The sequence below is a fragment of the Carassius carassius genome, chromosome 44 (genome assembly GCF_963082965.1).
Source record: "Carassius carassius chromosome 44, fCarCar2.1, whole genome shotgun sequence".
NCBI lineage: Eukaryota > Metazoa > Chordata > Actinopteri > Cypriniformes > Cyprinidae > Carassius > Carassius carassius.
Genome location: NC_081798.1, coordinates 25,431,374 through 25,493,192, shown reverse-complemented (window position 1 = coordinate 25,493,192; position 61,819 = coordinate 25,431,374). Strand labels below are relative to the sequence as shown.

Genomic DNA, 61,819 nt, shown 5'->3' with positions numbered 1-61,819 from the left:
CTTGGGCGTCTTGACGTTTTTACTTGGCATGGCCGCCATGTTGATGGCCTCCTTTACTGCTACTCGGACTACTGCGCAGTGTTTAGATGTGCTCCCTCTCATCCGTGTGTCTTAATTTGATTAATTAAGATTTAATTAATTTAATTAATTAAATCTATTTCAACCATGGTAAACCGTTGATATATTGTGGGGTGTAATTGCGCAACACATAATCGCCATGGGGAAAATAAAATGAGAATGGATTAACTTTCCACCGCTTTCCTTGCGTGGCGCGACCACGGAGACCATAACATCTGAATATTCATTTATATAACTTAAGTCAACAGTGAACATTGAAAATAAGGGAAATTTCAACATTCATCTTTCTGTTGCTATCCCTCTGCTGACAACAGAAATCCGTACTACAAAACTGCTGCATTAACTAATGTTAAGCGATTTGTGAAGCTAGGTCTGACATGACATTGCTTACAGATTGGTGTGAAATCGTGCTCTCACAACAACCACGCTATCTTAAAAAGCCCAACATCACGCTAAGGTTGCTTTCAAGTAAGCAAAACGATGCTTTGAAAACATCTGTTTCGCTGGAAGGGTAAGGAGTAGCAACAGAAAAACAGCACAGAGACTTGACAGGTCTGATGGAGGGGCTAACGGAATATTTTACAGGAAAATACTAAAACGGGAAGACAGCGGGAAAAGAGCTCAAATACATGAGAACCCCAGAAAAAACGGGAAAGTTGACAGCTACTTTTGAAACACATAGTTAAAAGCCCATGTGTGAATGGTTGTTTGCACTAACAGTTTCTAAACCAGCAGCTAGGTAGAGCGCAGCTTACCTTTGTCCGGATTACTGTATTACTGTACAGTATACTGTTTGGCGGTTCTATGATCTGCAGCTCCTGAACCCATCCATTTGTGAACTGTACATGAGACTCCAATGACTTGTAGCTTCGGAGCTATTCTGAAGTGTAGGCGCTCACAAAACAAACAAGGTAGCCGAGGATATCTGTAATGCAAAAATGCGGCAGCAAGTCGTCGTCAGTAATCCACTCTTTGTTGGGAATTTCATATGGATCCAAACCGTTAATAGTGCCGATTTTGTCCACATACCGGTCTCTGGCATCCCTATTTAGCGTATCCTCATAAATCACACAACCTTTCCGCAATTTTAACATCTTTTTTCTTTCTCCAAACTCTGTTTCTTCTCGTTCAACTTGCTGTATGTTTACATTCGCGAGGCCATCAACATGGCCGCCACGTACCAGAATTCAACGCGGCGCCCAAGCCCTGTAGGCATACACACAGGTTCGAAGACTCATTCTCGCCCCCCACAGTGCAATTAGGTTAGGTATACATCCACGCTAAAATATCAAGGTGAAATAATAGCTCGCCTAATATAGACCCAGCTCTCAACCCAACTTTGAGAATAGATTAACGGCGATATTTTTTTTATCGCCCGATAAGAGTCTCCCGTTAACGCAGCACGTTAACGCCGATAATGGCCCACCACTAATATATATATATATATATATTTTTTTTTTTACATATTGGATATAGCGCACGTGGTTGCTGCAGCATATGTTGAGTTTGAGCTCCATCAAGTTAATTCTTAATCTTCTAGTTTGATCTTAAAATCAATTTTATACACCATGATTTTCGAATATATCCCTTATGGTATTCTACAGTAAAAACAATCAGAGGGCCTTGTTATAACTGGTTTTATTTTGATTTCCAGAGTCCACTTTTAACTTACAGCCTGTTAGCATCGCCAGCGTGGTTGCTGTTAATCTCGCTTATATTGCTATTCACACACATTACCATTCCTTTACTCACTGTAACTTGCTTTTAATGGTGGATGTGTGTCTACCTTTGAGTGCAGGTGAGGACACATTTGACCTGTTTTCGGTGCAGCTCGAGCTGTCGGCCATGGAGAAGCAGATCCATGACCTGCTGGAGAAGCATCCTCAGCTGAGAGAGCTGAGAGCCGCGCTGGAAACCTCCCGGGCTGATGCTCGTAAGACCAAGGTAAGTATACAGCGCGCTGCTAACACTCTACTCTGTGTGTTTCTCTGTGCATCCAGGACGTTATATCATTGTGTCAGGACCGCTTCCCATGTATCGACGAGGACATGAAAGGTTAAGAAGACTTTTTGCTTTAAATGAATGGATATTGTCATGGTGTAAAGAACAGAAACTGCTTTTTGTTAAAGTAAACCAAAAGATGCTGTGGCCCAAAGTTTTTGCACTGCCATGTTACTTCCTCTACAGTCAAAAATCTGGGTGTTATATTAGACAGCAACAGCATTCTTCCATCTTAGAAACATTGCCAAGCCATGAAAAAAAAAAAAAAAAAACACAGGGTGGCTTTTTATTATTATACAGGTGGATGTGTACACACACTTCCAACACACATTTATGTTCAAACAACATGTAAAGTGAATTTAGCATCTGATGACCCCTTTAAGCCCCTCCTGAAAAAGAGCAATCTTGATAACACCATATTGAGCAACTATAGACCAATATCAAATCTTCCTTCGATAGGCAAGATAATTGAAAAGAACCACTACTTAAACTCAAAAGGATACCTGGACAATTTTCGATCTGGTTTCTGACTGCATCACAGCACAGAGACAGCACTCATTAAGATAATAAACGATATTCGCTTAAATTCTGATTCTGGCAAAATATCGGTGCTGGTATTGCTAGATCTCAGTGCTGCGTTTGACACTGTCGATCATAATATACTACTAGAGAGACTGGCTGGAAAACTGGGTCGGGCTTTCTGGGATTGTACTCAAATGGTTCAGGTCATACTTAGAAGGGAGAGGCTATTATGTGAGTTTAGGAGAGCATAAGTCTAAGTGGACGTCCATGACATGCGGAGTCCCACAAGGCTCAATTCTTGCACCGTTCTTGTTTAGCCTATATATGCTCTCACTAAGACAAATAATGAGAAAGAACCAAATTGCCTATCACAGCTAAGCTGATGATATCCAGATTTACCTAGCCTTATCTCCAAATGACTACAGCCCCATTGACTCCCTCTACCTGTCAAGGAGCAGGCTGGATTCAGATGCGGGTATAACAAAGTCTTTATTGAATAGAAAATAATCCGAATAGGTGACCAGCCCTTCCACAGACAGCTTGTGTGGATGTGGAAACTCCTGCCACACAGTTGATTGGATAACAGTGGCTGGCACAAGCCGCAACGGCGGCAGAGGAGAAGCCAGCAAGACACTACTCCGAGCGAGAGGCTGAGCAATCCACTAAACGAGACCGTTGAGACCCAGGGTGGTTGGATGCCGAAGAGAATTCTTGGGAATCTGAATGCACAGAGAGGGACAGGAAATAACGAGCACTGGAGCCTGACGGAGCAAGACAAGACAGGTGAGCGAGACCAACAAGACAGTCTGAGCAATCCAGATAAACCACAACAGTCTGATAAAAGACAGAGAAACACGGGGAACTATAAAGTGTGTGTGTGTGTGTGTGGGGGGGGTTAACAAGAACCTGGTGTGACAACAAGCCAAGCTAACTAGCAGAGAAACGAGGAGAGCAGGGAAACAATTACACAGACCATGCGGATGTGGCGAGCTGTGGAACCAAGCCATACACACCACAACAACACCCAAACACAGAGACCAAGAACAGGTGATCAAACCTGAGACCCGACATCTGCCAATGCATTGACAAAATTAACAGTTGGATGTGCCAAAACTTTGTACATCATAAAGATGTTTATTTGACTTCTGCATTTACATCGGCAAGACATCTTTTTTTGAGTGTTTGCTCATCTGCAATAAGTCTATAGAAAATGTCCTATCAGATGTCAAATAGACGTATATTAGATGTCTTTAATAAGATGTTTATGATTTAGAATGTATGTAAAACTGACATCTGAAAGACGTCTGTCAGACATTTGTACACAGCAGATGCTTTCCAGATCAAAAGATCTTTAATAGACATCTTGCAGACATACATGTGCTATCTGGGTTCTTCGGACTGATAGCGGCCGTAAAAGCCCCACTAGTGTTTCACATTTTCTGTTATGAAAATATTAACACTTTTACATCATAGAAGGATGATCAGACATTAGCAAATGTTTATATAGGTTATTGCACAATATTAACAATATTGCATGCATCGTGAAAGGAATGCAATTTAAATAATCATTGACAGAAGATTAATTTAAAATTATTTGTATGTAATTTTATGAAAAGTTGGGCTAAAGTCAGTTTTCCTGAGTGAGCAGGGAATACCAGCATCAAACTACGAAAATGAAACAGATAATTCAGAGCTTATATATTCCAGGTGTCAGTGATTGGCCAGAAGTATGAATGAATGACGTGGCATTAGAGTCTTCCTGACAGAACATTTCCTTCACCCTGAGGCTTATTCACTTCACTTTTGGTGTGAAAGGGCTATTACAGTTGACGAAAATATAACAATAAATAAGCAAGCCCAGCTCATGTGATAAAAAGTAATGAAATGCATTACTTTCCATAAAAAGTAAATTAGTAATGCAATTAGTCACTTTTTAATGGAGTAAAGCAATATTGTAATGCATTACTTTGAGTCCACTAACAAATGTACTTAACATCACTGCTGGTTAAAGATAAAATATGACAATGAGTATTTTATATCGGCTCTGTGTGGAGGTATTTATCATGTTACTCATCCTTGAGGCTAAAAGATAGGTCTATTATCTATTGGTCCGTTTAGTTTCATAGTGTTTTATCTAATGGTGTGTTTGCAGGGGTTGTTGGGAAATAAACTCTCTGTCAACTGGTTGGACTTGAATGCAGGGCGGCCCAGGCTCTGTTGGTGCCTTAGGCGGGATTTTAGATTCCCGCCCCTTCACCCTCTCTAAAGTATTCTGAAAATGCAAAACTTTACTATAATATTTCTGTCACTGCCAATACTTGTAGAAACAATGTGAATGAACACCACAACAGCTTAAGTATCAAATTTAGCAAAACACAAAATTTGTGTCACTGCCAATACTTTTGTGCACGACTGAAAATGGAGATTTTGAAGCTCCTTGTAGGTTTTTTATGAGTGAATCTGTTAAAATAGCATATTGAAGAAACCAAACATGAGCTCCTCCCACAAATATACCTACAGTGACAAGTACTTATTACAACAAAGAGAAATATGAGCAATATGAAATGCCTAAAATAGTCTAACAGACAACAAAGGCAACAAAATAAAGGCTACATTTTATGTTAGCCAGCTAGCTGGCTAGTTAGTCTAATTAGCATACAAATACCTTTCATTTAAATTTTGTGCATACAGTGAAAAATGACATACTTAAACTTAATTATTTCTTTGAATGCTATAGTCCTAGTCATAGTCATCTTTTTCAAGAGACGATTTAGACACTTTTTGCGCATGATAATCAAGAGGGCTCCCTTCCGATCAAAAAAAATAAAAAAACCTTTACTGCAGCGCCCCCCAGTCATTTTGCGCCCTGGGCACCTGCCTATGTCGTCTATGCCACGGGACGGCCATGCTTAAATGTGACTCCTGGACATCATACTGGACTCTTTAGGGAGTTTTACTGTGTTTTTCAGCAGTATTGGGTAAAATGAGGGAAGATACGCTGTCAACAATGTGCATATAATGTTTTAAAATTGTATCATATTCATATATAAGTTTAGCATATGCAGGATGACAGTGCATCAGCAAATGTGTTATTAAGGAAAATAAATAAAAACAGTTATGATGCGATTTGTATTTTTTCTTTCTCTTTGGAGTGTTACAAGCTCTTGGTGCATAAAGAAGATCTGTAAAGTTGCAAAGACTTAAGCCTCAAATCCAAAGAGATATTCTTTATCAAAGTTAAGATTTGTCCACACCCCCTAAAACAGCTCATTCTAACATTCGACATGATTTGGGAAGATTTGCATAATCCCTCCCAAATGTTCAAGCAAAGAAAGGAGGCGTAACATTTATTCTCGCTGTTCCTGCCATTCCCATGTCATGAAGACGCTGTGTGTTTCGTTGTTTGGCCTTGCAAAAGACGCCACAACTAAAAATCAGTGGTTAAGTTGTATTCACAACAGTTCAACCCAAATATTCAGATGTGTGCAGCGCATTTTGCGGAAGACAAGGACTGTTTCCTGTGAGAGTAGCCTACAGTGTCTGTTTCTATAAAGTGTGGCAGTCACAACTTTGCGAGGACAGTCTGGTGCTTCTGACTCACAGACTGTAAGTACATTTACATGTTTAAAGAATTTGCTACTGATGATTTAACGTGAGTTTTGTGTTTTTGCTGCACAATACGCAACACATTAAAAGACAGTATAAGTGATTATAATCCGTAATTATGTCCCCACTGGATGCAACAAATGCCTTGTTTATAATGGGTTTTATTGGTTCTGTCATCGCTCCAGGGCACACGACATTACAGTGTTAAGAGGCGTAACATTTAATAATAGTGTTTTATTGCAGATTTAGAAAACTATCCAGTGTGTTATGGTTTGTGCTCTGGTGATTGGTCTGTATTTCAACTTGTCTAGCATTGAGCACTGTAGCCAATCACGGACAATTTTGCTGATTTCTTGAACAGCCAATCTTCAGAGGCATTTAAGTTAGAATCCAAGCAACTTAAGTTTTTATTCAGATTGTGTTCAGCACAAATCATCTTATTATAACAAAGTGTAGACTTTATGTAAATAAGAGATTTATTGAGCAGTGTATAGTACTTAATTGATTATGACCTAACTTTGTGAGATCGTAATGAACTAAGATGAGTGACCCCTTTTTTAGTGATTATCAAGGGAGCACTCTTTGTACCATAGCAATAGACGTCACTAAAACCTTTATTTAGGCCTACAATTTAACATTTATACAATTTAAAAGCTTGTAGTCATATAATGCTTTATTTTTATTTAGTGGGTGGGTGGGGGGTAAATTATAGAAATGTATACTTTTATTTGGCAATGATGCTTTAAATTGGTCAAAAGGGATTATAAATAATTTATAATGTTACAAAAAAAATCTATTTCAGATTAATGCTATTCTATTTATCAAAGAAATCTGGATCAAATCTACTCAGCTGCTTTCAGCAACATAATAATAATAATAATAATAATAATTTTTTGAGCAGCAAATCAGAATATAAGAATGATTTCTGAAGGATTAATGATGGTAAAATTCAGCTTTGAATTCAAAGGAATAAATTAAATTTTTAAATATATTTAAATAGAAAACAGTTATTTTAACATTTTACTGTTTTTGCTGTACTTTGGATCAAATAAATGCAGACTTTGTGAGCAGAAGAGACTTAAAAAAAACAACAAAAAAAAAACAATCTTACTCAAAAACTTTTGTTTGTATATACTATATTAAAGCCAGAGCAACCTCAGTGATTTGATTCTAGAGCCGAGTTCGTTCCAGAGGATTGTTGCTATGAGATAAACCTGTTTTTGTACAGTCTAACTGGATGACGAAATAGACCCGCCCACTCGAGTCTCCACGCCCCGCCCACTCGAGCGTCTCCACGCCCTGCCCACAGCACAACAGAACCCACCCTAAACAACAACAACACCGTCCTCCGGTAGAGAAACACTTCAAGACGCGTTCTCTGACTATTTCTCCGGACACTAGACGAGTCTTCACACGTGGGAAGATGCATTCAGGCAGCCTTGAGAAAGCGGGTTCTCTGAGGAAACGGACGCTGTCTCGAGGAATGAGCGAAGACGAGTCTCTCAAGCACATTATCAGAGACGTAAGTCACTCACATCTCCTTTCCTTTGTCGTGCCTCGAGACGATTTCTGATCTCTGAGGCTCGTGTCACAGACTGTATAAAACAGCTGTCAACTGTTAGAAAGCACACAGCCTCGATAGCGTGATAATCATAATATTACATAACGCTCGACCCGGGCTGTTTTTCAGGTTTCTCTTGACTGAAGCATCAGGATGTTACAGATAACGATGAAAACACACATCTTTAAATGTACTTGATTATCAGTAACAGTTTCACTGTAGCTCTTCGTGAATAATAAGGGCGTCGTGGTATTTCAACAGATCACACCCTCCGATGATGCTGAATCTCGCGAGGAAACACGGTGTAAAGATGATTTTAGGATGGTTTTTTTCAAACACATAGGATTTAGCTCAGCTCTCCGTGTTTATCTTGACTTTACTAAAAAAGCTAATATCACAATCTTATAATGTCGTTTTGACGTGAAACCCTGATTTGCTCTGTGATTTGATAAATAAAATCTCTAATATTGCTCACTGACGTCATTCTCAATCACACGATGTTTTATTGGCAAGATGCGTGACAACAAACTTTTCCCTAAATAACGCAATATTATATAAACCCTCTGTGAGGTTAGTAATGCAAGCTCTTCTACAAATCACCTTCAGTCCAGAAGTCGTTCTAAACAACAACAAATAAAAATGTTCATGTCATGAATCAGCATTTTAATGGATGGGTAGGGGATTTTAAACAATATACAAATGTAAAGGTTCTTGTTATTTAAAGCAGAGAAACCTGAACTACAGTAGGCCCATGATGTTCTCCATCCCATATCACAAGAGAAAGAGTTTTATTTTTGTGTTGAAATGTAATAAAACTAATTTATTGAAGTGAAGAATAGTTAAAAAAAAATTAACAACAAAAGCAGTTTTTTAAAGATGTAAGTTATATGATGTAATGCAACATCTACTGTGGGCTGCTGGACCTCAATCAAGTTTGATTTGTATTAAAACGCAGCACATTTGTTTTAAATGAATTGGTCACTTCATTTTGGAGACCAATTCTCACCGGTAACTAACTATTAACTATGACTTTTGCCTCGATAAACTCCTAATTAGCTGCTTATTAATTGTTAGTAAGGTAGTGGTTGAGTGTAGGTATGGGTGGATTAAGATATTTAGGATATGATCATGCAGAATTAGGTGTATGTGCTGAAGTATTGTCTATCTATCTATCTATCTATCTATCTATCTATCTATCTATATATCTATCTATCTATCTATCTATCTATCTATCTATCTATCTATCTATCTATTATGGTGCTGTTAAAACACACTTCAAAGTCACACGTTTTACCATGGTTTAGTGCAAAATTACAGAAATGCAGTTTGAGATTTAGTTTTCTTTGTTGTATTATTTTTGTAACTAATTGTTGTTTTTGTCCTGCAGGCAGAAGAATCGAGCAGACACCTGTCACGCAGCGATAGCAGATATGGATCATTAAAAAGAGGACAAAGACTAGAAAGCCATGTTAGTATTGTGATGATCGCAGCTTAAGTGTTTGCATTTAAGCAGTGAATTGAAGCAGAACATCACTCTTCCAGTGTGCTCAGAGGAATAATTCAGACAGAAATGAACATTTGCTGAAAGTGTGCTCATCCTCAGGCTGTCCAAGATCAGGATGAGTTTGTCTCTTCATCAGATCTGGAGAAATGTAGCACTGCATCAGTGTCTCATCAATGGATGCCCTGCAGTGAATGGGTGCCGTCAGAATGAGAGTCTGATAAAAACATCACAATAATCCACAGCACTCCAGTCCATCAGTTAACATCTGGAGAAGACAAAAGATGAAACACATCCAGCATAGAGTCCATAATCCATAAAAACACTTCCTCCAGTGAATAAGTCACAGGACTATATCGTTTTGGATTATTATTATATGTTATTTTATCAGCTGTTTGAACGCTCATTCTGACGGCACCCATTCACTTGCTGAGCAAGTGATGAAATGACACATTTCTCCAAATCCGTTCCTTTAAGTCTCTCTTATAGAACTTTATTTGCTGAATAGCATGTACTGATTCGTTTTCTGATTTTAAACCTTGGTTTGTTTTGTATAGAAATTCAAATGTGTCCTCTTTTTTTTTATCTAAGAGTGAAGATGATCTACTCTCTGAAAACATAGAAGTGGTAAGTTTTCACCTTTTCTATCTATTTTTATGTTTCATGAAAATGGCAGTGATGTGATGCGTGCAGTATTGATCAGTACTACAGTATAGCGAGTCCTTCAGGTGTGTTGAGACACATGACGTCTGGAGTGTTTGAGGAGCAGGTGATGAGGGCTGTGACTCATGGAGGTGAGTCTGAGTGAGTCATGAACAGGTGTGTCTCCAGGCTTCATGTAGAGGAGCAGGTCATCAGCACGCATTACATGCACTGACTCACGAGCACCACTGAGCTTTGGTTCTCATTAGATAGAGAAACACATTATAAAATAGAAAAACTAAAAGAGAATAGATAAAAAAAATCCATAAAAAAATAGTTTATTTTCTTCAGTTTAATATTTAATCTATTGAGAATAAGAATAATATTATTGGTTTAATGCATTATATGGTGATAAGAAAATATTAAGATGCTATAAGACGCTATAATTCCTTACTCTATACAAACGTCTATTATGATTATGATTAAAGAGCTTTTACGATAGACACACACCTTGTGTCGTCTGTTTCTGTTCGAGTCCCCTCGAAGTCTGCCGCTGTTTTCATATGAAATTTAAAGGGTCATATAACTGTCACAGTGATGATACAAAGTCTTTAATAATCCACAAAGTGTAATCCATAAAGTGAAAGCAGAAACACGCGTACACTGAACAGAATGAAACTTATAAGGGGAACGTTAAAGAGGTTAATTGACAAGACACACCTGAACATAATGACACAACACGAGGATTGAAAACACAACATTAGTAGTCCAGTGGCGTGACAAATCATTGCTAAAAAGGACATTATTTTGTGTATTTGGTGTAATGTAATGTGTGTATGTGGGTGAAGGTTGAAAAAAACAACAACATTATTTTCTACATAATGTACATTATAGTTGCTCCTCTATGCCTCACCTTTCTGAAACACATCGTTCTGAAAAGCGAGGTGTGCTCTGATTGGCCAGATATCCAGTGCGTTGTGATTGGCTGAATACCTAAAGCATGTGACGGAAATGTTACACCTCTTAACATATAGTGACACAGTCTCCCGGCACGACCAGACAAAACCAATACAAACAAGCCATTTTTACTGATTATACATAATTTCAATTCAGTTTCAAAAAGTACTGTTAATTTACATACAGTAATTACTGATTATAATGTCTTGTACTGTCTTTTTATATTGCATATAAATCCATGTCATGCATTGGTGATTAGAGAAACAACAAACAAGCTTTACACTGCTCAAAACTGGCATTTGAATCAACAGTGGCAAATTATTTAAATATGTAAATGTACTTGCAGACTGTGAGTCAGATGCACCAGACTGTCCTCGCTAACATGGAACTGTCCCACTTTATAGAAACAACCTTTGTGCACAGCCTTACCAGGATCAAGAAACACGTAGTGATGTAGACATGTGGGGGCGTGTTTAAACGAGGCGTTTTAGGGGGCGTGGCAGTCTTAACTTTGATAAAGAATATCTCTTTGGATTTGAGACTTTAGTCTTTGCAACTTTACAGATCTTCTTCATGCACCAAGAGCTTGTAACACTTCAAAGAGAAAGAAAAAATTTTAATCGCATCATATGACCCCTTTAAAAGATCGAATGTCTAATAAATAAGCTTTTAAAACTCTAGGTTGGCTTGAGAAAGTCTAGCCTGAAGGTTTAAAGCAGTTGTAAATTTAGACAGACACAGACAGACAGACAGATAGATGTGATTGTTTTTAGCATGATTAGCATGTTATTAAAGTATCCTGACTCTCTACCAAACAAACTCTCCCTTACGGAAGTTAACCATGGTTTTATGACAGTAAAAGTAACCTTTTTTTGGCGCATTGATTACTATTTGTATAACCACATTTTTACCTCAAATACCATGATTGTTAAACTATGGTTAGTGCTGCGAAACCATGGTTCATTTGTGGTTAGCATGGTTTAACTACAGTACAGTTTGTTGGTTTTATTTGTGGTAAAGACCCTGTCTGAGACGTTGTGAGTGTCTCTGCCGCCTGTGCTTGTTTTGAGAGTGTTTTGTTCCCCCGTGCAGACGGAGCTGAGAGCGAGCTACGAGGAGCGTCTTCAGGAGGTGCGGACCCTGGAGCTGCAGCAGGAGGTGCTTCTGTTCCAGGTGGACTGTCTTCAGGACGCCCTCGAGAGCACGGAGGAGATGCTCGCTGAGGCCCAGAGAGACAACCACAGTCTCACCATGGTACTGTCCAGAACTATGAGCCATAGAGGTCTGCTCCAGACCTCAGCGAGACACTTCTGCAAAAGATTACTTTTGACTGAGTAATGGATTCATTGCATGGATTTCACGTCCTTCTGTTTGACCGCAGGAGCTGGAGCGAGAACGAGAGATGAAGAGGAAGTCAGAGGACTCACTTGATTCATTAGAGCGGGAGCTGGAGAGGTTAAGAGAGGTGAGGGAAGACTAAGCTTTCGTAATCACATTTAGAAACTGGTTTCTGTGTGCTTACGTAAATGTATTTTGAGAGCGGCGAGCATGTTCACTTCCTTGCTGTTTCAGTAATGTTTTTTAATCATTTATCATGTGCCTGGAAGTGTTCTGGTGTCTGAAAAAGTCTTGAGCTTCTGGAGGATGTGTTTTTACCAGTTGTTAGTAAGGGATAATGAAGTGAATTTAAACCCTAACAAAGCTGACAAATGTGGAGTGGAAGGGTCTTTGATCAACCTTAAAGGTTTGTTTCCAAATAAACAAATAAATGGAAATGAGTTGCACAGTACTTGCAAAAGTCTTGGAGACGTTGCCACAGTTCTTCTGGATTGAGTCTGTCTCAGTTTGTCTGTGTGCAGCACAAACATATGCATTATTACAATTAATGGCCAAATGAATGTTTGGAAATAAACTGATATTTACTACTGACACATGACAGCAAAATATAGAAAGAACTGACTTGAAACTTGGTGATGTTGAGAAAGGACTGTAGATGGTGTCCTGGCATCTAACAGATCTTACTTATTAGTAGGTGAACACTGCTCCTGTATCCCTGATCTTAACCAGAGATGTTTTAGACCTTTGTGTGCATTCGTTTTGTGTGAGATTACCACACAAAACCAGCAGGGCTGTCAAAGTGCATGATGTTTTAAACAGATAAGAGGTGCATCAGTAATATGACAGACAGTGTGCTGTATGATGTTAACAGAACAGCAGACTGTCATTGTGAAAGCAGGTTAACTGTTGACCCTGCTACTCAAACAGACTGCAGAGCAAACAGTGCATTGTGAAATAATGTTGTGTAGCAGGGTACGGCTAAATGCTTAGCAACAGACTACCAATCACCTGCCTCAAATAGTGGGGGGGGATTTTGGATTTACACAATATGGAAAATGCCAGATTTAATGTTAAATACTTTCCAAATGTTAGAACTCAGTGTCTGCACTCAACATGTATTTTATCTGGGTGCTTTAAGCCGTCTCCGGTATTTTCATAATAATATATTTATACTCCATTGATAATCGACATTGCCTTTATTACAGTAGATATTATAGATTTCTGCATCATTCTGCGATAAGAGGCCACATCAGATCACAAAAGGAAGTTATTACTAACATTCAACTGATGTTGTGGAGTATGTTTTAATTTGTACATTTTTTGTTGGACAAAAATTGGACACTTAGTGTAAATAGCTGCTGCCATAAAGAATTACCTTGAATTTAACGGTAAAACAGTAAAAATGCTACAGTAAAAAATGGTTAACGGTAAGTTCCCCTACTATATACTCTGAAAAACAGTATTGGACATATTACATTACAATTTTACAGTAGTATACCATCTTTGGAAGTGAAAAAGATAATATAATTTACAGTGAATAGCCGTAAATGGAGATTCCCAGAATTCCAAATAACTATGCCTCTTGTTATTTTTGTCTTATCATTTGTGTACATTAGGGTTGTATGTTACATCTAATGTTGTTGGATTAATATTTATTGCATTATTTAGTTTAATGTGTGTCACCATGATGGTGTTTAGTGTGAATTAAACTGTTCACCTCCTATATATGTTAATATTTAAAAGCTGCTTGTAACAGGCTTTGGTCCATCATGTGACTTTCTCATCACCACTTGCTTTTGGTTCATTGTATTACAGAGGTACAAAACAGATTTCAGTACTTCAGTGGATTGGTATATTAACATTATATCAGTTAATGAAATTGTGGTATTTAGCTGTAAATTGAAATTGAAATTTGAAAAACCTAAATGCTGCTACCGTATATTTTACAGTAACATTCTGGCAATGACAGCTGCCATTTTTTACTGTAATTTTTATGGATTTTCTTTTATACACTGTTAAAAATTATCCGTAAAATATACAGTAAAAACCGGCAGCTGTGGTTGCCAGAATAATACTGTTAAAAAAAATACAGTAACACCATTTTAGGTTTAACGGTTTTACCTTAAATGAACAGTTTCATATCAAACTGATATAATATTAATATACCAACTTGTTGAAGTAATGAAATCTGTTTTGTACTTTTGTAACCACCAAAGGCAGGTGGTGATGAGAAAGTCACGTGATGAAACAAAGCCCATCACAAGAGGTTTTTAAACAATAAGATACATAGAAGGTGCACAGTGTCACTCACACAAGCACTAAACACCATCATGGTGACTCATTAAACTGAAATATGCAATAAACATTAATTTAACAACATTATATGTAACATACAACCATAATAAACATAACAGATAAGAAAAAAATAATTGCAGGGAATTCTGGGAACGTCATCTTACATTTTTTACAGGAAATTACCGTTAACCATTTAACAGGTTTGTACTGTAGCATTTTCACAGTTTTTTACAGTTAAAATCACGTCATTTTTTACAGTGTAGTGTACAGTTTAAAACGGGCACACGGATGGCATGTTTGACGAGTCACTGTTGATGTCTAGGATTCAAGGTTGTTTTGTGTCCTCTGCAGGAAAGAAGCGGCGAGCCGCTTCAGTCGAGACCCATCTTGCTCCAGGCCTCTCCGGAGGGGACATCAGTGGACCAAGACGAACATACGCTCGCACACAGTGAAGGCACCTCCGTGGATCCGAACACGAGCCAGCCGTTCCAGCTGAAGAATGTGGTGTTTCACAGCCAGAAGCCTGGTGCTCCAGGTGGAGATGATTACGACGAAAGCAGCGGCTATGAAGATGCTCCGTCCGAGTTCTCGCCCAGTCCGTCCACTCCAGACACGCAGACGGATGGAGCTCTGCTGGACAGCGAGGCTGAAGAGGGAGAGGATGGGACAAGTCCCTCCGAGTCCAGCCTCTCTAAAAGTTCAGATTCTTGTGCTCTTTCTTAAATTATTCTAGTGCTGTAAAACGATTAATCGCGATTAATCGCATCCAAAATAAAAGGTTTTGTTTACATAATACATATATATATATATATATATATATATATATATATATATGTATATGTGTGTGTGTGTGTCTTTCTGAAATACAAACACACACACTTATTATGTAAAGAAAGTATTTTATTTCTCGATTAATCGTTACTCATCCAAGTTACCTTTACTTAAACAGCCTTTGCACAAATAATAAAATGAAGACTAATTAGTTATGCTCCTCAGTCAACAAAGTTATTTAGGAAAGGAAAGAATCTGCACTTTTTTGTTTCTGCTGGTCATTTTTTATAGCTGCGTTTGTGTTTGACTTTGTAACGTTTCTGTTCCCCTTGCTATTAAACATGAGCTGTCCAGCAGTTCAGGACACGAGGCAATACTTTGTATCAGTACGTCAGACATATCAATAAAAAATGGAATGTAATTTTTCATATTGTATTGAAAATCAAGTTCTTTTAAACCCAGTTCTTTGAAAGCTACAGGGAATCAGTTATATTGAATCAGCAGCTGCATGTATTTTTGTGTATTTTTGTGACTTTGGAGCCTTTTACAGTAAAGTGTCCTAATTACAGTGATTCAGTAGCTGTACATGTGCATTTGTTGCTGCCGAAAAACAGCCCGAGCTTTTCGCAGGGTTTCGTACCATACTCTGTAAGCCCTTTCACACATACAGACTTTTCCAGAAAATTACCGGTAAATTGCCGTAAAGAGATCATGTGTGAACAGGATCTTTTCAAAAATAACGGTAAATTCGTTCTGGCAATTTACCGGTATGAGAGGTTGTAACATTACCAGTAAATTGCCGGAATTCTGCTGTGTGTGAACGCAGAAAGAAAATTACTGGTATGAGCACGTACAAGTTCAGAATGCGGTGACGTAAGACGTCTACTACGCCAATCATAACAATGTGACGCATTCACGCACTGTTTAAGAAAATAAATAAATGTCATCCAACTGAAGCGACAGTGAAATTAAAGCGCTTCTCCTTATCCGGGCGGATGAAGAAATTTGTCGTCATCTGAGAGAAACTGTTAGTGATGCAGTAATGTATGATAAAATAACTGTTAACTGTCTCCGAGAGCAATGCATTCACAGGACAAAGTCAGGTCATCAATAAACTGAAAACATTGCGTCTTAATATCTAAAAAAAATTACCATCACAAATGAAGTAGTAGTGGAAGTATTTCTTGTTCCTATTATGACTTTTGTCAATCTATTTGGGGGTCCTGCTACTCCATAAATCCTGTAGCTCTAAACCAGTGGATCTCAACCCGCGGCACGTCATGAAATCACACGCGGCCCACCATGCCGAACACAATAAAATAATAATAATAATAACTTTGAGTTTTACAACTTATTTTAGTTTTTACGTAGGGAAAAACACATAGGGAGAAACACAACTTTCGGTTTGCCCCGCAACTCACTTGAGGATGTTCAGCCCATCTTTTTTCCCAATTCTCCCAAAACAGCTTATACTACTTTTTCAGCTATTAAAATAGTTCAGTTTTTTTGTATCTTTGGAGCAGTTTTTGATTAAACAGACCTATAAGTTTTGTTTTTAAAGTGGCAAGGACAGAGAGAGTTTACATAGCCTATCAGTTTAGCCTCCTCAAATCATCACGAATTGTCTAAAATAAAATCTAAAGATATAAAACAGTTCAAGCATGTAACAATGTTTTAACGTTAAACCCAGATACATGTGCGCTATATCTAATATTTTGTGCGGAGAGTGCAAGATAAAGCACGCTTTTTTGGGACATATAGGTGCCAGCGCGATCATAATATAAAATAAAGAAATATAAAATAAAGAAAACAAACAAACTGCCGTCTCGTCTTGTACAGGAGAGCTTACAAAAATAAACCGAAACTCAATGAATACATGCCTCACAGACATGATAAATATATCTATAGAAAGCTTTAAATTACTACTTAATGAAATAATAAAAACAAAAAAAAATCTCAATACAATCCTTAAAGAAGGCGCGTCTAATGAGGAGAAGATAAGTCAGAAAACTTCCCAGCTAACAATTTTATGTTCTGGGAATGTTAGTTTTTGGTTCCAAGAACGTTCCCTATTGGTTATCCAGGAAAGTTTTCTTAACTTAATAGGACGTTCCCTTAAGGTTAGGGGAACGTTCCGAGAACCCACTCGGAACGTTCCCTTAAAGTTATAAAAATATAACCTAAAAATAACCTACAGGGAACGTTCCCAGAATGTTCTCCATAGGTTATAAAATGAAACCTAAAATAACCTACAGGGAACGTTCTGGGAACGTTCTTGTTTGGTTCCCAAGAAAATAACCAAATGGGAACCATATGAGAACGTTAGGGGAACGTAAGAATTCATCCTTGGGACACAGACTCAGAAAACACTAGTTAGTAAATAATTCAAATATATTTTTACTATTAAGAATACTAAAGTTTGAAACAAAAATGAAACCATCAACAGAAATACTGAACATGTATTACCCTCCATGTTTAAAAAATACAAGCGCAGGTGTTTAGAGGTTAATGACGTCACAGAATTTACCGCTATTTTGGAATGGATGAGTGAATGGTGCTTTTCCGGAAAAAGGACGGAATGTCGTTGACTGTGTGAACAGCGCCTTTTTGAATTTACCGGTAAAGTCGTTCCGGTAATTTTACGGCAATTTACTGGTATTACTGTGTGAAAGAGGCACACCATCTGTTGATCAAATGAACTCTTGTTCATATTTTTTTTATCTACTTGTTCTAGTTGATTTAATACTTTACAGAGTTATGTACAAGAAATTGATGTTTTTGTTGAAGTTGTATGTTTTATATTGGTGTGTTTTTATTTACATTCCATAACAAGGCTAGATTTATGAGTCTTATGCTTTAGATTCATGATTTTGTAGAAGTTGTGATGGATCAATCACCTCAAAGCTTTTATGAGACAAATTCTAAACCAGAAAAAGCCTTATATGGCAAAGTTTTTAAACCGTTTTCTAACTAAAAAAAAATATGACAATGATCAGTTGTGTTGTTAAGATCACAATGATGAATCATAAATCTTTTTTTAAATTTTTTTTTTTATAAAGATTGTTTCTCAGGAAATGTCAAAAACGTACTGATTCCTTACTAATAATCTAACTATTCATCCTAAATCGCTGGTTCTGACTTCCAGAAAATCCAACACAAGATGTCTTTACTACTAAGCTAAGTAGTTTTTATATTTGAACTCATTAGCCTATCAAATGCATGGTTCATTGAAATGCTGGAGCTGGTAAAAGAAGACAGTGGGCTTCATTAAAAAGTAAATCTGATTTGTGAAATGGGCCCAATGTTTGTTTGTGTGTTTTTTTATATATATATATTAAATCGCTTATGCTCTGAATGGATGGCATTTTTAATTGATTACAAAGGTAACACCTGTGTGTTTAACTGAATAATAAAATTAGCTCAGAAGCTTTATGGAATGAATCTGATTAACTAGAGTGTACTGTTCCCATGGTGTGGGAATGTTTAAAGCATTGTATCACTATCAGACTTCACACTGTGTGTTTTCCAGTCGTGTGGCTGTATGTCTCGGTCTCAGGTGTGTTGATAAGCAGTGTGTGAGTACAGCAGCAGGTTGTGTTGATGTATCGGGTGATTAGTGTGCTATTACACCCACACTTCCACTGCACACACCCAATGTCTACAGGCCCAGTTGTACTTTAGAGATTTTTTATTCAGTTATAATATCTGTTTTTATTCTTGTTTTGTCATTCCAACATTGCACACAAAGTTTAGTGTCAGTTCTCACTCTTTAATTGTTTCAGTTTTTTCTTCTTCTTAAGTTTAACTGCAGTTTTCCCTATATTTTATCTCGGCATGATCTGATTGGCTCTCTGATGTCATGAGCTGCATGCTTCGTCTGGCTCCTTGTGTTTGCTGTAAACTGGTCTCACTGTGGTCAGTCTGGGGATGATCGCTGGGTTTATTTTCTTCAGCTGTAACTTGTCTGGAGGGCATCTGTAACTCATTGCATTAGGGAGGGATGGGCAGATGAATCCCTATGAAAATTTGAGGCTTTATTCTGGGATGTGCTGGCTAATGTTTTGAATCTTTGATACGCTGCCAGTTGACGTCATTTTGTGGTGGACATTAAAATTGAATGACCACAGAAGCACTGGCAGAACAGTACATCACCTCATCATTTTTTTTAAGTGTATATAATGTTTGTAAATCAATATGCAAAATAAAATATTTTGAATGTTTCAATCTGTTATCAGTGATTTAAAGCAATAGTTCACTCAAAAGCTGAACATGTGCTCAGCCTCGGGCCATGCAAGATGTAGATGAGTTTTTCTTCATCAGATTTGGAGAAATGTAGCATTTCATCACTTGCTCAGCAATGGATCATCTGCAGTCAATGGGAGCCGTCAAAATGAGTTTTAACTTTTGTCTTCTCCAGATGTTAACTGATGGACTGGAGTGCTGTGGATTATTGTGATGTTTTTATCAGCTGTTTGGACTCTCATTCTGACGGCACCCATTCACTGCAGAGCATCCGCTGACATGACTATCCTTTGAAGATCGGAGATTAAACTGTAAAAGGCCCATCAGCAACTAAACAAAAGGGCACACAACACAGGAAAGGTATGAATGCTGTTTTAGAAGCAACTGACAAGGTGCAAACACTGGACAGCTACCGCTCGCCCTGCCATATTATGTGTGTTGCATTTGTTACCGTTAATAATAATGTGAATAAGTTGTATCGTTAAAACACAGTCTTTCATTTTTTTGTCACAAAGTCCAGAAAAGGTTATAAGAAAAGGTTATTTAATGTTACACAGAAAAAGCACATTCAATAAGGCCACATGCAAACAGTGCTTCCAACATATTTTGCAATATTGTACAGGTGCTTCTCAATGAATTAGAATGTCATGGAACAGTTCATTTATTTCAGTAATTCAACTCAAATTGTGAAACTCTTGTATTAAATAAATTCAGTGCACACAGACTGAAGTAGTTTAAATCTTTGGTTCTTTAATTGTGATGATTTTGGCTCACATTTAACAAAACCCACCAATTCACTATTTCAACAAATTAGAATACGTCATAAGACCAATAATAATAATAAAAAAAAATGTTTAGTGAATTGTTGGCCTTCTGGAAAGTATGTTCATTTACTGTACATGTACTCAATATTTGGTAGGGGCTCCTTTTGCTTTAATTACTGCCTCAGTTCAGCGTGGCATGGATGTGATCAGTTTGTGGCACTGCTGAGGTGGAATGGAAGCCCAGGTTTCTTTAACAGTGGCCTTCAGTTCATCTGCATTGTTTGGGCTCTTGTTTCTCATCTTCCTCTTGACAATAGCCCATAGATTCTCTCTGGGGTTCAGGTCTGGTGAGTTTGCTGGCCAGTCAAGCACACCAACACCATGGTCATTTAACCACCTTTTGGTGCTTTTGGCAGTGTGGGAAGGTGCCAAATCCTGCTGGAAAAAATGAAAGCAGCATCTTCAAAAAGCTGGTCAGCAGAAGGAAGCATGAAGTGCTCCAAGATTTCTTGGTAAATGGCTGCAGGTTTTCAAAAAACACAATGGACCAACACCAGCAGATGACATTGCACCCCAAAACATCACAGACTGTGGAAACTTAACACTGGACTTCAAGCAACTTGGGCTATGAGCTTCTCCAGCCTTCCTCCAGACTCTAGGACCTTGGTTTCCAAATGAAATACAAAACTTGCTCTGATCTGAAAAAAACGACTTTGGATCACTGGGCAACAGTCCAGTTCTTCTTCTCCCAGGTAAGACGCCTCTGATGTTGTCTGTGGTTCAGGAAATCTCTCGACACGTCTGTGTGTGGTGGCTCTTGATGCCTTGACCCCGGCCTCAGTCCATTCCTTGTGAAGTTCACTCAAATTCTTGAAATGATTTTGCTTGACAATCCTCATAAGGCTGCGGTTCTCTCGGTTGGTTGTGCATCTTTTTCTTCCACACTTTTCCCTTCCACTCAACTTTCTGTTAACATGCTTGGATACAGCACTCTGTGAACAGCCAGCTTCTTTGGCAATGAATGTTTGTGGCTTACCCTCCTTGTGAAGGGTGTCAATGACTGTCTTCTGGACAGCTGTCAGATCAGCAGTCTTCCCCATGATTGTGTAGCCTAGTGAACCAAACTGAGAGACCATTTTGAAGTCTCAGGAAACCTTTCCAGGTGTTTTGAGTTGATTAGCTGATTGGCATGTCATCATATCCTAATTTGGTGAGATCATTAATTGGTGGGTTTTGTTAAATGTGAGCCAAAATCATCACAATTAAAAGAACCAAAGACTTCTGTGTGGACTGAATTTATTTAATACACGAGTTTCACAATTTGAGTTGAATTACTGAAACAAACAAACCTTTCCACAACATTCTAATTTATTGAGATGCACCTGTAAATTCTGCACATGGCTGGACCTTAGAGTTTACAGCACTCTGTAAGAATCTGGCCCAGACAGTAAAAGGGTGATACAGTGCATATTGTTGCATTGATTGGAGGAATTTCAGCTCTGAAAACACCTGACGAACCTGCTCTTGACTTCTTATGATCGCTTTTCTTGTCTTTTGAATATCTCTCTTTGTTTACATTGCTCATTTGCCTTGAATGTATTAAAGTCTCATCCTGATTGGTTGTTGAGCTCAGCATCGACTGACAGCAGGCAAATACAACCAAATGAAGTATTTGTCAAATCGGTGCAAAAGACCTGGACAAAAAAGGGCATATTTTGCTCTGTACGTGTGTTAGCATCAGAGACAATCCTGGACTTGTTCACTTGTCTCTGGCTGGACTTACTATACACAGCAGCCTCGATCCGTCTGAGGAGAATCGTCTCTAAAGCTCTTCGAAATCACTGCTTGGACTTCAAGGTAAAACTTTTGTTTTGTTCCAATTAAAGCTGCTTTAACAGTATGCTGTTAATAAAACTTTACATGTATCTAAAGGTAATAAAACCTGTAAAACAATGGCAATTATGTATTAAACATAAAAGGAGTGTAATATAATGATGCTGAATTAAGGCTTCTAACCCAGTGTCCCCTTTTGTCTCTTCGTTTTTAGTCTGGTGCACACCGCTGAATCATGCAGAACACATTCAGAGCCATCACACACTCTCCAGGGATACTAATCTGGAGAATCGAGGTAGGCAATGGAAGCTGATGGTGGAAAACATCATTAAAATGAAGAAACATATGACTGAGATGCTTTCTATAAAACATGAAATATGAGAGGTGCATGCCTGTCCCATTTCACTTTTGTTCACTGATTGGAGCATCTATTGATCTAAGTATTTTGGACTTTCCATCTAATAAACAAGAATATACGCCAACTATTGCATTAATAATTGGATGTACCATATGCAAATCATGCAAATGTTAGTGTGGAGATGTTTCAAAGTAATTACATCGAACCTCTTTTGGTGCTTTTTGCTTGATTTCAAGATTGGTTTGATATTTTAATGTTATAATTGGGTTATCAAAAGTACTGAATACACTATAAATTTGGCTATAAACATGAGGATGTACCACCAAACACAGAAGTGCAGTATATAGAGCTGGACTGTACAGCAGCGATTGCCTGTGAATCGTAATCTGGGGAGTAACATTTGTACTGTAAAGGTCATTTGGTCAAGTTTTTAAACAAGATTTTGGTCAGGCTGTCAAGCTGTTATCACTTTCACTATTTCCTCCTTCATTCTTCTTCCAGAAAATGGATCTCGTTTTGGTTCCAGAAAAAGTTCATGGACACTTTTATGAAAGTGACTGCTATTTATTGCTCTCAGTAAGTGAGAAAACCCTTTCTGAACCCTTCTATGTTCTGTTGTGAAAAGATCAAACTGCATGTGGTTTCTGTCAGGGTTCTGTTGAGTCTGGTGGAAGGGCTCTGTTTTTTTTGTAGTGAGTCCATCAGATCCTCAGCAGCTCATGTATGTCATATTGTATGTCATGTCTTTCATCCATATGCAGACACGCAAAGCTGGCAAATCTGCATACTATGACATTCATTACTGGATAGGCTCCATGTCGACGCTGGATGAACAGGGAGCTGCTGCTGTCTATGCCATTCAGCTGGATGAGTTCCTGGGCTCCTCTCCTATCCAGTACCGCGAGGTCCAGCACCACGAGTCCAGCATCTTCTGCGGATATTTCAAGCAGGGCATAATGTAAGCATCTCCCCAGGCATTAGGTCAAGCAGAGTTGTTTCTTTGATTAGTTTCAAAGCATTGCTTTTTAAAAAAGAAGACGAAAAGAAACAGCCCTGCTACTTTTTGTAGACACACATTTGAATGTGTTTGGTCCATGAAGATGACAGAAAGCATCAAATATATGTCTTTATATATCCTTAGTTATAAGTCAGGAGGGGTGTCATCGGGAATGAACCACGTGGAGACCAACACTTACAACATTCAGAGACTGCTGCATGTGAAAGGAAAAAGGAAAGTGACTGGCACAGAGGTGAGCAAACTGTTTGTCTTAAAGGGATAGTTCACCCAAAAAGGATTTTTGCCCCTCCACTGACAGTCCATGCATCTACCTCTTCAAAAAGAGTTCATAAAGAGATCGTAGAACCAATCCACATTAGTCGAGCGGTTTAGTCCCAGTTTTCTGGAGAGATTTTATATGATGAACAGATTTAATCACATTTCTTTTATTCATATTTAAATCAAAATATCTTCATCTGCTTTACATTTTTGGGTCAACTATCCTTTTAAGTATTACTAAGTGTCTTCTAGTGCCACAGGTAACAACCTGGTCCTGACACTCTTAAAAATAAAAGTGCTTCACTATGCCTTGGAAGAACCTTGTATTTGTCTAAATGGTTCCATAAAGAACCTCTAACACCTGAAGGTTCTTCAGATTATAAAAAGGTAAGAAAGAGATGGTTCTTTAACTGAATGGTTCTTTGTGGAACCAAAAATGGTTCTTCTGTGGCATCGCTTGAAGAACCTTTTGAAGCACTTTTATTTTTTAGAGTGTAATGTGATTCTGAAGATACAAATGATTGAATGTGCTGGCCAATTTGCAGGTGGAGATGAGCTGGAACAGCTTTGACACTGGCAGTGTCTTTCTGCTGGATCTTGGCAAGACCATTCTCCAGTGGAATGGCCCTGAAAGCAACAAACAAGAACGTCTGAAGGTATGAGCTCCAGGAGCGATCGTAAAGTGTTGGGTTCTTTTAGATCCTAGTGTCATGCTGCTCCTTGTTGACTGTAAGGGCATGATGCTGGCCAAGGACATCAGGGATCGTGAGAGAGGGGGTCGGACAGAAATCGGCGTGATTGAGGGGGATGAAGAAGCAAAGTCCCCGTCATTAACGGAACTGATGGTGAGCATTTTGGGTGAACGGCCCTCTAAGCTGTCCAGCGGGACTCCAGATGAAATAACTGACCAGGAGCAAATGTCTAAGCTCACCCTCTATCAGTAAGTGCTGTCAGCTAACAGTTTTTTTGTCTAGCTGCTAGCTGTTTGTATGAACTAACATGTCATTTGATTGATTAATCGGCTCCCCTAATGTTGACGGGGGACTAGTTCGAACATCTACCGGTCCTCTAACAATCCTTTAACTTTGCAGTGTGTCGGATGCTAATGGAAGTATGAGTATCACAGAGATTGCAACCAGTCCACTCACACAGGACATGCTGAATCACGATGTAAGTGCTGATTTGTGTAAAATGCATAATTAATCCTCTCTTGTATTGTTAACTCCCATTATTAGACCATGACAAGCCAATCCAAAACATAATTTGATCAAATATTTACTTTCATGTAATTGTGTTCATTTGTATTAAATTTGTTGGTCAGGAAGCAAGTTCACAAATATGTCTAAAGTATAGAAACCTTTTGGTGAAAAAGGTTTGCACAGCAATCACAGACCCTTTGAGACATACATAATTAATTTCCACAAATTAATACATTCACATAAAAATTGTGGAAGGCATGTCTGCACTCGCCTCTGAGAATCATAGTTAACTACATGTCACACCGTGGCACACTAAACCGATAAATATCAAGGCCTAGAATTTATTATTAGGAATATATATCATATGTCAAAAAAATAAATACAGTTCAAACAGAGTACACTAATGTTGTCACAATCTAGTCCACAAAGGATGACAAACAGAAGGAATCCATTCAAATAGTGGAGTTACTTTAATTACACCCCACAAAAGATGAGTAGCGACGAGTGTGTATTAAGACATAACCAACAGCAGACAATGAACAGAAAGAACTCTGGGGGGTTTAAATAAACAGGCAAACAAACTCAGCTGTGCTCTAATTAATAACAGTGAATAATCTTGATAACTTAGGATAAGTAGGAACAAGTAAAAAAATCAGACAGGTATAAAATCCATGAAAATGAAACTGAAACAATAACAGAACGTGACACATTGCACAACGTTTCTGACCCTGATTAATACATTTGTAACACACTTTGAAATAGGTTTTGATGTGTATATAAATATACTACGAAGATTTGATATGTGACCCTGACCTCAAAACCAGTCATAATTCTCAGTTTTTCAAATTAATTAATCATCTCTCCATTGATGTGTGGTTTGTTAGGAGGACAATATTTGTCTGAGATACAACTATTATAAATCTGGAATCTGAGGGTGCAGAAAAATCTAAATATTGAGAAAATCTCCTTTAAAGTTGTCCAAATGAAGTTCTTAGCAATGCATATTACTAATCAAAAATTTAGTTTTTATATATTTACGGTAGGAAATTTACAAAATATCTTCATGGAACATGATCTTTATGGCATAAAAGAAAAAATAAGAAAAGATAATTCTAAGTATAATTTTGACCCATACAATTTTGTCTGTTGCTATAAATATACCTGTGCTACTGATGGGAAATGGAGCCTTCATTCATTCATTCATTCATTCATTTGGTCACACTTCTATAACTACTATGTACTTACATAAAAAAATAAGTACATTTTACTTATTGTGGTCATAATATCCCCTCCTTGAACTGCCACCTTAACGTGGTGGAGGGGTTTGAGTACCCGAATGACCCTAGGAGCTATGTTGTCCGGGGCTATATGCCCCTGGTAGGGTCTCCCAAGGCAAACAGGTCCTAGGCGACGGGTCAGACTAAGAGCGGTTCAAAACCCCTTATGAGAAGGAACAATCAAAGAACCGTGACGTCGCCCGGTATGGCGCAGCCGGGGCCCCACCCTGGAGCCAGGCCCGGGGTTGGGGCTCGTATGCGAGCGCCTGGTGGCCGGGCCTCCCCCCACGGGGTCCGGCCGGGCTCAGCCCGAAGGAGCGACGTGGGGCCGCCTTCCCGTGGGCTCACCACCTACAGGAGGGACCGTAAGGGGCCGGTGCTTAGACAATCGGGTGGCAGTCGAAGGCGGGGGCCTCGACAGCCCGATCCCTGGACACGGAAACTAGCTCTAGGGACGTGGAACGTCACCTCACTGGCGGGGAAGGAGCCCGAGATTGTGCGTGAGGTAGAGAGGTTCCGACTAGCGATAGTCGGACTCACCTCTACGCACAGCTTGGGCTCTGGTACCACACTCCTCGAGAGAGGATGGACTCTTCACCACTCTGGAGTTGCCCAAGGTGAGAGGCGGCGGGCTGGTGTGGGTTTGCTTATAGCCCCCCAGCTCAGCTGCCATGTGTTGGAGTTTACCCCGGTGAACGAGAGGGTCGCTTCCCTGCGCCTTCGGGTCGGGGATAGGTCTCTCACTGTCGTTTGTGCCTACGGGCCGAACGGCAATGCAGAGTACCCAGCCTTCTTGGAGTCTCTGGGAGGGGTGCTGGAAAGTGCTTCGACTGGGGACTCCGTCGTTTTACTGGGGGACTTCAACGCCCACGTGGGCAACGACAGTGACACCTGGAGGGGCGTGATTGGGAGGAACGGCCCCCCTGATCTGAACCCGAGCGGTGTTCAGTTATTGGACTTCTGTGCTAGTTACAGCTTGTCCATAACGAACACCATGTTCAAGCATAAGGGTGTCCATCAGTACACGTGGCACCAGGACACCCTAGGCCGTAGGTCGATGATTGACTTTGTGGTCGTTTCATCCGACCTCCGGCCGTATGTCTTGGACACTCGGGTGAAGAGAGGGGCGGAGCTGTCAACCGATCACCACCTGGTGGTGAGTTGGATCCGATGGCGAGGGAGGAAGCTGGACAGACTCGGCAGACCCAAACGTACTGTGAGGGTCTGCTGGGAACGTTTGGCCGAGTCTCCTGTCAGAGAGATCTTCAACTCCCACCTCCGGCAGAGCTTCGACCGGATCCCGAGGGAGGCTGGAGATATTGAGTCCGAGTGGACCATGTTCTCCACCTCCATTGTCGAAGCGGCCGCTCGGAGCTGTGGCCGTAAGGTTTCCGGTGCCTGTCGAGGCGGCAATCCCCGAACCCGGTGGTGGACACCGGAAGTAAGGGATGCCGTCAAGCTGAAGAAGGAGTCCTATCGGGCCTGGTTGGCTTGTGGGACTCCTGAGGCAGCTGACAGGTACCGGCAGGCCAAGCGGACTACAGCCCGGGTGGTTGTGGAGGCAAAAACTCGGGCCTGGGAGGAGTTCGGTGAGGCCATGGAGAAGGACTATCGGTCAGCCTCGAAGAGATTCTGGCAAACCGTCCGGCGCCTCAGGAGAGGGAAGCAGTGCCCTACCAACGCTGTTTACAGTAGAGGTGGGGAGCTGTTGACCTCAACTGGGGATGTCGTTGGACGGTGGAAGGAATACTTCGAGGATCTCCTCAATCCCGCTGTCACGTCTTCCATTGAGGAAGCAGAGGCTGAGGGCTCAGATGTGGACTCGTCCATAACCCAAGCTGAAGTCACCGAGGTAGTCAAGAAACTCCTCGGTGGCAAGGCACCGGGGGTGGATGAGATCCGCCCTGAGTACCTCAAGTCTCTGGATGTTGTGGGGCTGTCTTGGCTGACACGCCTCTGCAGCATCGCGTGGCAGTCGGGGACGGTGCCTCTGGGATGGCAGACCGGGGTGGTGGTCCCTCTTTTTAAGAAGGGGGACCGGAGGGTGTGTTCCAACTACAGGGGGATCACACTTCTCAGCCTCCCTGGGAAAGTCTATGCCAGGGTACTGGAGAGGAGAATCCGGCCGATAGTAGAACCTCGGATTCAGGAGGAACAGTGTGGTTTTCGTCCAGGCCGTGGAACACTGGACCAGCTCTATACCCTCTACAGGGTGCTGGAGGGTTCATGGGAGTATGCCCAACCAGTCCACATGTGCTTTGTGGATTTGGAGAAGGCATTCGACTGTGTCCCTCGCGGCGGCCTGTGGAGGGTTCTCCGGGAGTATGGGGTCCGGGGCCCTTTGATAAGGGCTATCCGGTCCCTGTACGAACGGAGCAGGAGCTTGGTTCGTATTGCCAGCTGTAAGTCAGACTTGTTCCCGGTGCGTGTTGGACTCCGGCAGGGCTGCCCTTTGTCGCCGGTTCTGTTCATGATTTTTATGGACAGAATTTCTAGGCGCAGCCAGGGGCCGGAGGGGATCAGGTTTGGTGACAACACGATTTCGTCTCTGCTCTTTGCGGATGATGTTGTCGTGTTGGCCTCATCAGGCCAGGACCTTCAGCATGCACTGGGACGGTTTGCAGCCGAGTGTGAAGCGGCTGGGATGAGAATCAGCACCTCCAAATCCGAGGCCATGGTCCTCAGTCGGAAAAGGGTGGCTTGCCCACTTCAGGTTGGTGGAGAGTTCCTGCCTCAAGTGGAGGAGTTTAAGTATCTTGGGGTCTTGTTCACGAGTGAGGGAAGGATGGAACGGGAGATTGACAGACGGATCGGTGCAGCTTCTGCAGTAATGCGGTCGATGTACCGGTCTGTCGTGGTGAAGAAAGAGCTGAGCCGCAAGGCGAAGCTCTCGATTTACCGGTCAATCTACGTTCCTACTCTCACCTATGGTCATGAGCTTTGGGTCATGACCGAAAGGACAAGATCCCGGATACAGGCGGCCGAAATGTGCTTTCTCCGCAGGGTGGCTGGGCGATCCCTTAGAGATAGGGTGAGAAGCTCAGTCACCCGGGAGGAGCTCAGAGTAGAGCCGCTGCTCCTCCACATCGAGAGGGGTCAGCTGAGGTGGCTCGGGCATCTGTTCCGGATGCCTCCTGGACGCCTTCCCGGGAAGGTGTTCCGGGCACATCCCACTGGGAGGAGACCCCGGGGGAGACCTAGGACACGCTGGAGAGACTATGTCTCCCGGCTGGCCTGGGAACGCCTCGGTGTCCCCCCAGAAGAGCTGGAGGAAGTGTCTAGGGAGAGGGAAGTCTGGGGTTCTCTGCTTAGACTGCTGCCCCCGCGACCCGGCCCCGGATAAGCGGTAGAAGATGGATGGATGGATGGATGGTCATAATATATTGCAAAACACCTTTGCTGCTATTGTGGTGGGATATGGCTAAGTTTAATTTATATATTTTAGGACTGCTACATTTTGGACCAGGGGGGGATGTCAATATTTGTGTGGAAGGGAAAGACAGCCAACAAAGCAGAGAGACAAGCAGCAATGACCAGGGCTCTGGTGAGTTCCTGTTTCACTCATTTCCATTTCTGTTGTAACAGCTGCCACCGGAGGAGAGTGATCCTCCCTTCATCTCTATAGTGCTTAAAGACCTGTGTGCTGCATAATACTGCAGGGACTCAACCTGCACCTGGATGCTCATCCACTAGTGGTGTTTGTAAGAAACAAGACCTTTTAATCACGGCTCCAGCTAAAATGCATAATCCATAATAACACTTCCTCCAGTGAAAAAGTGTTCTGCTCTGAATCAGGAGAGAAATCTGCACAGATCAAGCAGCGTTTAAACAGCTCTAAACAAATATGTGAGAGACAACAGTAGATGCTCTTTTTCACTGGAGGAAGTGTTATTATGGATTATAGACTCTATGTGTTTGAGTTAAAAACATCTTAATGCTGGATTAGTATGATCTTTTGTCTTCTCCAGATGTGAACTATTGGACTGGAGTGCTGTGGATTACTTGTTGTATTTTTAATCAGCTGCCATCATGATAAGACTTTAATTAATTTTTGATTTACTTACAAATGACAATTGTTATTAATTTGACAGGAGTTCATTAAAATAAAGGGTTACCCACTCACTACTAAAGTGGAGGCTCTCAGCGACGGAGGAGAATCGGCTCTCTTCAAACAGCTGTTCAAGAGCTGGACTGTCAGAGAGCAGACAGCAGGTCTGGGCCGGACACACACTGTGGGGAGAGTGGGTATGTGTCTCATGCATGGTGTTTCAGCTGAAAGTCACCAATGCATTTTGTAGAGAAGTTGCTATACTTAGAAGCCATTGTGAAGCTTGATTTATACTGTAGCTGTAGCCATGATGCTGTGATGATGAAAAGAATAAGATTGACTTCATGCCGGTCCATAAGCTTTGCTCTGTTCTTTCATTGATTAGCTAATATCACTCAAGAGAAGTTTGATGCCGCTAGGATGCATGTGATGTCTGATGTTGCAGCACAGGAGCGCTTGGTGGATGATGGCAGCGGACAAAAGCAGGTAAGGAGGAGATGAGTTATTATTATTATTATTTAAAAAGTTATGTTATCAATGCAGATGTGAAAAACAGCACATACCTATGAATCAGCATCTAATATACACATTGCGATAACATTGGAATAACTGACAGAAAATGACAAAAAAAGAACATGCTTGCAAAAAAGTCTTCAGTCAATGTCATCTCGAAAGACCTCTCCGTCCTTAGGTGTGGCGCATTGAGAATTTGGAGATGGTGGAGGTGGAACCTGAACTGCATGGATACTTCTACGGAGGCGACTGCTATCTGATTCTGTACATCTATGATGTTAATGGCAGGAAAAGCTACATTCTGTACATGTGGAAGGTAAAGTGACATATTTCCTTCATCTGTGCAGAAGAGAGTTTTATGGCACTCATGATTGTTGAGAGAGTATAACATCCAATCACGTGATGTTCACACCATGTTATTATAAACACATAAAACAAAGGTAGTGTAAAGAAATCCTGGTCTTCTATGATTATGCACCTCAAATATATATCAGAAAATGTAGTTTTTTAATTCTTCACACACTTTAAACAAACATCTACAGAATATTTTTACTTTTGTGTCTCTCTGCCAGAACATTTATGACCCAGGACCACAAAACCAGTCATAATGGAAATTTTTTTCAGAATTGAGATTTATACCTCTATAATACCTCTAGAATAAATCATCTCTCCATTGATGTCTGGTTTGTTAGGAGGACAATATTTGTCTGAGATACAACTATTTGAAAATCTGGAATCTGAGGGAGCAAAAAAATCAAAATATTGAGAAAATTTGTTGAAAAGAGGTTCTGAGCAATGCATATTACTAATCAAAAAGGAAGTTTTGATATATTTATGGTAGGAAATTTACAAGATCTACATGATCTTTACTTAATATCCTAATGATTTTTGGCATAAATTTTTTTTTTTATAATTTTGACCCATACAATTTATTGTTGTCTATTGCTCCAAATATACCTGTGCTACTGATGACTGCTTCTGTGCTGCAGGGCTCATTTGTAATTGCCTAACTTATAACTGCAACAGATGTGATTTTCTCTTTAGACACATGTACAGCTGTTGAATCTACACAGTAGTGCTGAACTCTGAGAGCTTTAATGCATAACACAGCTGATCTTCTCAGTGAAGAGGAGTGATGAAGGACAAGTGGCACGTAATAATGAGGGTGGTGTGTTTTGCTGGCAGGGCCGTCATGCATCTCAGGACGAGGTGACAGCTTGTGCCTATCAGGCGGTGACTCTGGACCAGCAGTACGGAGATCAGCCTGTTCAAGTCCAAGTCTGCATGGGGAAGGAACCACGCCACTTCATGGCCATCTTCAGGGGCAAGATAGTTATCTTCGAGGTAGCACATTACTTGTTTTAAAAAGAGATGTTTAAAAGACGTTTGGTTAGTGAACCGTTTGTCATGGCTTAAACACTCATTTGGCAGGAGGGACATGGTTCTGTGCTCAACTTCTATACTTTTTCTTTTTAATTTTCACAGAAATGTTCTTAGTACACCAAGTACGGAAGTATTCACTGGTTGACTTCTATTGATTAATTTGCTGCAGAAAGTGGTACACTTAATTCTGTTGCAATGACAACCCAATCATCATCATTTCAGATTAATACAGTAGAGGACTTTCCCCTTGCGTTCTGTCCTACTTTAGTCTTCATTTTAAACATCCAAAAGACCAATACCATAAAAAAAGGTCAAACTTTAGATTAGGGATCAATTCTCACTATTAACTAGTTACTTATTAGCATGCATATTACTAGCATACTGGCTGTTTATTAGTACTTATAAACCACATATTAATATTTTACTCTGCATGACCATATTTTAGATCCCTTAATCCACCTCATACCTAAACTTAACAACTACCTTTCTAACGATTAATAAGCAGCTAATTAGAAGTTTATTGAGGTTAAAGTTGTAGTTACACTAATAGTGAGAATTGGTTGTAAAGTGTGACCAAAATAAACAACAGGAACACAAAACAACTCAAAATGACAGAGAAATGTATTAAAATGTTTGTGTTCGCCTATTAAACCTACATTTATTTTAACTTTAAAAACAAAAATACAAACTACTATCAGGATATTAAGTTTAAACATTTTGTCACCTATGGTAATGAATGCACATAGGAAATGAGAGATCCAATCGCAGTATTTTTAATGGGGTAATCCAAATCAAAATCCAAAAAACACGCAAGAGGTCATAACCACAAAATCGGTCCAAAACAAGAAACAAGAAACAGGAAAAACACAAGGGAACACGAGAAAGCCGGGTGACGGAAAACAAGGACTCCATGAAACAGAATTAGACAGGCTGGTTTAAATGGACAGTTAAAAACGATAAAACAGCTGAGTGCAATACCAGGTGTGCAATTAACAGTGATGAATGGGACAAAGGCTTGTGGGTAATGTAGTGCCTGGAGTGGGGTAACTATGGGGAAGTGAGACCACTAGTGGACACCCAGGGAAACACAGACCAGACACTGTGACACCTATACATAATGTGCTGCTTTTACATTAAACCTGCGATAACATTATCATTTGCTACAATGTGTTCATAATGTACAACGTTTCTCAGACATACAATAACCTATTACCTTATGTGAAAGACGCTGATTTTATGAGCTAAAGATTTTATTAAGAATGTGCATACATGTTTTGTTTTCGTAAAACTTAAACATGGCTTGGTTTCCATCCTAGGGAGGGACGTCCAGAAAGAGCGCCCCGGAGCCAGAGCCGCCCATCCGTCTGTTTCAGATCTGCGGCTCTGACCTGACCAATTCAAAAGCTATAGAGGTGCCAGCTCTGGTGGCCTCGCTCAACTCCAACGATGTCTTCCTCTTGAAAAGCCAGAGTGGCGTCTACCTGTGGTATGGCAAAGTACGCAGTCTTTCTACTTTCATCACACTGGCAGTATTTAATTAAAAAAAAGCACTCAGCAGTTGTAAAGTACAGCATGCAATGTCCACCACTACTGCCCTCATAATGGACATTATTGGGAAAGCAGCACTTAGCTTTATATATAACCTCTCAGGGGTCCAGCGGTGATGAAAGGGCCATGGCAAAGGAGGTGGCCTCATTTATTGGTCGAGGCTTACCAGAGGAGATCATGGCTGAGGGACAGGAGCCATTTGAGTTCTGGGAAATCTTAGGTGGAAAAGGACCATATGCAAGTGACAGAAGGTACACCGAACTTTATTCTTATTCTCAGAAAATGGTTCAAAAGCTGTTGATGGGACAGTACCCTTATGTTAGTGACTAATATGTATCTTTAAAGGGGTCATTCTCTGAGGTCTGCCTATAATGTTATCAAGATTTTTTCATCAACAAAACAATTTTTAAGTAAAAGGTTATTCCTGTTTTTGACCCCCTCATCAGAACGCTCTGTTTGAATAAGCCTGAAGGATTGTAAACTCTGAAGTAAATGCCCACTGCTGTGATTGGCTAATAATTGTGTTTGTTTAACAGCCTACATCCTTCAGATGGGTGCTTCTGTGATTTAGGTCTAAAATGCATAAACACTCATATCAAACGATCTGTAATAACAGACAAAGCATCAGTGATCACATTATATAACAGTTACTCACACTTGTGTTGCAACATTACTGTCGGATCCAATGCACTTTGCACAGCATCAGCTTTTAGGTTAAATTTTAGAGTTCTGTTTTATAGTACAATAACCTCTTACACTCATGCCCAAAAATATGGACACCCTTGGTAAGTGAAGTAACATTCAGCCAAGTATAGTGACCCATACTCAGAATTCGTGCTCTGCATTTAACCCATCCAAAGTGCACACACACAGCAGTGAACATACACACACCATGAACACACACATGGAGCAGTGGGCATCATTTATGCTGCGGCACCCAGTTGGGGGTTCAGTGCCTTGCTCAAGGGCACCTAAGTTGTGGTATTGCCAACCCAAGACTCGAACCCACAACCCTAGGATTAGGAGTCAATTTCTCTAACCACTAGGCCACGACTTCCCATAAAATATGATCATAGAAGGCTGTGAAAATTAATCTGCATTGTTAATCCTTTTGATCTTTTATTTTAAAAATTCGCAAAAATGTATCCTTTCATTGGAAAATAAGAATTTAAAATGGGAGGAAATATCATTATGGAATAAAGTTTTTTTTCTCAAATACTCATTGGACACAATTATTGGCACCCCTAGAAATTATTAGGAGTAAAATGTCTCTGAAGTATAAGTATAAAGTATATAAGTATAAGTATAAAGAGGAGGGAAAACAAAGCCCAAATTCCCTTAATCATCTATCACAATGAGAAAACCCAAAGAATATATTTCTGATGTGCAGCAAAAGATAATTGAGCTTCACAAATTAGTGAAGTGGCTTTAAGAAAAGAGCTAGAGCAGTGAAAATTCCCACTTCCACCATCTGGGCAATAATTAAGAATTTCCAATCAACAGAAAACGTTATGAATCTGCCTGGAAGAGGACGTGTGTCTATATCGTCCTAATGTGCAGTGAGAAGGAGAGTTGAGTGGCTACAGACTCTCAGAAGACCACAGCTGGAGAACTGCAGAGATTAGTTGAGTCTCAGGGTCAGAAAACCTTTAAAAAAATTTTTCAAACAGTACCTACATCACCACATGTTGTTTGGGAGGGTTTCAAGAAAAATTATCCTAGCTCATCCAAAAACAAACTAAAGCATATTCAGTTATCAGACATGACTGGAACTTCAGTACAATAATCCAAACACAAACCTCAAAAACAACACAGAAATGGGTCACTGAGCTCAAAACCAAGCTTCTTCTATAACCATTCCAGTCCTCTGACCTGAACCCTACAGAAAATGAAAAGAGTGAAATGAAGAGAAGAAGCACCAACATGGAGATGGGAATCTAAAGGGTCTGGAGTGATTCTGGATGAAGGAATGGTCTCTGATCTCGTCAGGTGTTCTCTAACCTCATCCAGCATTATAGGAGAACATTTAGAGCTGTTAGACTTTTATGAATTTTTTAAATAAAGGATCAAAATGATTAACAATGCAGATTAATTTTCACAGCCTTCTTTGATCATATTTACCAAGGGGGACAAATTTTTGGGCATGACTGTATATGTCAAAGGATCAAGTGAATTTTGGTTTCTCTGTTCATGACCCCTCTAAGGTACTAATATGCACCCTTTAGGGGTAAATATAGGGTTTTTCGACACTGGAGGAAGCTTTTCATAGTTCCTAGAACTATTGGCGGAAGTTACTGCTTTTTGGTGTGTTCGCACCGCAGGGACTAGGAACACATTAAGTTCTGTGAACTCCGTTTGGTGGAACCTAATTCAGAGTAGGGTCTAAAACTATTCTATACAGTTAAATACATGTGAAATATAAACGAAACACCAACTACCCGCCATTTTTAAACAGCCATGTAAAAAAATTACTTAATGAAAACAGCAATAACGGCATTTACCTGTTTTCTGCGGCATTGTGTTCTTTTCTCAGCATTGGTGATAACACTACAAGTTGTCAGTTTTCATGCTCTTTTAACTTACATAACATCTCCGTTATCATGAAACCCATGTCACACGACCTAAAACAGCTCTGATCACTGCGTCCTCCATTCACCAGTTGCTAACGTTTGTAAATGTTGCGAATAAAGATGTCAAATAAATACAAATAAATAAACATCAAATAAATGATGTTGGCTGTCTGAGGGAGAAACTTGTTCTCTAGGAAGCACCCTGCTTGGCTGGTTCCAGAGGTACACAGTGTGAAAGCTCCTAATGGTACAAAGGTACCCCCAGTGACAGCTTTTGTGGGAATGTGGGAAAAATTCTTCATTCTTGACTGTTGATGTCACATCTTCTTAAAGATTACAGCAGGTTACTCTAGATCATCAACCACGTCTTTTTGAATGCTCCAATAAGACTGGTCTGTTCATTGCCACTGAGGTAACCCAGTTCACACAGGATGATCTGAGAGAGGATGACATCATGCTTTTGGACACGTGGGATCAGGTAGACCGGCTCTTTTCCTCTGTAATGAAATGTAAAGTTTGATGGTGAAAGGCAATGCTTCTACAATAGTATCACTGGTTTGCCGACATCTGAATAATAACAATACAGCAGCTGTCATAATAATGTAAACCCTGACCCTTAATATCTTGAGAAGTGGATTAGATTACTAGAGTCCTAAACACAGCCTTGGGCTCTTTTAGGTCTTTCTTTGGATAGGAAATGAAGCCAATGATGTGGAGCGTAAGGAATCTTTGACAACTTGCCAGGAATACCTGCGGACTCATCCTGGATCCCGGGACCCTGACACACCTGTGATACTGGTGAAACAGGGCTTTGAGCCTCCTACCTTTACTGGGTGGTTCATGGCCTGGGACACGACAAAATGGAGCGTAGGTTGGATTTGCATCGTATAAACATGCTGAAAGAGGTTTATAGGCCTACTATTTAAGGAGACATTCCCTGCTGATGAATGAAACTCGTTTTCTGTAATTCACATACAGCTTTTATCCTTGTACTAGGGTGGCAAAACCTATGAGCAGCTGAAGGAGGAGTTAGGAGAAGTTACATTGCCCACTAAAGTTGATTCTGTATGATCCTTTGTACTTTGTATATAATACACATTTCAGTCAATATTTGCCTGATTTGCATAAAACATTTGCGTCAAATTGTAATTGCTCATGACAGGGATCCAGTGGTGCGGAGATTAAAACCATCTCACAATATCCACCAGAAATCCTGATTAACAAACTGTCTGGAGAGCTGCCTGAGAACGTGGACCCCGCACACAAAGAGGTGCGTAACGCTTCATGTTTTGGTTTACAGGAGCTTTATCAAGCTTTCAAGCAACACAAGGTGATCCTATTGTGAGTAGGGGAAAAGCAGCATTTGCTCTAAATAGTACTGTTGTCCACCAAGAAAATCTTGTCATCATTTGGATGTATCTAGTTCCCAAGAAATTTGCCACCTGCAGTCTATACAGACCTTCTTGACATCTTCCTGTCAAATTATGAGCCGATCCCATTTTCCTGCATGGCCCATGTTGATTAATTAACTTAAATGATCCTGCTAGGTTCGATGTAAACAAAACCTTTGTGCATAGAAAAAATCTGGACTTTCAGATTGATTTTATTCAAAAACAATTTTCTTGGATCATTTTCCTCAGATTTGCACAAAGTCTGACATGAATTATTTAAAGACACACCTTGTTACATAACCAATTTAGTCAGTTTACAAGCGTGTCTTCTTTGCTCTGGTTGGTTTTTGTTGTATTCGTGCACCACTTGTGTGCTGATTGCTCAGTATCTGAGTGACTAGTTGCAGCTCCAGCCCGTGTCGTCTTCTCTGTCATCTGGTACAGAGCCTCTGTCTAATGACTGGCTTTGCTATGATTATGTATATGCCTTACTGTAGTTCGAACAGCAGAAGCATAGTACTACAAATGCCAAGTTATGAGTTCAGTTCCAAAGAAATGTATGAACCACACAGATGGACAGCTCAGACAAAAATCATCCATGAATTTAAATGAAGAGTTCAGATGCAATATATTTAAGTGCTGTTTGGAATCATTTTTTATCAGGCTCCTATGTGTAGGTTCAGAAATGTAACTTTAATGTCAATGAATAGGTTCTTTTGTATCTGAACTCTTCAAATGTAGATGTTGCACTGTGCACAGAAAAGTGACTTTGACAGTGAAAATGCATTCTGTGCATGTGCTGTTTAACGCAAGCGTGCTTGTAAAATCTGCAAATGTTATACACTTATAAATTCAGAGTCATGTAAGTATTTCAATTTCACAAAACATACTGTCCAAATACCAAACAAATTGCTGGTTATGCCTCCAAGAGGGCACAGGCCTCAACCAAATGAAGCAAAGCAGAGAAAAGGAGTTATGAGCAAATTTGACTAAAATATTTAAATACATTTGAATAAAAGTGTGGTGTTGCTTTGTTGAAAGCCATGTGTGCTGCTGTATATAACATTAGAATTCCCGTCACCTCATTCGAGTTAACACAGTTCTTCTTATTGTGATTAAAATAATTTTCATACATTTACATCATACATTTTCTATCTCCTTTTCATGGTATATTAGAGACATCTCTCTGACGACGATTTCCAGACCGTATTTGGAATTTCCAGAGAACAGTTTGAGAACTTTCCTCAGTGGAAACAGAAGACCATTAAGAAGCAAAAGGGATTGTTTTGAAAAGTGACGTATGTTTTGTAAGTGCTGGTAGTGGGAAGAGGGAACAAAGATGCAACTATATTTCCTAGCTCAAAATCTTTTGTCATAATTGATATCACTAATGTAATCCGTCATAGACTCCAGAAACAATAATCATATTGCAGTTTAAATGTGGGACTTGTGCTGTTTTTGGTGAAAGCTAAATAAAAATGTGTATATTTGCAATATTTTTTTTTTAAATCTTTCTACTCCTATGTTTTCTTCGATTAACATTACCATCTATACCACAACTTTTGGCTAAAGTGTATACATGTGCTATAATTTACATAACCAAGGCAAAATGTTTTTCATTTCTGAGCAAATCTTTTGCAACAGGTGCTTTCCCATTCAAATGATTTATTTTCTTATGTATAGTTTGAGTCTGGAGGAAATAGTGTGAGCATTAACACCTAAACACTCATCTTTAAGTCAATGAATGACATAAAAACTGATACGAAAGCTGTGAAAGAAATATGCACAGGAAAAAAAAATGTAAAGAAGACAAAAGTGTTGGGCTAGTAACTAAATTTTTGTATCTTTATTACTCATTATAGTTACTCCTTTCAAAGGTAATAGTGTTACTTTTCTTATTACTTTCTGGAAACAGTAATGAGTTACAATAGTTACATTAATTTCACGCCCCACATTAGTTATTATGTATCTTCCCCATAAAATTATTTTAAAATGTTACTAAACAATATATTTCAATATATTTCATTATTTGACCAAAATCCACACTGGACCACAGTCAGGAGTTATTACAAATAATCAATGCTTGATAGTGACGTTTAAGTAAAAGTGTTGTATTAATCTCATTAATTGTCATGTGTAGCTTGAAGCTAATTGTAGATATAATTACCCAAATACAATTATATTTCATGATGTATTTTATCAAAAGAAATGATATAAGTTCATGAGAAAATGTTTTTATACAATAAAATTGTATACAATTTATAAGCCATGTAAAACCAGAAGTCATGAAAACTTTGAAAACAAATCCTGAAATTATTGTATTGTTGGACTTTAAACCAGTAGGGGTTGATGCATCAAATGTATTAAAGTAAGGAGCTGTTTTATGGATGGCAACTGTGATTTTATTACTGAAATCTTAGTAGTCCACGCAGGGGGCTAACAAGTTTAACAAGATATCTAGACACACCTGGGAAGGCTAATCAAGTGGAACCAATATACAAACTAATGCTAATAAAATGCATGATGCAACGAGTGCAAGAAATACTTCAAATAGCCAACATGGAAAACACTTGGAAGGAAACTAACACAAAATATGTCAAACCACAATGAGAACTGGAATGAACAAAATGGGGAGTACTTACGAACAGGGTACATCAAAATTACCATTACACTGACTTAGTTGATTAAGTGAATAATGTTTGATAGCAAAAGCTTTTTTTTCGGCCTGAGTCATGCAATAAATCTGACATATACATCACATTTTCACTACTAGATGACGGTAAGTTTTAAAGAAAGCAATACTTTAATGTTTAACAGCAAATTACTCATAATTCTATTCTAATTTAGTTTCTTTGTGTTTGGTAACGAAGGGCCTACTTTACATCAGCAACACTGACTCAGTGACAAACAAGCCATTCATAAGAAGACAACGGAGGCAACCTGTATTCATACTTGTATTTCATACTAATTATACATTTGATTTTTAATTATAAATATAATAATATATTATGTGTCAGGCAGTCATTCATGCAATGGTATGCAAAGTCATGATCTACTAAACAGCTTCTTCAGTTAGGGTACAATATTCAGCAATCAAATATTTATTTAGCGATCACAAGACACCTATTTGGAAGCTGAAAACAAACATTTAAACAATTATTAAATGATCAATATGTTTCAATTTTAAATGTATCAGAAAGTAGTAACAGAACTTGTCAAGGATTATTAACCCAACTCCAAAATTTGAATATACTGAGAGCCATGGAAGTTTAGAGGACACACAATAATAGTGTAGTAACAAGTAGTAACACATTAATAGTGTAGTAACAAGTAGTAACACATTAATAGTGTAGTAACAAGTAGGAACACATTAATAGTGTAGTAACAAGTAAAAACACATTAATTGTGTAGTAACAAGTAGCAACACATTTATAGCGTAGTAACAAAACATTTATAGTGTAGTAGCAAGTAAAAACACATTTATAGTGTAACAAGTAACGACACATTAGTTGTGTAGTAACAAGTAACAACACATTAATTGTGTAGTAACAAGTAGCAACACATTTATAGCGTAGTAACAAAACATTTATAGTGTAGTAGCAAGTAAAAACACATTTATAGTGTAACAAGTAACGACACATTAGTTGTGTAGTAACAAGTACCAACACATTAATAGTGTAATAACAAGTAACAAAACATTTATAGTGTAGTAACAAGTAACAACTCATTAATTGTTTAGTAACAACTAGCAACACATTAATAGTGTTGTAACAAGTAACAACACATTAATTGTGTAGTAACAAGTAGGAACACATTAATAGTGTAGTAACAAGTAACAACACATTAATTGTGTAGTAACAAGTAGAAACACATTTATAGTGTAGTAACAAAACATTTATAGTGTAGTAACAAGTAAAAACACATTCATAGTGTAGTAACAAGTAAAAACACATTTATAGTGTAGTAACAAGTAACAACACATTAATTGTGTAGTAACAAGTAACAACACATTAATAGTGTAGTAACAAGTAACAACACATTAATTGTGTAGTAACAAGTACCAACACATTAATAGTGTAGTAACAAGTAACATGTAGCAACACATTAATAGTGTAGTAACAAGTAACAACACATTAATAGTGTAGTAACAAGTACCAACACATTAATAGTGTAGTAACAAGTAACGAAAAATTTATAGTGTAGTAACAAGAAAAAACACATTTATAGTGTAGTAACAAGTAAAACACATTTATAGTGTAGAAACAAGTAACAACACATTAATTGTTTAGTAACAAGTAGCAACACATTAATAGTGTTGTAACAAGTAACAACACATTCATTGTGTAGTAACAAGTAACAACACATTAATTGTGTAGTATCAAGTAACAAGTAGCAACACATTAATAGTGTAGTAACAAGTAACAACACAATAATAGTTTAGTAACAAGTAACAACACATTAATTGTGTAGTAACAAGTACCAACACATTAATAGTGTAGTAACAAGTAACATGTAGCAACACATTAATAGTGTAGTAACAAGTAACAACACAATAATAGTTTAGTAACAAGTAACAACACATTAATTGTGTAGTAACAAGTACCAACACATTAATAGTGTAGTAACAAGTAACATGTAGCAACACATTAATAGTGTAGTAACAAGTAGCAACACATTAATAGTGTAGTAACAAGTAACAACACATTAATTGTGTAGTAACAAGTAGCAACACATTAATAGTGTAGTAACAAGTAACAAAACATTTATAGTGTAGTAACAAGTAAAACACATTTATAGTGTAGTAACAAAAACACATTTATAGTGTAGAAACAAGTAACAACACATTAATTGTTTAGTAACAAGTAGCAACACATTAATAGTGTTGTAACAAGTAACAACATATTAATTGTGTAGTAACAAGTAACAAAACATTTATAGTGTAGTAACAAGGAAACACATTTATAGTGTAGTAACAAGTAAAACACATTTATAGTGTAGAAACAAGTAACAACACATTAATTGTTTAGTAACAAGTAGCAACACATTAATAGTGTTGTAACAAGTAACAACATATTAATTGTGTAGTAACAAGTAACAACACATTAATTGTGTAGTAACAAGTAGGAACACATTAATAGTGTAGTAACAAGTAACAACACATTAATTGTGTAGTAACAAGTAGAAACACATTTATAGTGTAGTAACAAAACATTTATAGTGTAGTAACAAGTAAAAACACATTCATAGTGTAGTAACAAGTAAAAACACATTTATAGTGTAGTAACAAGTAACAACACATTAATTGTGTAGTAACAAGTAACAACACATTAATAGTGTAGTAACAAGTAACAACACATTAATTGTGTAGTAACAAGTACCAACACATTAATAGTGTAGTAACAAGTAACATGTAGCAACACATTAATAGTGTAGTAACAAGTAACAACACATTAATAGTGTAGTAACAAGTAACAACACATTAATTGTGTAGTAACAAGTAACAACACATTAATAGTGTAGTAACAAGTAACAACACATTAATTGTGTAGTAACAAGTAACAACACATTAATTGTGTAGTAACAAGTAACAACACATTAATAGTGTAGTAACAAGTAACAACACATTAATAGTGTAGTAACAAGTAACAACACATTAATTGTGTAGTAAAAAGTAGCAACACATTAATAGTGTAGTAACAAGTAACAACACATTAATTGTGTAGTAACAAGTACCAACACATTAATAGTGTAGTAACAAGTAACATGTAGCAACACATTAATAGTGTAGTAACAAGTAACAACACATTAATTGTGTAGTAACAAGTACCAACACATTAATAGTGTAGTAACAAGTAACAAAAAATGTATAGTGTAGTAACAAGAAAAAACACATTTATAGTGTAGTAACAAGTAAAACACATTTATAGTGTAGAAACAAGTAACAACACATTAATTGTTTAGTAACAAGTAGCAACACATTAATAGTGTTGTAACAAGTAACAACACATTCATTGTGTAGTAACAAGTAACAACACATTAATTGTGTAGTATCAAGTAACAAGTAGCAACACATTAATAGTGTAGTAACAAGTAACAACACAATAATAGTTTAGTAACAAGTAACAACACATTAATTGTGTAGTAACAAGTACCAACACATTAATAGTGTAGTAACAAGTAGCAACACATTAATAGTGTAGTAACAAGTAACAACACATTAATTGTGTAGTAACAAGTACCAACACATTAATAGTGTAGTAACAAGTAACAAAACATTTATAGTGTAGTAACAAGTAAAACACATTTATAGTGTAGAAACAAGTAACAACACATTAATTGTTTAGTAACAAGTAGCAACACATTAATAGTGTTGTAACAAGTAACAACATATTAATTGTGTAGTAACAAGTAACAAAACATTTATAGTGTAGTAACAAGGAAACACATTTATAGTGTAGTAACAAGTAAAACACATTTATAGTGTAGAAACAAGTAACAACACATTAATTGTTTAGTAACAAGTAGCAACACATTAATAGTGTTGTAACAAGTAACAACATATTAATTGTGTAGTAACAAGTAACAACACATTAATTGTGTAGTAACAAGTAAAAACACATTTATAGTGTAGTAACAAGTAAAAACACATTTATAGTGTAGTAACAAGTAACAACACATTAATAGTGTAGTAACAAGTAGCAACACAATAATAGTGTAGTAACAAGTAACAACACAATAATAGTGTAGTAACAAGTAACAACACATTAAATGTTTAGTAACAAGTAACAACTTATTAATTGTGTAGTAACAAGTAGCAACACATTAATAGTGTAGTAACAAGTAACAACAGATTAATTGTGTAGTAACAAGTAGAAACACATTTATAGTGTAGTAACAAAACATTTATAGTGTAGTAACAAGTAAAAACACATTTATAGTGTAGTAACAAATAAAAACACATTTATAGTGTAGTAACAAGTAAAAACACATTAATTGTGTAGTAACAAGTAGCAACACATTAATAGTGTAGTAACAAGTAACAACAGAATAATAGTGTAGTAACAAGTAACAACACATTAATTGTGTAGTAACAAGTAACAACACATTAATTGTGTAGTAACAAGTACCAACACATTTATAGTGTAGTAACAAAACATTTATAGTGTAGTAACAAGTAAAAACACATTTATAGTGTAGTAACAAATAAAAACACATTTATAGTGTAGTAACAAGTAAAAACACATTAATAGTGTAGTAACAAGTAACAACACATTAATTGTGTAGTAACAAGTACCAACACATTAATAGTGTAGTAACAAGTAACATGTAGCAACACATTTAAAGTGTAGTAACAAGTAACAACGCAATAATAGTCTAGCAACAAGTAACCACACATTGTAAAAACTAAATCATGGGTCTTGTAATTTTAATTAATACATTTAAGATGATAAATAAAAATACTGTGTGTATTTAATTAAAGAAACTGTGATTCAGTGTTGTATAGAAAATGAGGACTTTTTACTAATAAAACCAAGAGATGTGTTTTCCTCATTTTTTTTAAAGGAAACTTAGGCAGTTATGGGGCTTGACTTATTACATTATTTTAAATGAGTCCGACCCCCAAGATTACTGTTATAAACATGAGCCGCGTCTAGTAAGTAAGTAAGTAAGTAAAGTTTATTTCTAAAGCGCTTTTCACAGATAAAATCACAAAGTGCTGTACACAAGAAAAGTAGAACAAAACAATAAAAATGTATATACATAAGTCAAATCAAAGTAACACTACTGAAAAAACCCATCAACCAAAAGCTTTCTTAAATAAACAAGTCTTCAAATCTTTTTTAAAAGAGACAACAGAGTCTGCCAGACGCAGAGACAGAGGCAGGGCATTCCACAGTCTGGGGGCAACAGACTGAAAAGACAGGTCCCCTCGGGTCTTATAGCGAGTTTTTGGGACCATAAGCAGGTTCTGGCCAGAGGACCGAAGAGTGCGGCTTGAGGAGTACGGGGTCAAAAGGTCCTTGATGTATTGTGGGGCCTGACTGTTTAATGCCCTATAAGTCAACACTAAAATCTTAAAATCAATCCTGAATTTTACAGGGAGCCAATGGAGAGCTAATAAAACGGGAGTGATATGAGACCTTCTGGGGGCACCAGTTAGAAGTCTAGCAGCAGAATTTTGAACCATTTGCAGTTTGTTCAAGGCTGACTTATTCAAGAAGGTAAAAACAGAGTTGCAATAATCAAGTCTAGTTGATATAAAAGCATGAATAATAATTTCCAGATCCTTCTTTGACAACATTTTGCGTATTTTAGAGATATTCCTAAGGTGATAAAAGCAGTTTCGGACAAGCTGTTTTGAGTGTATCTCCAAAGACATGGCCTGGTCAAACACAACCCCCAGGTTTCTGAGACTGGATTTAACAGAAGAGCCAAGAGAGCCAAGGTGCTGTTTGATCAGCGGGATCTTGTGGTCTGGAGCAAAGATCAGTGTTTCAGTTTTACTTGCATTTATCTGCAGAAAGTTAGAGGCCAGCCAGTCTTTAATGGAGGACACACACTCTAAAAACAGTGATAAACGATGGAACTCAGCATCATTGAAAGAACAGTACAACTGGACATCGTCGGCATAGAGATGATATGAAACATCCTTAAAACAACCCATAATATGACCAAGTGGCAAAATGTACAGTAAAAACAAAATAGGGCCCAAAACTGACCCTTGTGCCACTCCGCAGGTCAAATTGGTCACATCTGACTGTACATTGTTTATAGCGACATTAAAGGTTCTGTCATGAATATAGGAAGAGAACCACTGGAGGACAGATCCAGATAGTCCCATCTCATTGTGAAGCCGTTTGATCAGTATACTGTGATCTACCGTGTCAAAAGCGGAAGTCAAATCGAGAAGTACAAGTACAGTGTAGCGGCCAGTGTCCGCTGCCAACATCACATCACTAGAGACTTTAATAAGAGCTGTTTCAGTGGAGTGCAATTTTCTAAAACCAGATTGAAAAATATCAAACAAGTTGTGCTGCTCCATAAAGGAGGTCAGCTGGCTTGCCACCACTTTTTCCAAAATTTTTGAAATAAATGGAAGTTTTGATATGGGCCTATAGTTATGAGGTTCTGAGGGGTCAAGATTCGGCTTTTTAAGGATCGGGTTTACCACAGCGTGTTTGAAGTAGTTGGGGACTGAGCCAGATGCAAGTGACAGGTTAATTATTTTTACCATACAGGGGCCAACAATATCAAACATTTTCAACAATAGAGGTGTTGGGACAATATCAGCAGGGCTTGAAGACGGTTTCATATTTCCTATTAAGGTCTTCACCTCCTGTAGGCTGACAGGAGTGAAGGACGACCAAGACAACACCATTGAAAATTCAGTAGAACACACAGTGATTATGGGAACTTTAACACTGGCCCTAATGTCTTGTACTTTGTTCACAAAAAACGAAAAAAAGTTGTCTAAAAGGCAAAGGGGGAGGTGTTGCTTCAATTTAGAACAATGTTTACAGGATTTCTCAGAGGGCAGGCTTCAAGTATAACTCGTTTGAAGTAATGGTGCTTCATATAACATTATCGAGAGAAACAAATGTTAATGATAAATCCCCTGTGATGTTTGTATTGGCTACTGTATACAGGCCACCAGGGCACCATACTGACTTTATAAAAGAGTTTGGTAATTTTACATCTGAGTTAGTTCTGGCTGCAGATAAAGTTTTAATAGTTGGTGATTTTAATATCCATGTTGATAATGAAAAATATGCATTGGGATCAGCATTTATAGACATTCTGAACTCTATTGGGGTTAGACAACACGTTTCAGGACCTACTCATTGTTGAAATCATACTCTAGATTTAATACTGTCACATGGAACTGATGTTGATAGTGTTGAAATTGTGCAGCCAAGTGATGTTATCTCAGATCATTATTTAGTTTTTTGCAAACTTCATATAGCCAAAATTGTAAATTCTACTTCTTGTTACAAGCATGGTAGAACCATCACTTCTAACACAAAAGACTGCTTTTTAAGTTATCTTCCTGATGTATCCAAATTCCTTAGCATATCCAAAACCTCAGAACAACTTGATGTAACAGACACTATGGACTCTCTCTTTTCTAGCATTTTAAATACAGTTGCTCCTTTACACTTAAGGAAAGTTAAGGAAACCAGTCTGAAACCATGGTATAATGAGCATACTCGCACCCTAAAGAGAGCAGCCTGAAAAATGGAGCTTAGCTGGAGGAAAACAAAACTAGAGGTATTTTGTATTGCTTGGCGGGAAAGTAACCTATCCTACAGAAAAGCATTCAAAACTGCTAGATCCGATTACTTTTCTTCTCTTATAGAAGAAAACAAACATAACCCCATTGGCTAAATTAACGAAAAATAAAGCCTCAACAAGTGTTGACATTTCCCAACATCGCAGCAGTAATGACTTTATGAACTACTTTACTTCTAAAGTCAATACTATTAGAGATAAAATTGTAACCATTCAGCCGTCAGCTACAGTATCGCATCAGACAGTGCACTATAGACCCCCTGAAGAACAGTTCCACTCATTCTCTACAATAGGAGAGGAAAAATTGTATAAACATGTTAAATCATCTAAACTAACAACATTTTAGACCCTATACCATCTAAGCTCCTAAAAGAGGTGTTTCCAGAAGTCATAGATCCTCTTCTGACTATTATCAATTCCTCATTGTCATTAGGATATGTCCCCAAAACCTTCAAACTGGCTGTTATTAAGCCTCTCATCAAAAAAAACACAACTTGACCCCAAAGAACTAGTTAATTATAGACCAATCTCGAATCTCCCTTTTCTGTCCAAGGTACTAGAAAAGGTAGTATACCCACAATTATGGGGGTACTGAGACTGCTCTCCTTATAGTTACAAATGACCTGCTCTTATCATCTGATCGTGGTTGTATCTCTCTATTAGTTCTATTGGATCTTAGTGCTGTGTTTGACACAATTGACCACAACATTCTTTTGCATAGACTTAAACACTTTGTTGGCATTAATGGAAGTGCATTAGCATGGTTTAAATCGTACTTATATGACCGCCATCAATTCGTAGCAGTGAATGAAGAGGTATCATATCAATCACAAGTGCAGTATGGGGTTCCTCAAGGCTCAGTACTAGGGCCACTACTCTTCACGCTTTATATGTTACCCTTGGGAGATATCATCAGGAAACATGGTGTTAGCTTTCACTGTTATGCTGATGATACTCAGCTCTATATTTCTTTGCGGCCCGGTGATACACACCAATTTGAAAAATTAATGGAATTCATAGTCGATATAAAAAACTGGATGACGAGTCATTTCTTACTGCTAAATTAAAAAAAAAAACAGAGGTGTTAATTATAGGACCTAAAAACTCTGCATGTAATAACCTAGAACACTGTCTAAGACTAGATGGTTGCTATGTCAATTCTTCGTCATCAGTTAGGAACCTAACAACCACAAGCAACAAGTTGTCCAGAAAAAGATTTTATTATTTTACAGCTCGTGGAACACGTACAAAAAAAGAAAGGAAGCATTAACTTCAGGAGAGGATAAGGCCAAAACAACAAACAAAACAAGTTAACTGGAATTAGTGACATAACTATACGAACAAAAGAAAAAAAAAAACAAGTTTGTACCCTAACTCCCTTCCTAGCCCAAAAACAGGAGAAAACCGGGTTAAACAGAAATGGCATCCACCTCCCTACAGCTTCCAAATCAAAAATAGTAAACAAAACACAGGTAGGCAAATTCAAAAGTAGCCACTAAGAGAGATGTTAATAATAGCAGCTACAAACTAAGCAACAAACTAAAAAGTGAAGGACAATACAAATCTCTTAAACTAAAATAACAAAAAGTACTAAAGAATGTCACAATGAATAAAGAAACAAAACTACTACAATACCAAAGCAGAACACCAAGCAGCTCAACAACCACCAACTGAGACAACAGGCTGGGCAGAACACAGGCAACGCTCTGGAGAAAGCTCTTGGGGAAATGTTCTCTCCTCTCTGGTAGCTGGAGCTCTGCTTTTATTCGGACTCACTCTTGATTTGTAGGCAGGTACAGCTGGGTGCAATCAACTACCTGCCAGACAGTTGGAGTAGGAGAAGTCAAGAAAAAAAAACAAACACGGAAAAAAAAACTCTCATTAAGAGAAACTATATATCAATAAAGACTTAGTCTCCGGACGTAACACCCCCACCTGTAGTTACAAACTATGATTTCTTGTAGTTTGTAAAAGAGAGAAACAAAACAAACCACACATTTGAGCGGTTCAGTCATCAATATGAGCTCTTGAGAAAGCATCTGCTACTACATTCTCCACTCCTTTTTTATACTTTATATCAAGAACAAACTCTTGCAGCATAAGAGACCATCTCATTAATCTCTGGTTTGAGTTTGCCATCCGAGACAGGAAGATGAGAGGGTTGTGGTCAGTGTATACAATAATTGGGCCCATATTACCGTTACACACATAAACCTCATAATTTTGCAGTGCCAACAACAAGGCGAGAGCTTCCTTTTCGATGGTACTGTAATTTCTTTGGCACCTGGTGAATTTCTTCGAAAAGTAGCATACTGGATGTTCAATTCCTGCTTTGTCATCTTGCAGCAACACTGCCCCGGCACCCACGCCGCTAGCATCCACCTGTAGCTTAAAAGGCAAATTAAAATTCAGAGCAGACAACACAGGAGCATGACATAACAGATCTTTAGCAGAATAAGATGCAGCTTCACACTCAGCATTCCACACAAACTTCTGTTCTGCTTGAAGGAGAACAGTTAAGGGTGTGACAACAGTAGCAAAGTTCTTACAAAAGCCACGGTAGTACCCTGTCATCCCTAGAAAACGGCGCAACTCCCGCTTGTTACTTGGCTGTGGGAAATCTATTATAGCCTGTATCTTAGCTTGCACAGGCCTCACTTGGCCCTGGCCAACTAATTTGCCGAGATAGGTCACTCTTGCCTTAGCAAATTCACACTTATCTAAGTTTAAGGTAAGCTGGGCTTCCAGCAATCGTTTGAACACCAACTCAAGACTTTTAACATGTTCCTCCCACGTTACAGAGTAGATAACGATGTCGTCTAGATAGACTTCACAGTTAGGCACACCCGACAGTACCTTCAGCATCAACCGCTGGAATGTTGCCGGTGCATTTCGCATGCCAAACGCCATAGATTTTTACTGTAGGAAACAATCAGGGGTCACAAACGCTGAGATTTCCGAGGCACAGGGGGGTGAGAGGAACTTGCCAGTATCCTTTTAATAAGTCTAGCTTGGTAACAGGGTTAGCCGACCCCACCCGGTCAACACAGTCCTCAATTCGAGGAAGAGGAAAGGAATCAGGCTTAGTTACAAAATTCACCTTCCTAAAATCAGTACAAAATCGCCACGAGCCGTCAGGTTTGGGTACGAGCAAACATGGTGAACTCCACGGACTTTGACTTGGCACTGCAAAGCTGTGAGTCAACAAATATTCTACCTCAGTCTTCATAACCTGACGCTTATTGGGATTTGCACGGTATGGATGCTGTTTGATAGGCCTGCATTCACCAACATCAATGTCTTGAGTGACCACGTTAGTTTGTGATGGTACATCATTAAACAGCATATGATACTTTTCAATTAGCTGGACCACACGGTCACACTGGGGGGGCAGACAGATAAGATGGAGGTGACTGCAAGTTAGGCAAGAGGGCAGAGTTAGACAGTGTATCACATGAAGCAATGGCATCTTTACTCCAAAGACCATCTAAATCAGGAGAGTACACAGAAGACAAGTTAACAGCAGTGTTAGCAACAACAGGGAGAGGGTCAACAGGTCTCATGCTGAGACTTAACACCATCTCTACTAATGTAAGCCTTAAGCATATTAATGTGGCACACACACACACACACACACACACACACACACACACACACACACACACACACACGAGTCTTACGCTTACGATCAGGAGTAGAAACTACATAATTTGTGTCATTCAACTTCTCAATCTGATAAGGTCCAGAAAATCTTGCCTGCAGGGGTGAACCAGGCAAAGGAAGCAGTGTTAAGACCTTATCACCAGGCTGGAAATTACGCTGAAGACTACCCTTGTCGTAGCGAAGTTTCATTTTGGACTGGGTTTCAGCAAGATGAACTCTAGCTAACTCCCATGCTTTGTGTAGATGCTCCCGTACAGTACTCACATAGTCTAGCACAAACTTACGAGGAGATTCCTTAGTTAGAAACTGCTCACTTAGTTTTAATGGGCCGCGAACTGAGTGGCCAAAAACCAGCTCAGCAGGTCTAGATCCCAGGGATTCTTGAACGGTTCCTCTCACAGCAAACATAAAAAATGGCAAACCCTCGACCCAATCTTTACCAGTCTCAGTGCAGTTTGTACGCAGAAGAGACTTCAGGGTTTGGTGGAACCGCTCCAGAGCTCCCCGTGTCTCTGGATGATATGCAGTGGACAACTGGTGCTCTACGCCCAACTCTTTCGTTACCTCCTTAAATAATTTAGAGGTGAAATTGGACCCCTGGTCACTTTGGATGACTCTTGGCAAGCCAAAAACTGAACAGAACTTGATGAGCTCACGGGCTACAGTTTTAGCTTTGATATTCCGCAAAGGAACAGCTTCACGGTAACGAGTACTAGCACACAATTGTTAAAAGGTATTGGTGTCCAGTTTTAGCTTTAGGTAATGGGCCTACGCAGTCAATAATAAGCCTCTCAAACGGTTCTCCAAAAACTGGGATGGGCTGTAGTGGAGCAAGTGGAATTGTTTGATTGGGCTTTCCACCTAACTGACAGATGTGACATGAGCGTATGAACCTAGACACAGCAGTTTTCATGCCCGGCCAAAAAAAAAAAAAAGTGTCTGGCAATTCGATGATTTGTCTTTGTGACACCCAAGTGTCCTGAACACACATGTTCATGGGCAAATTTCAAAATCTGATTACGGTATGCCTCAGGTAACACAGTTTGGAACACAGTCAAAAATTCTGCATCTGTGGCACGTGGTCTCCACCAACGCATGAGAACATCATCATCATCCCAAAAATACCCAAATGTTATCTGAGGAATTACAGCCTTGTCCACAGTACCACCAAAACATGTAGCAAGTGATGGATCAGAACGTTGTTCAGTAGCTAACTGGGTTCTATTCACTTTTAAAGGGAGTTTACCTTCACTACTCATGCCACTTAATTCTGACGAAACAGGACTGATATAGAGCTCACTCTCTACAGTCTGTGGGGGAAGACAGAAAGGAATCAGAGATATCGATCACATTTTCAAACTTCTGTGATTGAGCACGAGTTACTGCGCATGCTGGAAAAGTAGTAGAATGCTGCATTAGGCTGTTTTGAGCAGACCAATCAGGATCTTCAAACACAATTGGAGAAGGAAAGACTTTGCCACCTGCTAAATCATTTCCTAAAATCATGCTTACCCCTTCAACGGGCAGTTGTGATCGCACACCAATGTTCACGCAACCAGAAACAAGATCAGACTTTAAATAAATACTATGCAGCAGAAGTGAGATGCAGCCCAATTCAATCCCACGGACTAGTACACTAGAACCAGTGTAAGAATCAGCGGAGAATGGAAGCACGTTGTCTAAAATGAAGGACTGCGCTGCTCCTGTATCTCTAAGCATCAGGATTGGCCTAAAGTCAGAATCTTCAGAAAGAGCTACCGAGCTCTTCATTACAAATGGACTGAAAGTACTCGGGCCAAAATTAAAAACTTACAGAACTCTCAGGAACAGCATTAATGAATGCTACGCTTATAGATTTAGCAGAGTTTTTCCTGTTTCCAGGCTTTGCAATTTGAAATAAGATGCCCTGGGTCAAGACAGTAAAAACATAGCCGCTTATCCTCGATTTTCCTGGAGCCTTGCGAAATCGGTTTAACAGGGTTAGCCACAGACAAATTCTTAGCGAGGTAGGCAGGTACAGCTGGGTGCAATCAACTACCTGCCAGCAGAGGTGGAAAGAGTACAAAAATATTCTACTCAAGTAAAAGTACCATTACATTAATGAAATTTTACTTAAGTACAAGTAAAAGTACCAGTCTAAAAATCTACTCAAGTAAAAGTAAAAAGTAGCTCATTTAAAATTTACTCAGAGTAAAAATTACTTAGTTACATTTTAACAGTGGGAGGGAGTCAAAAATGGGACAGGCCAATGTTGTCAAACTCAGTTCCTGGAGGGCCACAGTCCTGCACAGTTGAGATATAACCCTAATTAAACACACCTGATCCAGCTAATCTAATCATTTAGGTTTATTTGAAAACTACATGATATGTGTGCTGGAGCAAGGGTTAGAACTAAACTCTGCAGGGCTATGGCCCTCCAGGAACTGAGTTTGACACCCCTGGGATAAGTCTATGAATCTCAAACTAGTTGTTTTAAAATAAAGGAATCAGTTATTTAGAATAATAAAACATTTGGGCTGTTACCAGGCAAATCAGTATCAATAAACTCATCTTTTAATGCAGAGGAAATGCAGAAGATTCATTGGAAGTGGCATTTAGATGTATTACACTGTTTAGTGCAGGACAAGAATGCATTTAACCTGCAGTTACAAATGCATAAATAATGTTTTGATATACAAGACATAAAATGTTGAATACTCATTTGAAATGATAAGAAATTAATTATTTAAAAAAAATCAAAAGATACTTTAAATGTGAAATTAAAATGGCCAGTATGTGTCAGCATGTCACTGTTAATAAGTCAGTCATTGCGATTGAACCAAATCATTTAAACGGTTGATTCATTCAGGAACGAAACACTGTCACGTTGCTCAGAGGGGCAAAACTGTGCTTTGGTGGCTGTGTTTGGAATTATTTTCTGTTGTAGAAATAGAGCTAAAAAAGGCAATATGGTGTCTAAAACGCAAGTCTCTTAATTAACTTGTTTACTGAACTGTTATATATATGTATGTATATATTCATGATGATTTTTGGAGGAAAAGACGACCTTCTTTGTGTGATTTTGATTTAATATATGGAATTATATAAATATGTGAATTTTCTGCCCCTATATCTTCAATTTTGTGATCATTCTAAATGCATTTTAGGAGACTGAATCACACAGTGAAAGAACGCACTATAAATGCGCGCGCACATCATTAAAACAAAAATAACACACTCATCACCACTGTCTTTTTGGCTAATTTGTGCAAAACCTCTTGCTAAAATGTCAAAGCTTCATTTTAACCACCAATGCAACGATGCAATTATTTAGCTTACCTCTATATTCTTGCGAAGGGTTGATGTCTTGTTGAGATTTTATAAGCTGCTAGTTTGGTCTCCCTAGGCAAGTACAGCTTACACTGCATAATAGAGCATACATATGACCAGGGGTTCACTTCATTTCCTTCGAGTTCAACTTCAGAATATGACGGGGTTTCGTTTTCAGCGGTGTCTGCACCACTAACGCCTGTTTTGTCCGTCTGCATCTTTCTTGTGATTTTAGCGCCAGTTTGCCCTCCTGCCCATTATTTACTGACGTAGTTTCCAGGGAGCGATTTATTTTTTTAATTTTTATTTTTTTTACTCAGTAATTAATGTGTTTTAAAATGTAGCGAAGTACAATACTTCAAACAAAATATACTTAAGTAAAAGTAAAATTACAGATTTAAAAAATTACTTTAAAAAGTATTAGTACACAAAAAAGCTACTCAATTACAGTAACGCGAGTAAATGTAATTCGTTACTTTCCACCTCTGCCTGCCAGACAGTTTGAGTAGGAGGCCCTGTCCACACGGACACGGGTATTTTTATAACTGTGACTTTTTTTACGCGGTTCGGCCTTTCGTCCACACGAAAACGCAGTTTCAGGGCACCGAAACCGAACATTTTTGAAAACTACGGCCAGGGTGAGCATTTTCAGAAACGGCGGTTGCAGTATTGTCGTGTGGACAGTATAACCGGGGTTTTTGCCTTGCGACGTCAGAGTGTGCGCCGTTATCCGCTGTGTTTGACGTCAGATTGTGCGCTGCTGACTGCTTCTGATTGGCCAAGGTGACTTTAAAATTTGGGTTATATCGCCGCCTGCTGGTGTGGCATGCTCTTGACAGCGCTTGATAGCACGTTTTGGCGTTTTCATGTGGACGGGATTTTTTTTTTAAATGCAGGAGGAAAAACTCCGGTTATAAAAATACCCGTGTCCGTGTGGACTAGGCCGGAGAAGTCAAGAAAAAACACGGAAAGAAAACACACATTAAGAGAAACTATATATCAATAAAGACTTAGTCTCCGGACGTAACGAGGTGAACTCTCTTTAGAAATGCTCATTTATAATTTTATTTATTTATTTTTCCAAATCATATATATGGTGATGGTGATGTTCACTAATGTCAAAATCAACGTTTGAATAAATCTTATTACTATGTGTCTGCCTATATATATTATTTCATTAATTTCTGTTATTCATATAACAAGGAAAATGCATAATAGAACATAAATATTGATAGATTAAAGGTTTGCAATAATTTTATAATTGTATCTTTGCAAACCGTAAGTGGTAGGCTAATGAAGCCGATTCGGTGGGGGACATACCCTTACAACAAAAAGTGCTATAGGAATCTTATATTATATAGGAATCAAAATATTATAGTAATCTTGGTTGCACTTTATTTTACAGTACGTGTACTTACATGTACTTATAGTGTACTTACAGTGTATTTATCTAAGAAAGTTCTGGTAATACAAGGTAACTACATGGGGTAGAGTTCGGTTTGGGGGTAGGTTCAGGGTTAGTACCTAGTTATTACATAGTTATTGAAATTACTATAATAAGTACATTGTATGTACATGAGGAACAGGACTGTAAAATAAAGTGCTACCGTAATCTTATAGGAATACTAGGCCTATAGTAATCTGGGACATACTACAGAAGTACGATAAGACTACTATAGAAATACTATAGCAGCTTTAAAATATTATAGAGGTATTACAGAACATCACAGAAGTATGTTATGTTCTGTAATACCTCTATAATATCCTAGAGCCGATAGTATTTCTATAGTAGTCTTATAGTACTTCCATAGTAATATTTTGTCCCAAAATACTATTTTCCTAAGGGTAATTAGGCCATGCATAACCAACACATAGACGTATATTTTCTGTCATTTAACGTCGGTCATCCTCATTAATGTATTTTAAATTGTTTTCATATTTAGATATGACGGCCAGAAAAAATTAAGTTCTGTTAAGTTTTTGTTATGTTAAGTTTTTTAGTGCCATTGACTCCCATTCTTTCTCGGCATTTTCCTTCAGTTTTCAGTCCATAATGGCGGCCGCGCCGTCAAGTCATTGGGGCAACTGTTGCTATGGTATGGAATGCCGACGGTGCCAATATTCTTTAAACGAAACGCGTGATTTTTGACCGCGTCAACATGCACTGTTTGTTCGCGTTAACGCTGTAATTTTTACGTGTTTCTTTTGTATGTGTAGACACGCACATTCTGCTCATGTTAAGGCGTCAGTTGTCGTCGCGTTACTTTAGCACGTGTAAAGACGCACAGTTTTTCCATGTTAATACAACCAACTTGAACGTGAATCTAAACACGTACATTCATGTTTGAAGGTAAGTTCCACATATTAATCATTTAGTTTCTTGTGGCCTTGTTCTAAAGTACTGATATCTTAAGTGCTTGAGTAAATTAATAAATGTTACATTGTGAATAAATGCTGTTATCCATATTATAAATTATAATTTATCTAAATGGGTTATTGCATGTTAGTTTTAAGTTATTGGCCTATCATTATATATATATATATATATATGTGACGAGTGGGGCGGGGCCGAGGGATATGGGAGCGAGGCCGGTGGAGTGATTGGAGATGAGCTACACCTGTTCGACCCACCGGTCTCGAGGCCCACGGAGGAGATGGAAGGATATAAAACTGGAGCGACGACAGTGAAGGACGAGAGAGGACCAGGCCTGGGCTTTTAGTTGTGTTTTGGTTTTTATTTGAGCGCACCAGTCGTCCGTGAGGGGCTGGTGCGCGGTTTTGTGTTTATTTTTGTAATTAAAGTTCCACTGTAATGAATTAACCTTTGTATTCATCCGGAAGAAGGAGGCGGGAACCGGCGGACAATCAACATGAAACTTTAATTACAAAAATAAACACAAAACCGCGCACCAGCCCCTCACGGACGACTGGTGCGCTCAAATAAAAACCAAAACACAACTAAAAGCCCAGGCCTGGTCCTCTCTCATCCTTCACTGTCGTCGCTCCAGTTTTATATCCTTCCATCTCCTCCGTGGGCCTCGAGACCGGCGGGTCGAACAGGTGTAGCTCATCTCCAATCACTCCACCGGCCTCGCTCCCATGTCCCTCGGCCCAGCCCCACTCGTCACAATATATATATATATATATATATACACTTTATTCACTTTCACACAATAATGTTTTTGTAATTTGGTTTGTAGTTGGTTGTAAAGTTTGTTTATGCTGTTCTGTCTCTGTGTTGTTTCCAGGAACATAATGTGTGTGTGTGTGTGTGTGTGTGTGTGTGTGTGTATGTATGTATGTATGTATACAGACCCTTTCCAAAAAATTTGAATATCATGGAAAAATGTATTTATATCAGAAATGTGGAACTAATATATTATATAGGCTCATTGCTTGGAAAGTGAGATATTTCTAGACTTAATGTGTTATAATTTTGATGATTATGGCTTACAGCTTGTGAAACCCACAAAATCAAAATTTCATAAAATTGGAATATTACATGAAATAACACAGTATTGCACAGTAATCCCATGGTCATTGAACCAGGTTTTGGTTATTTTGGCAGTGTGTGCAGGTGAAAATCCTGCTGGAAAAGCATCTTCATAAAGCTTTTCTGATGAAGGAAGCATGAAGTGCTCTAAATATCCTGGAAGTCCAGAGTCAATGCAGCTGTCTACCAGGACATTTAAACCACTTCAGCTTTATGAAGATGCTTTAAAATGAAGATGATCTTCCAGCAGGATTTATATATATATTTATTTATTACTAGTACTATTTATATATATATATATATATATATATATATATATATACAGTGTTGGGAAGGTTACTTTGGAAATGTAATAGGTTACAGATTACAAGTTACCCTGTTTAAAATGTAATAGTAGTGTAACTTTTTCAATTACTTTATTAAAGTAATGTAACTAATTACTTTTGAGTACTTTTTGATTACTTTTCTAAATTTGTAAAAAATTAAAGAATAATAAATAAAAGCATATACATCAACTTAAATACAGTTATCTAATAAGCATGTGACGTATTCTGTGTAATAAACTCCTGAAACATTGGTGTTTTTTTGAAACTAAAGTCTCTTTGTATATGATGATAGTTTTCTCAAAATAAGTAAAACGCACATGAAGTGACACAGAGCAGTTCTAGAAATTATGTTTATGTGCTCGTGTACTCCTATATTGAGATGGCAGAGGTTGAAAACACTGCGAGCTTCAGTAGGCCTATGTGTAGTAAATGAAACCATGTCTTTGCCATTATTTACAGGAGGGGCGGACTGGGAAAAAAATTCAGACTGGAAAATTCAAACTCATACAAACAAATTCATGGACAAATTTTTTTTTTAATCTATTTTAAATCTTTAATTTGGGGACATGCAAAATAATCAAAAGTTCTCTCCTGAACTGCACCTTCACTTCCATTCTTCTCTTCAGTCTCTTTATTTATCTCTCTCATGACTTTAATACTCAAGATTGAACAAAACTATACTTTACAATACAATACTCTACAATACTACAATATCTTTATAGAAAAATCCTAATACTGTACACGAGTCATGTTTTTCCCTTACAAAAATTAACCATGCTTTTATTAGCCTATATAAAAGTAAAATAACCTTGTTTTGTTTTTTTTTTGCAAATGGATTTGTATTTATTTTTAAATAAATACATTTGTAAAATAATTTTACATTTTTGTTTATCACAGTTAAACAATATTAACCATTTTCTCTGGATTTATAGTTAAATATTAAAATGTTAATTTTCGTAAGGGTTGTGTTGTTGTCTGTCGTAGCTCCCCCTAAACCTATAAAAAAAATTGGAATTTTTTTCAGCTAAATTACTACTGTAACATTACAACAGATAATAATGATGTCCTTTATATAGTATTTTGAGTGATGACTGATGAGCAACGTGCTGCTGCTTGATTAAATAAATAAAAAAACAAAGACAAAAAAGCATCTTTACAGATGAAACTGACCTGAAACCCTGAACAGGAGTTCTGTTTCTCTGCTCCAGCTGTGCGCTTCCACAGTCCACTCTTTTCTCTCTCTCTCTCTCGCATTGATTACTCTGAGTCTGATCCAAACCGTTTGGCGGAGGCGCGGAGAGCGCGCGAGTCATGACTAACAATTCATGATTTATTAGAGATCAAATGGCGGATTCGCAAATGATCGCTTTAGTACATTCGGCATGCAATTATACAATAATGATATTAAATAGTGGGGCAAAATCGCCTGCCAGGCCACCGGGAATTGTCCCGCTTCTCCCGGTGTCAAGTCCGTGCCTGATTTCCACAGACACGCAGAATGTGCAAGTCATATATTGTATTTTTGGGGCTTAATATTCACAGACACTAGTCCATGTCATGTTTTGATTCAAGTGTACTGACCTACTTTTGATTTAGTCATCCAAAATGTGGCATATTCCGTCCGCGTTAGGCATTCCGTTTTTATGACTGGATTCTACGAACCAGACTGTGTTTCCGCATCCCGGAAATTATTAGGGCGGTATGTCTCAGAAAAGTCAGTGCAATTTGGGAAAAAAATCAGTTAAATCTGAATGTGGATGTGTGTAAATATTCATATGTAATCCCCTTTGTAATCGTTAAAAATTTCATAAGTAACTGTAATTTAATTACACTTTTTTGTAGTAACTGTAACTAATTACAGTTACAATAATTTTGTAACTGTAATTATATATATAACATATATATATATATATATATATATATGTATATATTTGTACATGTATACATCCACATTTACACACACGTCAAGTCACCTTTATTTATTTAGCGCTTTAAACAAAATACATTGCGTCAAAGCAACTGAACAACATTCATTAGGAAAACAGTGTCAATAATGCAAAATGACAGTTAAAGGCAGTTCATCATTGAATTCAGTGATGTCATCTCTGTTCATTTAAATAGTGTCTGTGCATTTATTTGCAATCAAGTCAAAGATATCGCTGTACATGAAATGAAGTGACTCCAACTAAGCAAGCCAGAGGCGACAGCGGCAAGGAACCGAAACTCCATCGGTGACAGAATGGAGAAAAAAACCTTGGGAGAAACCAGGCTCAGTTGGGGGGGGGGGGGGGGGGGCAGTTCTCCTCTGACCAGACGAAACCAGTAGTTCAATTCCAGGCTGCAGCAAAATCAGATTGTGCAGAAGAATCATCTGTTTCCTGTGGTCTTGTCCTGGTGCTCCTCTGAGACAAGGTCTTTACAGGGGATCTGTATCTGGGGCTCTAGTTGTCCTGGTCACACACACACACAAACAGAAATAGAGTTGACTTTCTGACTTGGCTTATATGCATGTTTAGTGTGTAAGTATTTATAATGCATAATAAGGATAATATACAAAGTAATATGCATACAAGCTACAATATTGATAGTTTCACAGCAGCTTTACAACAGTAACAAATTCAAAACAAATTCTGCTGTAAAGAAGTTTTAACAAGCCAATAGTGTCAATATTCAGCTCAAGTCACTTCAGTCTTGATTCAATTCAGTTCAATAACTGTAAAATTCAAAAGTTGTGCATACATCAGTTTGTGTAAATGTACATGTGATAAACTTTTATACACTGCACCGAACAAGCAAAAGACACAAGATAGTGTTTTACATTTTTCACATCTGTGTTTAGTTTGGTGTGTATGTGGATAATCTTTTGATATTTGTGTGCAATTTGGTAGAGTTAAAATAGTTTTGAATGAAGAGTTTGCTTTTCCAAGAGATGTCCAATGTTTTAATTTTGTTTGTTTTGTGTGCTGAGTTTCAAGAAGCCACATCAGAAATTGTGTGTGTGAGAAAAATGTAAAAAAAAATCCTGTTTATTTTAGTTCAGGACTCCATAATGCAGGTGTTACTA

At 38.4% G+C, this 61,819-nt stretch overlaps 2 protein-coding genes across 2 annotated transcripts; both read left to right on the top strand.

The window, feature by feature from the left end:
• The first annotated feature begins 1,923 nt into the window (after nucleotides 1-1,923).
• On the top strand, nucleotides 1,924-15,715 carry si:ch1073-456m8.1 (leucine-rich repeat flightless-interacting protein 2). Its single transcript, XM_059537381.1, has 7 exons — nucleotides 1,924-2,022; nucleotides 7,472-7,729; nucleotides 9,156-9,236; nucleotides 9,861-9,896; nucleotides 11,961-12,122; nucleotides 12,250-12,333; nucleotides 14,853-15,715. The coding sequence occupies exons 1-7, from the start codon at nucleotides 1,924-1,926 to the stop codon at nucleotides 15,222-15,224; spliced, it is 1,092 nt and encodes a 363-aa protein (XP_059393364.1). The 3' UTR covers nucleotides 15,225-15,715.
• A 6,001-nt stretch (nucleotides 15,716-21,716) lies between these two features.
• avil (advillin) lies at nucleotides 21,717-39,141 on the top strand. The gene is made up of 20 exons (XM_059537408.1): nucleotides 21,717-22,135; nucleotides 22,326-22,406; nucleotides 22,971-23,045; nucleotides 23,231-23,427; nucleotides 23,611-23,719; nucleotides 24,291-24,401; nucleotides 24,480-24,685; nucleotides 24,837-24,915; nucleotides 29,667-29,765; nucleotides 30,313-30,466; nucleotides 30,655-30,755; nucleotides 30,961-31,098; nucleotides 31,968-32,126; nucleotides 33,482-33,661; nucleotides 33,816-33,964; nucleotides 36,617-36,761; nucleotides 36,962-37,150; nucleotides 37,280-37,348; nucleotides 37,446-37,553; nucleotides 38,851-39,141. Exons 2-20 carry the CDS (start codon nucleotides 22,347-22,349, stop codon nucleotides 38,962-38,964), a joined length of 2,442 nt encoding a protein of 813 aa, XP_059393391.1. The 5' UTR covers nucleotides 21,717-22,135; nucleotides 22,326-22,346; the 3' UTR covers nucleotides 38,965-39,141.
• The last annotated feature ends 22,678 nt before the right edge of the window (nucleotides 39,142-61,819 follow it).

Excerpts from the sequence above, each read along its gene's own strand:
- si:ch1073-456m8.1 (XM_059537381.1), top strand. The coding sequence starts at position 1,924 with ATGGAGAAGCAGATCCATGACCTGCTGGAGAAGCATCCTCAGCTGAGA. Across the intron at positions 9,237-9,860 it reads GACAAAGACTAGAAAGCCAT|AGTGAAGATGATCTACTCTC; the intron begins GTTAGTATTGTG and ends TTTTTATCTAAG. Across the intron at positions 12,334-14,852 it reads AGCTGGAGAGGTTAAGAGAG|GAAAGAAGCGGCGAGCCGCT; the intron begins GTGAGGGAAGAC and ends TGTCCTCTGCAG.
- avil (XM_059537408.1), top strand. The coding sequence starts at position 22,347 with ATGCAGAACACATTCAGAGCCATCACACACTCTCCAGGGATACTAATC. Across the intron at positions 22,407-22,970 it reads TACTAATCTGGAGAATCGAG|AAAATGGATCTCGTTTTGGT; the intron begins GTAGGCAATGGA and ends TTCTTCTTCCAG. Across the intron at positions 31,099-31,967 it reads ACATTCTGTACATGTGGAAG|GGCCGTCATGCATCTCAGGA; the intron begins GTAAAGTGACAT and ends TTTTGCTGGCAG.